We start from the raw sequence: 72,089 nt of genomic DNA on the forward strand, positions 1-72,089 counted from the left end.
CAAAAAGATATTCATCAGGAAAATTATCTTCTACAGGCATGTCATTGTTATCATTTTGAATCCTTGATAAATGTGAGCAACTGTATTTTGTTTTCCAGGTTGATCCAAAATAGTAATGTTAAACTCTTGCATCAACAAACACCATCTAGTGATTCTTCCATTAGTGACTAATTTATTCATTAAGCATCTAATTGCAGAATGATCAATATGTACAAAATTTTCAGCTAGTAATATAATGTCTAAATTTGTTGATGGCATGAACAACAGCTAAAAACTCCTTCTTTGTGACAGTATAATTTAACTCTACAAGAGTCAATTTTTTACTGGTGTAATAAATGGCATGTGGAGTTAAGTATTTTTGTCCTAGTACAACTCCTAAAGTTGTGTCTGAAGCATCCGTAGAAATATGAAAAGGTAATTTCCAATTTGGTCCTCTAAGAATGGGTTCTTCAGAGATTTTCTCCTTTAATGAAAGGCCTTTTAGCAATCAAAATTCCAATTGAATTCACAGTCTTTTGTGAGTAGTTTGAAAAGTGGAGATGCAATTTTTGTAAAGTTTTCTATAAATCTTCTATAATAACCTGTGAAACTAAGAAAACTTCTAATATCTTGTTGACAGGTTGGAATTGATAATTTAAAAATAACTTCTACTTTAGATGTGTCCACTCTAATTCCATTTCTTGAAATATGGCGTCCTAAAACAATTCCCTCGGTAAACATCATAAAACATTTTTCATGGCTTAATGAGAGATTTTCTTCTTTACATCTAGTGAGAACTTTTTCCAAATTTTTAAGAGCTTCAAAATAATTTCCATAAATTGTAAAATCGTCCATATGCACTTCCACACAATCATGAATTAGCTTAGAAAAAATCCCTAATATTGCTCTTTCAAATGTTGCAGGAGCATTACATAATGCAAAAGGAAGTACCCAGTAAGAATAAGTTCCCCATGGGTAGGTAAAGGTAGTTTTGTCTTGGTCTTCTAGGGCTACTTGGATTTGGTTATACCCACTAAAACCATCTAAAAATGAAAAATATTTCTTTCCTTCCAATGTATCTAAAACTTGATCTATGAAAGGGAGTGGAAAGTGATATTTTAAAGTGGCTTTATTCAATTCCCTATAGTCAATACACACTCTCCATTTTCCATTCTTTTTAGGAACAATTACTAAGGGTGAAACCCACTGACTGTCTGATATTGGATAGATGAAATTGACATTCAACAGTTTTTTTAGTTTTTCTTTAACAATTTCCCTTAGATTTGGATTCTTTCTTCTTTGAGGTTGTCGAGTTGGTTTGACATTTTCTTCAATGTAGATATGATGTTTACAAGTATTATGATCAATTCCCTTCATGTCAATATATTCCCATGCATAAGTAGATGAATGTTCTTGTAACATCTTGATTAATTCTTTCTTTTGAAATTCTTCCAAATTATTATTGATATTCAAAGTTTTTCCTGGAAATATTTCAATTTTAGAATTGCCAAATTTTTCCATAGAGTGCAAGGATAGTTGACAAGATGATAAATATTCAATATTGCATTTCTCTTGAAAACTCTGACTAGATTCACAATATGATGAAGATTCATTATTTTCCATTAAATTTAAAATTTGATCTTCTTCATCTATTTGTGAAGTAGAAAAGATTGGTCTTATATCAAAGTCATCATCTATCCATTCTTCATTTTCAACCTCTACTGTTGTTTTTGCTGGTGGATACAGTGTGAATTTCTTTGTTGTACTCCCATCAGAAATGAACATGTCACCGGATCTACAACTTATGAAAGCATCGGCTGTAGCTAGCCATGGTCTTCCTAGAATCAATGGATGTCCTCCTAAGTTATTCTTGGGTGTTAAAATCATAAAATCGACAGGGTATGCCAAAGAATCTAAGTATACATAAATGTCTTCTAATGTACCATCGGGTTTGATTACATATCTATCTGTCAATTGTAATAGTGTAGGTGTATATTAAAGATTAGAAAGTTTTAATTGATTCATAGTTTGTTTACTCATAATATTTATGGTTTCTCCTAGACCAATCAATATATTTGGGATCTCTATACCATTGATGTGTGCTTTCACAATGGGACTTCCTGAATCAATATATTTTTGAATTGTTGTTTTACCCATCATGATATCTGCAATTTTTCCAACAAGTTGGATTCTTTTGATTTTTTTTTTTTTTCTTTCAGGTCTTTTTATGCTCAAGTCCCTAATTGTTTTTGCAAAAATTAGTATTTCCTTAATGTCTTGAAGAAAAGGAATCTTTATGCAAACATTCTTCAATTCATCTAACATGTCGTAATCAGGCAATAAAATTTGTTTTTCTACCCCTTCATCAATTTTTAATCTTTCAGGGAAAGGTGGTTTTGAAACAGATATTGAAGGTTGTTCCATAATAGGAGTTGAGTTATTTGAATGTGTTGGAGTAACTTGTTTTTGAGTTTTTTCTTTTTCATTAAGAGACTTTTCTTCTTCAGGGATCTTTTCTTTTTCACTTTCTTAAATAACAACTGAGGGGGACTTCTTTTCTAATATTCTACCAAATCTAAGTTGAACATTATTTAGATCTAGTGGAGTTATCATGTAGGTTTGAAAATTTTGTCCTTCCATATTGTAAACAGGTTGTGAATTTTTATTATTATTTGGATTTGGAAGTGGTTGGGCAGGAAATTGATTTGGTCTTTGAGGAAATGGTAATGAAAGTTGTGGATTCACATTGTGAGGTTGAGTTTGTTGAATAGGCTAAGGATAATATTGTGGAGGAAAAGTAGGATATGATTGTTGAAATTGTGGAAATTGAGGATATTGAGGATATTGAGGGAATTTTCCATAAGGATTTTTCCATCCTTGTGACCAAGGTTGTGGCCAATATTTCCAAGGCATTGGGGTAGTCCAATTACTTTGTGAATATTGTGAAAATGGTTGAGTATTAAAACCTTGAGTTGTATTTGGCTGTGGATTCTGCCAAGGTCTTTTAGCAATAAAATAGAGAGGATCTACCTGATTTGGTACTCCTTCTTCTTGATAAACAACTTTAAGACCTAGTATTGAGGGACATTCTTTTGTATCATGATTTTCCGCACAAATAACATAAGTTTCTACACTTTTTAAATCAAGAGGACATTCTCTCAAGGCATGTTTCTTTCTGCACTTAGGACAAAAAATAGACAATGCAACATTTTCAGCTTTTTGCTTGTTTTGTATTTTAAGGGTGTCAATTTGTTCACTAAGACTCCCTAAAATATCTGTTTTAAAATTATCAAGCAAATTTCCTAATTCTTCTCTACTTACTGTCCCAGCTACAGATTTATTAATCCTTGATAGAAGATGATCTCTTGGATTTTTCCCGGTTCTTGCTTTACCTCTAGAAATGTGTATGAAAAACTCACAAATTTATCCTAGTTATAACTGATAAATATCTCCCTTACCCATTAGATTGAGAATATCAATCCACTCATCTCTAATTGATTTCAATAAGAGAGCTTTCAAAGTTTCCTCATCTAGATTATTCATTTTTTCCCTTTTTACATTGTAAGAAATCTTTCGATGAAATCTTCAAGATTTTCATCTTCTTTTTGTGTCATTTTAAAGAATTCATATTTAATGTTATGGGGCATACAGTAATCATTATATTTCTCTAAGAATGTCGTTTTCATTTGTTCCCATGTTCTTATGGAGTTTATTCCTAAACCCATAAATCATTTTAATGTTGCATATTTAAGGGTTGTAGGGAATAATTTCAACTTTTGAGCATCATGTAGATAATCATATTATCTACACAACACTTTAAATTCAAAGAGAAATGTCTTAGGATCTTCACTCCTTAATCCATGAAAGTTTGGAAGGATAGAGGGTGAGATATTTTTCATTGTTACAATTGTATCTTCATCGAGGATTGGAAATCCAAAGGGTTCTAGATTTATATTCTCTCCTCTTCCTCTTCCTCCATCTCTTCCACCTCCTCTTCCACCTTGTCTTCCACCTCCTCTTCCCCCTCCAATCCTAGGTTGTTCACCATTCAAATTATGTACCTCTCCTTCCCCTTCTCCAACCATTGTAGATTCTTCAAAACTAATATAGGGTTCTGATTCTGGTTCTAAGATTGGGTTTTCAACCTCCTCTAGTTCCTATAGTTCTTCTATCAATGGTTTTAAGTAGGTTTCTTCTTCCTCTTCTTCAGTTAGAACTCCAAATCCTTGAGCTAAAAGTTGTTCTCCAGTTAAAGGTAGGAAAAATATTCTTGTTGTTGGGGATATGGGATCTTCTTCTATTATGGATTTTGTTGATGAAGTTGGTGAATCTCTAGGTTGGATTTCGGATCTTAATACCTTAGGAAGTTTATGTTGGCCTTCTATAGATGGAATTCGAGTTTGTGTGGGTGGTGTGGCACTACGAGGTCGTGATGGGGTAATTGATGTTGTTGGAATCAAGCTCTTTCCTCTACCTACAAATCTACCTCTAGAGTCTCTTTCCGTATGTATATCATGTTTTTTTTATTGTTTGTTTGTTATATATATATATATAAGAAATCAAGACTTCTATTTACACTTCCCCAACAACAACGCCAAAATGTTTAGTCAATTTAATGTTCTTAAATTGCTTACATAAATTATCGACCGGAGTTGGTAAACTTGTGAAGTGCAAGTGCACTATATATGCTAGAAGCCTTTTTGAGTTTATTAGAATGATGATTGTGTTTGTTTTAAGGATTTTCTTTATTCTTATGTTCCTAATGAAATTGAAGATTTACAATTAAATTCCTATGATCAATTCTGAAAAGAAAAGTAAAAACAAACTATCATGATCCTATTTAACTGACTATCGTTAGTTTCAAAAGAACTACTATGCAAGGTAATGGAAAAGAAAAACTATTTTGTAAATTCTATGAAAAATTCTTTAAGATAAATTGTGTTTTTGAAAAGAAACTAAAAAGAAAGTTATTCTAAAATCTATGAATAAACTACTTATGTTCTAGAAAGACAATTATTTATGCTCTAAAAAGAATCACTTATATTCAAGAATAAATTTATAAAAAAATCTATGTTAAGATCTACACACACTGAAATTAACAATTCTACTTGAAATAATAAATAAAAAACACAAGGAATGTGATATGATCAAATGTAATTTCTATGGAAAGAAGAGGATTATGTACATAGTTCTGCTTTATAAAGCATGTAAATGATTGAAATTGATAGACAACAATCGAAAGACTATAAACAAATAACTACGAAGAAATTGAAGTTGTGATAATGCAATTTTGGAAATAGCGAAAGCGAAATGAACTGAGATAAAAATAGAAGAAAGAACCTGGATTGTCTGTAGGGGCCCTCCACAAAACAACAGGTTTGAAGACTTTAATTCAACAACTAAATGTGCATGAGTTTGACGAGAATACTTCTTCAATTAAAAAGAACAGATTTATAAAACTTCAAACTGTCAATTAAAGATTACATATGCGTCCCGAATTTCTGTTTACAGAGTTATATATATAGAATTTGTGCTCAACAAATTGAGACTTTTATGCCTTAAAAACTTAAAACAATCCTAATTTGAATTCTAATCTTATAATGGAGAAATAATGTTTCTCGACGATTTTCTATTTGGAAAGAAAATCAGAGAGTTGTGATCTATTTGAACTCTCGCTGCTCTGTTTATCCACATATTGACCTGCTTCTTTGACTGCGCCACTAGGCGATTTCCTTGATGATTTGGCTTAGGTGAATAGGAGGAGATCCATGAGGAGATCAATCCCCATCTTCCCATGTGCTTCTTTTCTTGGCTGGCGTACTGGAATCCGACAAACCATGGAGATAGTTGCAGAATCATGAAACAACTACAAAATCATGTTAATTTTGTAGCTATTACAATATTTTAACTTAATAATAAGGCACATTAATAAATATGAAAAATAAGACATCTGAGTACCTTACCATGTCAAAATCTATAGTTTATTGTTTATTTGAGTTGATAGCAATGATGAAAAGAGGAAAAATGGATGGAAAGGGTGTCAAAAACAAAACAGTCATGAGACTCTACACATCCCATTGTTGGACCTTAGAATTACTCTCTCTTTGACAACTTTTCTCACTTCTTTCTCTTGTTTTCCATAAAAGACAGATCCCCATCACTGATAAATGATATATTTTGTCTCAAGGAAGACATTAAATGATTGACATGTTATACTTTTATGTTTTTGCTATTTGAAATAAGTTTTTGCAAATTAGCTACGGAACACAACCTATTCTGCAGCTAACCGTGTGTTCCGTAGCTACTTCCATGGTTGAACAGGTTACAGGTGTCAAACGAAGAAACTGGCCACATGGGCATCTCTGGAATTGTCTCAACATGGATCCTATCCTAGTCACCCAGCCTAGATCGACAAAAAAGCCAGCTCAAGACCACAGTCAAAGGAGGAGTCAAATGAAGAAACCCAAGAGCAATAGGACTCTTTGTCCACTCTTCGTGGTTAATTAATAAAATCCGACAGTTTTGTTGTAGCATTAACTCGGATCAGCCACCGGTGTTAATGGTTTTATGCAACCATCTTGCTTGAATTAAAGTCACTTGTAGCTGATCAACCATTTACGTAGATCTGTTGTAAAATGTGTAGACCACTTGTAGCTAATTTTTCTCAAAAGACAATTATGAATGTTTTCTTTAAATACTAGTTGTACAGAACTGAGAGTAGTTCGAATTTTTGGATGTATTAAGCTCAGAATTACAGCTCTGTAATTTTGGAACTTGTTTTCCTGTTAATAATATGAAGTCATGTTTTGACCAGTGATCATTTGAAAGAATATATTCAGCTAATTAGCAGCTCAACTCAGTCAGTTGCAGAGGGCCCCTGCACTGAAGGAGGTTTTTATTTTTATTTTGTTTACTGTTCAGTTTAGTTTCATTATTTACTTTTAGCAGTATTTGTAGTTTAGGTTGATTCCCTGTAGTTTGTTTTCTTTTAGTTCTGATCAATAGCATAATGTTAGAATTCGATGGTGTAGTCTTGTTTCTTCAATCTATTTCATAAAGGAAACAACTTTGTTTTTAAACAGGGTAAGGTTGAAAAGTAATAAGGATGCATTGTTGATTAGTTTACTTATTGTTTGTTTCCTCTGTTATTTATTTCCTAGTTCAGATTTCTAATGAACTGTGTGAATAAATGTTTTTGGTCACCATTTCAAGCTGATATCCATCCTAAACTAGATGGTTAAACATTCACTTCACACGAGGATTGAAATCAATTAGTTACTCTCTGCATATTTGATTTAGTTCTTTGGACTATAAAGTATAGTAAGTTGCTTGTATGCCATCTCAAGAAAGTTATCTTTCAAAATTGAAGGCTTGGACAACTAAAAGTGCTTTAGTCAGTTTTATTCTCTGTAATTATTTCGATTGACCTTACAAATTTCACCTTTAAATTCTTGACTTAGGATCAATGACAAAATCAAATAGACGCTCTATTTTTTCCTTCTTTTAACTTAGATTTTAACTAGCTTTTGAGATCTTGGTTCATCTTTAAGAAATTTAGATTCGATTTCTCATAGTTAAAATTGCACATCATTAGGAATCAAAGAACAGAAACCCCCAAAACAATATAAAAGACAAAACAATGAAGTAAGAAGGGTTAACTAGCACATATAGTGCACTACACTTCATCAGCTTACGAGCCTCAGTTGATAATTTATGCAAAGCAATTTAGGATACTAAATTGACTAAACACCCATCTCGGGACTACTATGCCCAACATTGAGAAATCCACCTCTTGGCATTACCATATATCCTGCCATTCACCGTAAGGATTCCTAGGGCCACCAAGGCACACAATATTAGATTTACTGCTACCCACAGTTTGGTTGAGGGGTTACTAGGCCAGTGGCTTTACCGTGATCCACGGTCTAGTTCAAGGACCACTAGGCCATGTGTTTGTCATTTCGGAGATCCACCCCACTCAACTTCGAATCCATCTGACAATCCATCTTAGCCGAAGTATGAGAATCCAACTCATCAAGACTATCAAGAAATGTCAAGGCTAGGCTGAGAAACACTGTCACACCTAGAAAACCCATGCCATGATAGAAAAAAACCACATGCAACACCATGCATGCCAAATCTAGCAAGGAAATCACATATGGAAATAAATACCTGCAAAGAATCCTACTGTTGTTGCATGATCCTACCATTTCTTGCTTGATATTTTCTTCCTCTTGCCTTCTTTTCCTTTCTTGATCCAATGCAACAATGCTCAAAGAAAACTTCAAGTGTCCAAGAGTGAGAGAGAGAATAATAAGAGAGCTCCAAAATTGAACTTACAAAAGGTTACCAACTAATCCTCAGAATCCTTTTTATGAATGAGGCCTCTATTTTCTTCATTTTCCATTATTTTCATTCATTTTCCTCCTCACATGTAACCTGTGACATTTCACCTCCCTTTTCTCCTAATTTCCATTATTTTCATAAATAAATGTGCCAAAAATGCCATTTTTCCTTTCCAAAGCCTTAGTCATTACCTTTGCCAATTCCCTTAGCCATTAACAACCAAATAAACACCTCCCTAGGATGTCTTGCCCAACATTCAGCTTGGAATAAGTGTCCCATCAACTATGGTTATTATTTTTGCCTTTATTAACTTTTATTTCATGGAATTTTCACCAGGGTTGTTACATCACCACTCACATACATTATTTTATTGGATTAGTTTGTTAACTTGTTAAGGTGTGTGTGATTCTCTTATGAGTTGTGTTGACTGATAAGATTTAGTTTCGAACTTAAATAGATCTTTATAGCTTTGAGGCTTCTACAATCTATATTCTGTGTAGTGTTATCTTCTGGAGTCATCACATTCATGTTTGTTGGAATGAAATTTCGAACCAACCTCTGTGGTTCATCATTAGGATTAGATCCATGAGTGAAATAAGTCAGAACTCAATGAGGTTTAAATAAGGCTAGGGCTAGGATGGGAATGCATAATAGCTGACATGTTAGATGATGTAATTTCGCTTTGTTATAATTTGTTTATTTTAATTTTATTATTAATCTAATAATTATTTTAGTTATTGGTTTTTAATTCATAATTTAATATCTAGTTTTTCTTTTTTAGATTTAAAATTAGGATTAGAATTATAAATATCTATTATTGATTATCAACTAACTAATAATTATCTGTATAATTAATTAATTTTTATTAGTTATATGTTTGAAATGAATATTAATAATATGACATACATATGAATTATATATGATATACATATGAATTATATATGATATATATGAATTATTATACTATATATAGGAATTATCTTAATTTTAAGTTATGATTGAATGATTAAAAATAAAATAAACTAAAATCATAATTAATACCTAGTGACTAATAATGATTTAAAAACTAATTTATGGTTATGCATACTAAATTTATTATTATTAATTCCAAACATGAATTTAATATTTTGAAATTAAATTAAATAAAAAATTTATCCTTTAATTTTTTTTGAATGAAGATTAAATGTTTGTAGATTTTTATACACTATTAATAATAATTTATAAAGATTTATATTATCGAATTGAATATGATGAATATTGGATTCAATTAAACTAAAGTTATTAGATTATTTTTTTTATAATTTTTGAAATGACTTAAAATAATGATTATAGAAAGAGTTTATTCGTGATGATTTAAAGGAAAAAGGTTTAATGAATTTAGGGCATGTGTGCAATATATACTTTGTCTCTTCTAATATCTACATAATTGATTAGTTCACTTTTGATTTTCATCGAGATATGGGTGGTGTGGCTGTTTGTGTAGTGAACATTGGTGGTAAGCATGATATATAATTTTGGTATGAATATTGATCAAAATTTGTAAATATAAATCCTTATATGATATGGGGATATGCACTTGCTTGATTCTCTATTGCAAGTTTTGGGTATTGATATGTAATGATTCAATAGGGTGTTGATACAAAAATATCTAGAATGTAGATTGGATCTACAACTCTTGATACAAGAGCAGGAGATCCATTCAGGTCTCTAACTCTTTGTCACCTAAAAAGGACAATATATTTTTAACATTTAAAACCATTTTGTCACTTGGATCTAAAACATAATACAATATCTCAATCTCTGGTTAATGTTGAATGATTCGATAGGTCATTAAGGTTTGGGAAATATACAAGTTTGACTTGTGTCCATTGAATTTGAAGACTGTTGTTGATCCAAGTTACAATATCTTCGAGACTATTTGGATAAAATATAATATAAATTTTCCATCATATGATTTATTCATGCATTGATATGAAATAGAGTTTGTAGACATAATTAGTGGTTGTTTTGTCCAAGAACTTGCATATTACTATTGTTATTTAAATCAACAAATTTTGAAAGATTCAATTTCTTAGAACAATGATCTATATTCATGATACACACTTGTGACCTCTAATGAACATTGATGTCAAGAAGGATTATTGTTTGAAGGAAATCTCATATCTAAAGCCATACATCTACAATTTCTTTGGAAATTTGCTACAAGTTGAATTGTATTCCCATCACAATACATTGGTAATCTTTTCAAGTATTTATCTATAGGGTATTGATACATTGTATTCTTGTAGAATCTTTAAACATTTGAATATAGAAGTATTGGGTTGTATTTCTTATATGCTTGTGGTTTTTCAGAGTTTTGGTTTATAGGGTTATTTATTTCTCTATGTCCTTCTTACACTGCCTTGGTTAACATAGTATTTCTAGTTCTGAAATTGAAGTGAGACATTGGTTGAGAGTATGTATGTGAGTTTATGATGATTATTTATATCAGAGAAAGGTCACTTTTATTTATGCATGCAGTGTTTATGGATGGTACACTTTGTTGATTTGGTAACACCTTAGACATATTTGCATCCATTCCTTTGTTTGCTTGGTTATACACAGAGTTGAGTGGAGACAAACCCTAGTGTAGGATCACACTAGACTTGGTTGTCTTCTTTGATTAAGAGTTTTGTATGGAGTATGCAAGGATTTATAGTATGTGATCTAAACTCACTTTCCCTTTAAAGCCAGTCTTTACATTTGCTTGGTTGATGCTCAGGTTTCTAGTAAGTTGGTATCTAGGGCTTGCAATTATATAGTTAGGGTTTCCTCTTTAAATTTCAAATAGGTAGGGTTTGTTTTCAATTGATCAAAAATTAGATCTTTCTTCCAAATGTTGGTGATTTGTAGGATTAGTTATTATGGTTTCATTTCTAAAAATTTCTTTTAAGTGCAAGGTTAGTGCAAAGATTGATTAAGTGCGGGAACTCAAGGTGTGAGAAAGTAGTCTAGAGTTTTGTTTTGCAACTTCCCAAAGTATTCCTCTAGAATTTTGAGTGTTGTGTCTCAAAGTACACGGACCCAAAATTGACATTAAATGTTGGTTTATTAATATACCCTATACTACACCCAACAAAGAGCGCCTCTTTCACTTAGAAATGAGGTGAAGGGTGCTCAACTATGTTTCATTATTAATAGTGGGAGACAAAATAATCTCATCTCAGCGAAGGTCATTAAGTAGTTGGGTCTTTTGATAACACCACAACCGCAACCATACACCATTGGGTGGCACCACCAAGGGTGACATTTATATGTCAACCAACAGTGTTGTCTATCGTACAACATCATGCCCTTCAAGGACGATGTATTATGTGATGCTTATCTCCTTGAAGTTTGTGATGTTATTTTAGGCCAACCATACTTGAGGAAGCATCATGTTGTATATGAGTTTATACCTTGTAGTGTTACATTACTTTAGGAAGACAACTAGAAAGGATAGGAGAAGTAACCCCACCTACTGCCATTTCTTTAATCTCTGATAAGTGATGTAATAAGGTCATATCGCAAACTCGAAAATTTTTCTTCTTCCTAATTCACTCTCAAAGTAAGGAGAATATTGTGGCCAAATACATGGCCTCCACACAGGGCTCCACACACAACAAAGGCAAGTGGATAAGGTCCTGAAACAATACAAATAATCTTCTCCTCACCCACCTAGGTAGTACCTCTGCATTGTCAGGTCAAGCATTCAATCGATCTGACCCCCAACGCACCTCTACTAAAAGGGCCAATCTATTGTCACTCTATTTTGGAAAATGAGGAAATCAAGCTATAAATCTAAGAGTTTCTAAAAAAAGGGCACATCTGACCGATTTCCTCACCCTATGGAAGCCCAATTTCATTTTTGCAGAAGAAAGATGAGATTTGGTCTTTGCATTGATTATCAGGCCCTAAAAAAATCATATCAATTTCATGGATTGATGACCTTGTTGACCAGCTCAAGGGGGCCAATTACTTCAATAAAATTGATTTGAATTTTGACTAGCACCAAGTCCCAATAGAACCTATTGATGTATGGAAGATTAATTTCAAGTCCAAGGAGGGTATTTTTGAATGGTTAGTCATGCCCTTTTATTTGAAGGATTCACTGAAAAATTTCATGAGGATGATGGATGATACTTTGTGGAATTTCACCAAATATTTTGTGGTTATATATTTGGTTGATATATTCATCTCCAAAAAGATTTAGGTAGAACACTTGCAACATATTCAACAAGTCCTTCACACTCTGCAGCAACACAAGTTATGTGCTAACTTGGAAAAATGTTCCTTTAGCATGAATAAGGTCCAATACTTGGGCTACATTATTGATGAGCAAGGTGTGCATGTGGATCCAACCAAGATCCAAGTCATTTGGTATTGGCCAACCATGATGACTCTAACAGAGCTTCACAACTTCTTGGGTCTTTCTAACTTCTACTGAAGATTGAATTGGGGTTCTCTTATATAACTTGCCCCTTAAGTTAAGTGACCAAGGGAGAAGCAAAAGAAAATCATTTTTTTACTTGCATCAAAACATAAGGCATTCGATGAACTAAAACACAATAATTGATTTGCACCAGTCCTCACCCTTCCAAACCTGCAACAACCATTTGAGATTGGAACAAATTCCTCTAATTATGCTATCAATTTTGTCCTCATTCAACAAGGACATCTAGTGGCCTATCAAAGTGAAACACTCTTTGATATTATCCAAAGATACTCCACCTATGATAAGGAAATGTATTCCATTGTGCAAGCCAGCCAACAATAGAAATAGTAAATTCTACATAATGATATGATCATCCACATTGATCATAGGACTCTACAATTTATGCAGACACAAGGGAGTTATAAAATGATCTCCATTAGAAATGGTCCACATACTTGCAATAATTCCATTTAAACATCCAATACAATAAGGGTAGTACCAATCATATCGTATACTACCTTAATTAGCCCTCGGTTGTAGAATTGACCACATTTCTCATCTCTTGTGGGAATAAGACCATTCGGTGGCCATAATTACACAACAATGATTCAAAATTTTCTGCCACATACTAGATGTTGATGGAAGGAAAGAAAATCCTAGACTTGCACCACCAGGATGCACAATTGTGCTTCCTAGGAAACCTTTGTGTTCCTTCAAGCGAGTGTGCCAAGATGATCTAAGAGCACATTATAGTTTGGTAGAAATGTACTTTGGTATTGAGAAGACAATGAAAATATTGCAAAATTATTTTTATTGGTTGAAACTTCGACAAGATGTTGGCAAGTATATCAGGCCAGGCACCGCCTCTGCCATTTCCAAACTAGCCATTTAGAAGAAAGGCATGTACGCCTTTCTACCTACTCCTAACCAACCTTGGGAATCCATCTTGATGGACTGTATGTTTGGCCTTCCTTCTACCAAGCATGCCAATGAATTTGTGTTTGTGGTCGTTGTTAGATTTTCTAAGATGGTCATTTTGATTTCTACAAGAAGAGTATGATAGCAGAAGCCATTACCAATCTCTTATTTGAATGAGTGTTCATACATTTTGAGATCCCGTAGATCATCACATTATATTATGATAATAAGTTTCTGAGTGCATTCTAGTCTAGCCTCTGTTCATTGTTGGATATTGAGATCACCAAATCAATTGCCTTTCAGCCGTAAACTGATGGACAAGTAGAGGTCATCAACAAGATGATCTTGCACATTTTATGCATGTACAACTCCAAGCTTCCATTCACATGGAATAAGAGTCTCCCCTATGTTCAACATAGCTACAATAGATCTCTCCATAGCTCAAATGGCCAAATCCCCTTTCAATTGGGCCTGGAATTTAAACCATTGGGTACCATTAATGTCCATTGTCCCTTGCAACTATACATACATAATCAACACATGTTCAATCTAGGTTTGACAAAGCTACCGAGTTTATTGAATGAATTTAGCACATCCACAAGTAGGTCCATGATATCTTGCAAAAATAAAATGCTAAGTACAAAGAATGCCATGATCAACATTTGGTGAAACAAGCACTCCAAATTGTAGAATGTAGTTGGAAAATTCACTTCATTAAACCTTTCCAATAGGCTACCAAGCACACCAAGGAAATATCATATGCCAAATTTACAACCCTGAGAAGTTGACATTCCAACTTACCTCATTGGGCCCACAATCCTTTTTGCACTTCATCTCCCAGAGTTAGGTTTTTGGATGTTTAGGGTTTCTCATGACTTCTTTATGATAAAAGGGCCTTTGAGCCTCATTGTTAGACAGTTCAGGAAAGATACCACCATTCGAGCTATTTTGTTTCATTTTGCATTTATTCAATTTCAATGTTCTCCATTTATTAATAGAATTCAAATTTCATTGTATCTCTGTGTTTTGGTTTATAAATTGGTATATCATTTTGTTCCCTTCATAGATTTGGATCATGCAACTCTTTTTTCTCCTTTTCTCAACTTCAACAACCTATCTTTTCTTTTTCAATTCCAATTGTGCTCTTTTTTCTTCTTTCCTCTTTCTTATTTCTTTCTCAGCTTCCCTTTTCAATTTTTCTTCTCAATGCTACCTTTTCTTTTCTTACTGAATTTTCTACAAGACGAATAGTAGAATACAATTTTATGATCTGATAATTACTTCCTAATGATTTCCGACTACTATTTATTCCACTAATATCATTGAATAATTACACTTAAGAAAATATCAACAATAAATGCAACAAACATAGTAAATATCATAGAAAGACAACCATGCACAATAGAGACAACAAATTTTACCATAGGAAACCCAACCTTGGGAGAAACACCAATAACTTTTGTTTGGAGAAATTATTCTCTAGCAATGTTTACAAATCTGATTTTTCTAGAAATCTATGCTAATATCCAAGTCAAAAATACCAGTCAAACCTGATCAATCTTCAACAATTCCTCACTAGTCAAAATCAACGTTAGTCAACCTGCATCTTATGGTAAAATCAGAGCTACGGTCAACACAAACCTATGGAAACTCTTGCAAACAGCTCAGACCTGTGGTTAACCCTATACACATGCAATAAAACTCAGACTATTTTTCTATCAAAACTTGGTCAAAAAATAAGTAAAACTCATTCAAATAGAAGGTGAAATTAGCTCAATCGAATCATTCAAAATTGTCATCCTTTCTCCCCACGTGCGGTTGTCTAAGAGAAATAAAAAAATTATAAAGACTCGAGAGAATAAATTCACACATTCTTGGTGGACAAAAATGAGATGTCACATTATCTATTTATATTAGTTTAGTGGGGAGAAATAACCCACAAGACACATCCCTTCACCCTCTTGCCCCAACTTGTCATTCAAAAATCAAATTCTTAATTTATGTTTTTCATAATTCTTCTAGGTTGACTTAGGCATGTGATAATATATTCTGATGCTACACCAAAAATCAACACTCCCTCTTAGTAAGGGATTTATTTTCCTCGGTTGCAAACACATTTCTCCTTAGCTGAAATTTCTCCTCCATAAGAAAAGTTCATGAGCTTACTATGTTAATGTAATGTCTTTTCACATTCACTTCTATATATCACTCCATTTTGGAGTAGGCACTGTGACTCCTCACATACACATGTATAGATCACTCCATATTAGAGTAGGCAATGTGAGTATCCTCAGCCATTTACCCTTGGCCAAATCAGCATGACCCAGCCAAATCAACATGGCTTCTAAGGTAAATGTATTAATCTGCTCTAGTCAAATCAGCATGACCCAACCAAAGTCCTTCATGGCTTCTCAAGAGAGGATTTGGCCCTGGACCATTCACCCCGACAGAAATCATCGTGGACCAACCAAATTCCTTCATGGCTTCTTAGGAGAAGATCTGTCCAATCCTGTATTTTCTCTAGGCCATTCAACCCTTGTCAAATCAACATGACCCAACCAAATCAACATGGCTACTCAAGTGAATGTATCCATATCCCCAGCCAAATCAGCATAGCTTCTCAAGATATGGTTTGCCTAATCTTGTAAAGACATCGACACTCCCTCTCAATGAGTAATACACTATGCATCACATCAAGCCTGTCTCTGAAGCATACAAACTTCTCTCTAAATAGAGGCTTGGCTAGAATGTTTGCAATCTTCTTGTATGTGGACATGTATTGGAGCTTCATTGCTAACTTATACACCATGTCTTGGATGAAGTGACTTGATCAAATAGTCCTACAAGAAGCTTTTGAAGCCACACTGTTTCATGGCATGTGACACTAGTTGTGATATATTCTGCCTCTATTATATTGAGTGTGATATATGTTTCTTGCTAAACTACGATATCATAGATGATTCCAAGTTAAAGCAACACTTTGAGGTACTATTTCTATCATCTTCACTCTTGGCCCAATCTAAATTAATATATATATCTACAACATCACTTCACCACTTGAGAAACATCTCAAACCAAATCCAATTGTACCATGTAGGTACTTTAACACATGCTTTTTTGCAACCTAATGTATCTTCCTCGGCTCAACCATATACTAGATCAGGGTGTTCACTAGAAAGAAAATATAAGGCCTAGTGTTAATCAATTACATCAAGGATCCAATCAAATTAATGTGCATCATGGGATCCACCAAATATGAATCTAAAGCAAAATCACTTAGCTTCTTCAGATTTGTCACCATAGGTTTAGCCATGGACTTGCGGTTCATCATACCGAATTTCCTCAAAATCTAGAAAATGTACTTTCCATGTCCATGGAAGATCTCATTTGGTCTTTGCCACACCTCCATTCCGAAGAAATAATCCATCAGGCTAATATCCTTCATCTTAAACTCAGAGGAAAAATCCCTTTGACACTAAAGCAGATTCATTTGTGGTAATCCAAGCTTCTCCCCTTATCACGTAAGGAAGTCCTTTTTCCACTATTTCTCTCTTTGTCATTGAAGCATGCCCTTTTTCCTAACATGGTCCCTTCATATAAGGTTTAAATATCCTACAAAACTCCTATCTATGAGCATTTGAAAATCTCAACTCATGACATCCTCTTGGAAAATTGCTCCTTCCATTATGCCTGACTATATTTGCCCTTAGAACTATAAGCTCTTCTAATCATCTGACATAGTTCTAGACATCCTAAAGGTCTATGTAAATTCGTTTTTCAACACTGGCCAGCTAGCAACTGGATAAAAAATGTCCTTAAATTCCACTACTTCTTTCTGGGAGACTCTTCTTGCCACAAACCTTTCTTTGTACTTCTCGATGTTGCCACCTCTTGATTAAGGAAGAAACTGTTGAGGATTGTCAACTCCCTTTTTGACAAATTTGTGACTTATTTTAAGGTGGATTCTAATCATCATCATCAACATTGACTAATGATTCATGCTTCTTTATCTTCCTTTTCTTCTCAAGACACTATGAGGCATAGTGTCCAAAATCACGACAAATGAAGCACTTGACCTTTGACATATCCTTCTTATTCTTCTCCTTGGGCACCAATTCTTGGGATTTTTGTCCTAATAGTTTGTATATTCCTTCCTCTCCAATACCAATCATTGTTGTTGAGTCTATGCTTGAGCCCTTAGGCCATACAATAACCTAACCACCTAAAATTGTAACTTTGTAGCCTTTTTTCTCCAACTCTAAAATAGAGAGTAGGTTCTTCTTCAAACCCGATACAAACAATACATCACTCATATGTATATTAAAATATTTGGACTCCAACTAAACCGAAGATTTCTGAAATCCTTTCACAACATACTTGACATTGTCTCTAAGTTTTTCCTCCCATGTTGACTCCCTCTCAGTTACATAGGTGAGGGAATCTTGAAAACATGTCATGTGTCTAGAAACACCACTATCCACCAATCAAATATCATTATCTGTAATAGAATTCAAAAGAGCAAAAACAAGGATTTTCTCCTTAGCTCCCTCTTATTTTGGAATAGCTTCCTTTCATAAGATTGGTAATACTATTCAACCTATCTTCAATTTTGAGACTTGGCACCATTTGGAAAGAGATCTAAAATATATTCAAGTCATTAAACACTTGTCTCTTAGGATGAATTCAATGGTTTCTATTTCAACAAAGCTCTAATATCATGTTGAATTTTCTACAAGATGAAAAGAAGAATGTTATTTTCTGATATGATAATTTCTCCCTAATTATTTCCAACTATTATTTATTCCACTACTATCATTTAATAATTACACTTTAGAAAATATCAACTATAAATGTAACGGAAATAGTAAAGATCATAGAATGACAACCATGCACAATAGAGACAACAAATTTTACCCTGGGAAACCCAACCTTGGGATAAAAACCAACAACTTTTGTTAGGAGAAATTATTCTTCAACAAGGTTTACAAATCCAATTTGTCTATAAATCTATGCCAATATCCAATTCAAAAATACTAGTCAAACCTGGTCAATCTCCAACAAGTCATCACTGGCCAAAACCAGCTAAAATAGTGAAAATGAGTGATGATCAACCTACAACCTGTTGTTAAATCCCTATGGTCAACCCTTTACACATGCGATCAAACTTTGCTTTTTTTGTGGTAAAAACTTGGTCAAACAATAGGTAAAAATTAGTCAAATAGAAGGTAAACTTAGCTTAGTCAAATCAGTCAAACTTGTCCTCCTTTCTCCACATGTGTGATTGTTCAAGAGAGATTAGAAAATGATGAAGAGAGAAGAAATTCACACTTGCTTGGTGGAGAAAAATGAGATGTCACGTCATCTATTTATACTAGTCGAATGGGATGAAATAACCCTAGGGACACATCTCTTCACCCTCCTATGCCAAATTGACTTTTCTGGGCTGAATTGTCATTCAAAAATCAAATTTTAAATTTAATTTTTTCATAATTCTTCTAGGTCGACTTAGGCATACGAGAATACCTCTTGATGCTACATAAAAAGTCAACACTTCCTAGATTGTTTTTTTCTCAACCTCTCCTCTAATCCAGATCTCTTCTAGTCTTGTAGCTTCTTTTGCTTCTTGATTATTCCTTTACACCTCAGGGAGCCTCCTAGTTATTTCATCCATATGTCCATTTGGAGACATAGCACTAAAAGTTACCAAATTATAATTTTGTAACTTCAACTAGACCTCATCCCAACCATTGGAATTTTCACAGGAAATTTCATCCTATCATTGTTCATGATCATAAGGGAAAGCGAAGGAGAATAAGTCATAGTGTTTATCCACAATACCTTTGGTATTAAACCTCTTGAAATATCCATGAGGGAATCTATATTCTAGAAAAGAATTGTCCTCTTCTTGAGCATGCCTTGGATATTTAAAGTATTAAAGACACAAACTAAAATTATATGGAATGAAAATATTTTTTTAAACTTCCTTTAAAAGTGAAATATTAAAATTGTATGGTGTTATTTGATATGCCACCTAAAATTAGTCCCTTTGGTACATAGTTGGGTAACATATGTTGTGCTATAATGACACCACATATTCTTAAATACATAAAATCTTCTTATAGATACTAACTACCACTATAAATAATCAACCTTAGGGCATCCTTAATTAGTATTGGATATTCTTTGCAAAACATAATCCTTCGTAGTAGAGCTAAGGAATAGTCAGAAACGACTAAATATTGCTTCTTATACATATTTTCCCACAAAATTTGGGAATACACATGTATCAAATATCTTGAAACTTGCTAGTTGAGGTTGAGACCTCCAAATATATTAGTGGTAAAAACTACACCCAATATATTGTTGGGACAAGAAACTATAGAAGAGAATAAGGATTTCGAGAGCAATGGTGGTGTTTAAAGAAACCATTGCATTGAAGCACAAATGATCTCCATTATACCACAATGATAAATCGATCCAAGGGATCATCTATAAATAGGTTTGGATGTAGTCCAAAGCAACAACCATGGGACCATATTGTTATAACCGTCCATGAATAAAAGATCTAAAAATGAAATTGTCGACATGGTCAATAATGTTTTGACAAGGTGAATTTTACCACTCAACTTGGAGGAAAAAAATTAGATAGCACAACTTCCCCCCCTTAAGTTGTTTTGGATGCAAAGTTGATAAGGTAGTCACCAATACTCATCAATCTAGACTCTATCAAGGTAGTCATCCAATTCATTAAAATAAGTTTCAAAATCTATTGTCCAAATAGTCTTAGTCGACGAATCAACTAGACAACAAGACAATATGGTCCAATCAATTAGTTTATTAGACAACATGAACCAACCGCAAGCAGTCTATGTCCATAAATACAATCTTTTTCATCATTAAACATCCCTTTCTTAAATACAACTAAGGTAGAAACATTTGAAGTTAAATAAATAACTCAATAAAAAACTCAATCAACGAATATCCAATTGAAAGAGTTGGTCAACAACAAATACATCACTCAATACTCTAGTCAATTGTCACATTTAATTGATCTACAATTTACCACTTCCAAAGCAATCAACAGATCGTAAGAGGAATGTTGTATGACTATACAAATAATGAGACACAATTATATGCAATCCTCAAACATGTGTTCAAATGATGCCATGACCACCCATCAATCTAATCACAATCAGTCCTAATAGTCACCACTAGGCCATGGTTCAACCTTTCACATGATTTCTACAATTATTTGAATGCATAGTTACCATGATTATGATTCTTGAGTAAATTCCTTTGATTCTTATGAGGGGATTGATATGGTTCATATTTCTATTCTACAGACTCAAATCCTGGTGCATCAACGCTATCCTCTTAAGGGGAACTAGAACCCATGTCATCAATCTATTTAACGTAATTAGTAGGTGTTTGTTCTTCTAGAAACTCAATTTGAATTCCACCTACAGCAATTGACACCCTCTTGAACTCAATAGGACTATACATAAGCAATTAAAAAAGGCAGTAGTAGCAACAACATATCCAACACTTTCTCTAGATGTCTATACCTCAAGAGTAATAGGGACAACAACGCCCTATCCATTCTTCCCAAGTCCCCCTCCAGTATAGCCCATTTTTGTCAACAGTTAGGACCCAATACCAATAATGTATTTATCAAAGCTAGGAGAAACAATATCATTAGTGACAAATAAAGCACATGAGAAACATCAACATCATTCAAAAAACGACAAGGAAATCATCAACGGTGGAAGAAATAATAGGTGAGTCTACTAGCTTAGCAACATTATGTAGTCCATTATTGTCCTACTCAAGGATTTGGTTGCAAGCCTACAACTTTGAATAGTTGCATCCTTCTCAGTAAACCTCAATAATAATGAATCATGATATTCTTTCAAGGCCTGATGTTCATCAAACAACCTATCTTGAACTACTTGAAGTGGGGAAGCTTCTTCACAAATCTCATCAACAAAGGCTCGCAAATGGGAAAAATCAGTAATCAATTAGACATTGGTTTCTTCCAATTGACAATTTTCCTTTTTTAAGCGAACATTCTCTAAATGGAAGAGAAATTTAATTTTCTCCTCCAAATCCTTAATAAGACTTGACTTGTCCTCAAATTTTTCTGCAAGATCTTGGAAAAATTCATCCATAGTCCTCCCAAGACATCAATCCTATGGAAATTTTCATTCATAGCAGTTTGGAACATGATAGTTTCAATATTCAATTCATTATTCATACTATACATTTTCTAACTACAACCAGCAGATGACATATTTTAATTTTAAATTGATGACTTCATTGTGAAATTGTTCAACAACCTTCTTTTCACATAATTTCTCCAATCTTCGACCCATATTAATAAATTATCCACAACAAAATAAGTCAACAAATAAATGCAAAAGCTAATTATTCGGATCAACGACATAGTCAAGGTTATACCACAAATAGTCCATTCACACCAAGTCAAATTTTCCCAATTGAAAGTCATTCATAAATGTGCTCAGAAAAGTTCAATAGTCACCTCACAGATCCATCCAAGAATACCCAAAAAACTTCACTTAGATTTGATGCATGTGTAGGTCAATCATGAGTAGATGGAGTTGATTCAACTAATACAAATTGTCTTCAAATGAGTTGTTGGGCCAGTGGCAGGTTAATATAAATCTTCTTGTCAAGTCAAGGGAAATTCGATAAAGCACCAGTTAATCCATAGACTCCGACAGTCAAAGGGAAAGTCGATAGAATTCCAGTTGATGTACTCCTGGATGCAAAAAAAGGGGGGAAATCTGGATACAATCGAGTGCCAAAATAGACGGTCCAGCAATCCAGTGGTTAACGTATCCACAAATATATGAGGCTATAACCTCGTGGGTCATGGCTAAGCAACAATATTTGCATTTTTATTTTCTATTTCTCACAAGAGTTACGGGGCTCCCACCAACGTAGAGTAGTGGCAACACTAGAGGTCGACAATCTCACGTTATTTGAATCACTACTTGATGAATTAGTCAATAAATTCTTTCTGGAAATCTCATAGGAGAGGCTATACCCACATGGAGGTCCCACATCCATGTCATCACCTTAATCGCAATCACAACTTTATGAAAATCGAAGGTTTTACAAGTGTGCACATGCTCTGTCTTTCGATATTGTCGATACCCCTACTGCCGATGGAGCGGATGCGATATTCTATTAAACTATTTTTGATAACTCCATCGGGTCCACAACTCTATTGCAATCAGCGGTTTGACATCCCTTTGAAACTTGCAATTCAACGGATGCGATATTACATTATTCATATTATAATGATGCAGTGGGTCTGCAATACTATCGCAATCGGCAGATTTGAGTGTAACATTCTTTATGACTTGCGATATGTAACTTTCGATAGGCGGATGTGATATTGCATTAGGGCTGTTACCATAAACTGTTTCGGGTCCGCATATTATATCACAATCGTAGTTTTAGTGTGACATTCCTTTAAGACTTGCGATGCGAAGGTTCCAGTATAGTGGATGTGATATTGATTAGGGTGTGTTATAATGGGACCATCGGGTCCGTAACTCATATCGCACGTCAGAGTTTTTGGCCAGTGATACATTAACTCCTCCGATATGTTAACTCTTCTGATAACATTATTTTCTACCTTTCGGCTCTTTCTCTTGGGCATATGCGATATTTCAATAAAAGCGAATTGTAACAGAATGCTCCTCCGCAACAATGCTCCTCCGCTGTTTGTTGCTCCTATGGCTTATCTTCCAGTGATAACTACTCTTTGATTCTCGATGGCTTCCAATGACTTCTTCCTCTTACTCTTTGGCTTCACGATGGCTTCCAATAGTTTTCCGATGGCTTCTCCTCTTTACTCTTTCTCTTTCTCTTCTGATGGCTTCCAATATCTTTCCTCCTCGGGTCCACTACTTCTATTATGTTTGTATTCAATCCTTGGGTCCTCATATCTCATCATATCATCATTTAGTATCCCAGAATATTTCCATATTGACATCAATGACAATCTAGATCAACAATCTCCCCCTTTGTCATTGATGGAAATATTCTTCTTCTCTCCCCCTTTGACATCAATGGCAAAGGAGTGCACAAGGACTCCCCCTATCAAACTGCTCCCCCTGTCAAGTTGCTTCTCTTCTTCATGAATAGTAGATATTCATGGGTATGTTACTCCCCCTGTCATGGTGTTCTTCTTTTTACTCAAGATAGAAATATTGTTTCCTTATCATCAGCTAGCACATTATCCCTTCTTCATGTTTCAAAAACTACTTTATCATGGCTTCAACAATGCTGCTCCAAGAATGTCCCAAACAGATCTTTAAAGTTTGCCTTTAACCATGCTCAAGTGTGGGCAACGATGCCTGCTCCAACATGGTTTTGAATGCTACTCCAAAAATAAGAACTCTCTCAAGATGTTTCAAGTATCAACCTTAAAGATGCTCCACTTCAATGCTTCCAAACAGACTTCAAATGGCCACATACCAAATGTCCAAGTCCAAGTTTTTATGCTTCTACCATCCGTATTCTATTGTCTCCATAGTCAGAATTAAGAGGTCTTCATAGTCCGAATCAGGAGAAAATGCTACTGAAATTGTCTTTTCTTGCTATCTCTCTTCAGATCTTTGTATCTCTATGCTTCTCATTAAGTTACTGGCATCCAATATTTCAACATCATTACTTTCAAATGAAATGGTGAGAGGTTGTGCCTCACTGTTGCCATTTTCTAAGTGACCAACATCAACCTAAGCTATATTCGACTACACAACATTTTCCTTTCTCCAGTCCTTTTGATGAGCCATATTTTCCTTGTGTTCTTGTAAAATCTCAACAGGTTATCTCCACTAATAGATTTTGATATCCAATCTGTGACTATGTTTTAAATATTTCTACTGATTGACAACTCAATGCTTCAATTATGTTAGATTTTGCTAACTGCTCTTGCTTGTGTAGTGAACAAAAGAATTCAAGCTCCACTCCCAGATGTATTTGTTTGTTTAAAGGTTTCCTCTATTTGTGTCCACAATTTTCCTTTTTCTCATCATATCCCTAGGTTGAGACATTCAACTTTTGTAATAGCAACATAGTTATTTTCCCTATTTTTTTTTGGCATTAGATGGCCTTCTTTGCTACTCCAATTTCTGCTTAGTGATCAAGTGGAAAACATCTTCAAAAACAATCCATTGGATAGATAAGAGATCACGTTCTTCAATGGAGTGTTCCTGAGAAATGATCTATCAAAGAATAATTGTCAATATAACTTTTTAGCCTCGCTAGCAAAATGCCCGAAATTGGATCCATTTATGCTCTTAAAGTTTCCAAATTTGCTTAAAATCGTCCCAAAGGATCCAAAAATTCTCTTGAAATCTTCAAGATTTGCTCAAAGATCATCCAATGATCAAAATCAGAGAGGAGATCCCTTGGAAGGGCGGAAATACACTATTGGGAGGCAAAAATGCTTGAAAACCATGAAAAACCCACAATCGCAGGCTTTAAACAGTGAAAGGACAACAACTATTAGATCTAGCCGATCAACGGCCCAGATATGCGTAGCTAATCGAAATCGGTGCTACAGAGAGGATGATTTAAGTATGGGCACAAGACCCGCTAATCAGCGATCTCCGATGATCGGATTGACGGGTCGCATCAGCAAGGCATCGACGATTAAAGTAAAGGGCCCTGGGCATCAATGACATGCGATTGCGATTGATCGCATCACTATATCGCATCGACTATACAAAGGGAGCAGGCATATACACATGGGTGACCCAATAACCGGACCCGATGGTTATATACAACATATTCGATAAAATTTCAGGTCCACAGTAAGCCTGTTTTAAATGCATTTTAATGTATTTCGTTATATAACGAAATACAAAGGGAAATAGGCTAGCACCGATTGCGATGAAGTCGGGACCCGAAAGGGTCTGGGAAGTGAAAAATATAATTTTTGAAGTCCGCCAAAGTCCATTTTTTAAATGATTTTTAATGTTTTTGTGAATTTTTTAAAACACAAGGAAATCATGAAACAGGCAGGATTTTGGGCGAGCCGTGGGTGGTAAGTGGTTTAGGCCGAGCTCCGCCCGATGCCATATAGCAGCTGCCATGTGTCCAAGATGAGGAGAGAGAAAAACACCCTCATCGAGTGGTTAACTCCAGTACAAAAGAGGCGCCCGAAATGGATCACCATCGTTGGATCTAGGACTCCCAGATCAACGGTGGAGATGTGTTATCACTGCAAGGCCGGACATGAGAGGAGAATAAGCCATATCTAAGGATTTTTTAAGTCCGAAAAGGATAGAGATGGGCAGGAAAAATAGTCATTCTAAATATTTAAAGGGAAAACAGAGGCCCGATAGCCCTTCCATCGCAGCATAGCTCGCCCTAAATAGAAACAGTCATGGAGCACGCGTAGCTAGCCCGAAATAGAATCAGCCATGAGGCATCAACAACACAACTTATCCAAAACCAACAAACATTATGGGGCATTTCTGGCATGAGAGAGCTCCCAGACAGTGCAGTAAACTATCCAAAATATCTGAATGTAGTTATTCTTCTGTCAGAAGAAGAAACCTTTGAGCCATGCTTGCCTAGTTAGAGATCAAACAGTTAAACAAGACAGAGGGATAGATTAAGACCTCTCAAGCCTTAGAAGACTCAGCATCATTGTAAACAGGCTATAAATAGCTGAAAGTAAGATGTAATACGAGTTCAACTTCTGGAGATTGTTCCTCCTCTGTTCCTTCAAGCTTCTCATCTTCATTCTAGCAATATAAGCTTCTTTTGCTATTATAAGTTCAATGTCCATTTTCTCTACTGTTCTATGCTTGCACTTGAATAGGTTATTTAGGTTTTCTGCTGTGTCTAATGCCAGATAATTTTCATCTTATCTCTGCATTGATAAATTAGATTTTCAAGTCTCATTTACTTCCTATAGTTGGCCATTCATATGTGTTTATGTATGCAATCTGCTGGTACAGTCAGTATTCTCCATCTATCCATTAAATCTATAAATTATTAAGCATTAGTGGTCTAAAGCCTTGTATTTTTGAGGGTGTTCATGCATGTCTTGAGTGAGAATAGAGCTGAAATGATTATCTGACTTGATCCAAACCATCATCCATTCCAATAGTTCTGAGAACAATATTGAAGATTATATGTTACTAGGCATCTCTGAGTTGCAACCTAGGCGAGTTTCCTCGGGTGATAGCATAATTGGTGCCGTTGCTGGGGAGAGGAAACTAAAGCTCAGCTTCCCTGGGAAATGACATAGATCCAACTTTGATGATAGACAAAGTTTGGGCACTTTTTTTGGTTGTAATCATCTATCTGGCAAATCTACTGGAGGCTGAACCTCTTAGCGACTCCACTTCATAGTTCTGGCTCAGTTTGTGAGGCATACTCAGAGAAATTCTCAGAAGCTACAAGCTAACCCAGTACCTGACCCTGAAAAAATCATCAAAGAGAGAAAGGTATTGCAGAAAGGAGCATTAGGTTCAGGTAAACCTAAACAATCTCCTATATCTCTTTAAGAAAGGCTTGTAATAGAACAAATACATGTTGAGAGTATAACATCTAATACTAGCAGTGAAGAAAAAATCTCAGATATTTATAAAGCTCCTTATTCTTTAGGTTCCCCTTTTGTTATAAGCCCAAAGGAAACCTCACCTCCTATCCATCATACTCCTTTAGTCTTATCAATCACTCCTCAACCCTCTATCATTCAGACTGCTAGTACTCTTTTAGCCACCACAGCTATGGCAGGTCCACAAGCACCTACAAAAAAGGAAAGAATCATAGATGCTAGGTATGGACCTCTAATACTACCCACTCCTTTGAATGCCATGCCTACTGGAGAATATTAGAAATATAGGCCTAAGTTCACTGGGACTTAAGGTGTTACTGCTGAAGAACATCTTGGGTCATTCTATAGCTATGCTGATAACCTGGACACTAGTGAAGCTGATATGTGGATGAGAGTCTTTTTCCAAAGCCTAGATGGCGAGGTTAGAAAATGGTTCAGAGAACTAACCCAAAGATCTATAGCAAATATTGAAGCTTTAGATGATGCATTCCTAAAGCATTGGGGGGATATGAAGGATCTCCTCTACTACCACACTGAGTTTGGGAACTTAAAGAGGGAAAATGGTGAGTTGTTGTCTGATTTTAATAAGAGGTTTAACCATATGTACAGCAAGATACCAGCTGAAGTAAAACCCACTACTACCTCTGCTAAACTCACCTATGCCAGTGCTTTTGATTCTGACTTCTGCCTACTATTGAGGGAGAGGCAATGTGCTACTTTGGCTGACATGCAGGATGCATCCTTGGAAGTGGAATCAAACATCATGGCTGCAAAGAAGCTCAAGGGAAATGTTGATAGAAGAAGACAGAGGGGCGAGTCTTCATCATCCTCTGATCCTAAGATAGATAAAATGACCAAAATGATAGAGTCATTAGCCTTTGAAATCTCCAAATTAAAGGTTGAGCAGCACCCTGGGAAAGGGAGAGTTCCTAATACCTTTTCTCCTAGAAATCCAAATCCAAATCCATATAGAAGAACTAATGAGCAGTTGCATATTTTGCAAAGAAGCAAAGATGCCAATGAGGACCAAAGGGTGAAGGCCCCTTTTCAAAATGCAGACATGGAAGAAGAGCAGTTTGAAGAAGACGATGAGATCCATTGTCTAGAAGACAAAGGAAATGCTTCCTTTTTAACCTCAGCTGCCTATGAAAAGTCATTATTCAATGAACATATTAGCCAAGAATGGGATAGTGAAGTTGTTCTACTAACTGAATATCAGCAAAGATATAATCTGACGTCAAAGATGAATAATGCCAAGGAAGCTCCTAATCAAAGAGCTGTTGTCCCTGCAGTACATCAAGCTAATAATCAGAAGCAACCGGTACTTGATCCCATCATCCTCAAAGCTCCAGCTCATGAGGTAAGAGGCCTTGACAAGTCTCCTTCTCCTTTTAGTTTTCAATTAGAAATTCAGAAGCTAAGAATACCTATGCCTCTGATTGAACTAGTGAAGAATGAGTCCTTCAAAAGATCCATCCTCGAGGCCCTTGAGCCTAAAGCCATCCAAGCCTCCACTGACTATGTAAATCTGCAAGATGACAAGCCAGTTGTTATTCTCAGCCCAATGATTGAAAATTGTGAAGACAACTCCCCATCATTCTATGTCTCTCTAACTATTCATGATAAAATCCTTCACAACTGCCTTCTGGACATTGGAGCCAGCCATAATCTAATGCCCAAGGCTGTCATGGATGAGCTGGGTCTTGACATTACCAAGCCTTATCATGACTTGTTTTCTTTTGACTCTAGAAAAGTGAAATGTCTGGGATTAATCAAGGACCTAGCCATCACTTTGTCTCAATTTCCCATGAAAAGCATGATGATGGATATTGTGGTAGCAGATGTACCCCCCAAGTTTGGCATGTTACTTTCCAGAGGCTGGATCAAGAGATTAGATGGATCATTACAAAATGATCTGTCCTATGCTACTGTCCTAGTCTTCGGAGGTGAGAGCAAGAGATTATACAGAGAAGCTTAGTTGGCTTATATTATTAGTGATGAAAGGAACCCCAGTAATCATCACATCTATGCTGTTGACACTAATTTTGGGCCTGTATTCTTCATATTGAAGAATCCCAATTGGCCTCCACGCAGCTTAAAAAACCAATTTTCTAGATCACTGAGGAATAAGGCCCACAGATTTGGGACATGTTCTTTGATGGAGCTTGCTCTAAGAAAGCTACATGGGTAGGTGTATTCCTTGTGTCCCCCACACAGGAATACTTTCATTTATCTTTCAAATTAACCTTTCAGGTCACAAATAACATAGCAAAGTATGAAGCTTTGATTTTGGGCTTAAGTGCTGCTAAAGAAATGGGTATCAAAGGCCTGAAAGTGTTTGGAGATGCAGACCTCATCATTCAGCAGGTCAATAAAGTGTTCCAAGAAAAGCATCCAAGGCTGAAAGCATACAGAGATGAGGTATGGAGGCTCAAGGATTCTTTTAATAATTTTAGCATTTCTTATATTCCGAGAATGAAGAACCAACTTGCTGACTCTCTTGCTGTGTCTGCTAGCATGTTTATTCCTCATTTGCCTCCTAAATTGACATATGAAGTTCAGGTGAAATATAGACAGTCTTTGCCTGACAATGTCAAATGTTGGAGATTTTTTGAAGATGATGAGGAAATTAATAGGTTTTTACAAGTCGTGGAGGAATTCGCTGAAATGCACATCAACCAAGAAAATGAAACCATGGAAGAATGCGCCCAGTCCAAGCTAAAAAAAGAGATCGGACGAGGAAGCATCATCCATCTACTTAGGAATCAAATACCAAAAGGATTGGTGCCTCTAGAGTAGTTGTTTGATCATAACGATGTGCCCTATAAGCCTGCCAAAATAGAAAATGAGTCTGTTGTCTGTAAACATAATATAGGGAGTCCAACCCATCCGTAATTCATCAATTTGTCCACTCATTTGTCTTTTACCCAGAATTTCGAGTATTGCACCCTCATGAAGCAATTCACATATATTTTTGCTTGGGAATACAGTGATCTTAAAATCTATGATACAAACATCATTCAGCATAAGATACCACTGGAAAAGAACACCACCCCTTTTAAGCAGAAATTAAGACCTATCAGCCCTCTCTTATTGCCTTTGATTGAGAAGGAGAGCAAGAAGATGTTGGATGCCAAAATCATAGTTCCCCTAAGGTATTCAAAGTGGATAGCTAACCTTGTGGTAGTAAGAAAGAAAAATGGAGAAATAAGGCCTTGTGTTGACTTCAGAAATATGAACAAGTGCTCTAAAAAAGATAACTACCCCCTGCCTAAGATGGAACACTTGCTGCAAAAAGTTTCAGGGGCCAGAGTCATGTCTTTCTTAGATGGATTTTTAGGTTACAATCAGGTTGTTGTACATCCAGAAGATCAGGAAAAGACCACCTTCACTACTCCTTGGGCACTTTCATGTACTCCAAGATGCCTTTCAGACTGATGAATGATGGGGCTACTTTTCAGAGGACCATGGACATAGCCTTTGTGGGAGAGAAGGACAAGTTTGTCCTTATTTATCTAGTCTTCTCCAGCAGTCACAAAAACCATTTGCAACATTTGAAGAAGGTCTTCCTAAAGTGCAGACAGTTTGGAATTTCGGTGAACCCAAAGAAGTCACAGTTTTCTTTAGAAGAAGGCAAACTTCTGGGACATATTGTTTCTGCTGAAGGTGTGAATATTGATCCGGCAAGGGTTCAAGCAATTCAGACATTGTCCATCACAAGGTCAAAAAGGGACATTCAATCCTTCCTGGGTAAGATTAACTTTGTAAGGAGGTTCATTCCAAACATTGCAGAGCTAGTAAAGCACATCACTTCCATGTTGAAGAAAGGATTAGAAATAAAATGGACAGATGCTTCAAGAAGCTCTTTTGAAGCCATCAAGCAAGCTATCATGGAAGCTCCCACTCTAATCAGCCCAGATTACACTAAGGAGTTTTGTATCTTCTCTTTTGCCTCTTATGATACACTTGCAGTAGTTCTGTTGCAAAAAAATGATGAAGGCATAGAGCACCCTGTGGCCTTTTTCAGTAAAACTCTAAGGGATGATAAACCAAGGTATGAACTTATTGAAAAACAAGCTTATGCTCTCATAAAATCTTTAAAGGCATTCATAATTTATATTCTGCATTCCAAAGTGGTTGCATATGTACCTTTAGCCTCAGTAAAAGATGTCTTAACTCAGCCAGATATTGATGGAAAGAGAGCTAAATGGATTGCAAAATTCATAGAGTTTAACATAGAGGTGAAGCCCACTAAGCTTGTCAAAGGCCAGGGCTTGGCTAAACTTATGGCTAAAGAAAATTGTAGCTTGTTAGACATAAATTCCATGGGTCTAAATTCAGATGATGAGCAAACAGAGGGAGCAGCAGAAGAAAAAAAGCAGAAGCAGTTTCTGGCTAAAAATCTAGCCACCTATGAATGGTATTCCATCATAGTTCATTTTTTGCAAAAGCTAGAAGTCCCTCCAGGGCTTATCTCAAGTCAAGCCCGGGCCATTAAACTCAGATCAGCCAAATTCTGCATAAATAAAAATCTGCTTTATTGGAAAGACCCATCAGGAATCCTCTTGAGATGTCTAGATAAAGAACAATCTGTGGAAGTCATACACTAGTTCCATTCTAGCATCTATGGAGGGCATCATTATTAGAAAACCATAGCCCACAAAGTCCTAAGGGTTGGGTATTATTGGCCTACTCTTTTCTCTTATGTGTTTTCTTTTGTGAAATCTTGTGACAAGTGTAAGAGGTTTGCAGGAAGGCAACAACTAAAATCTCTGCCCTTGAAGCCAGTACATGTCAATGGTCCCTTCCAGCAGTGGGGCTTGGACTTTATAGGTGATATCAAACCACATTCTAGTGGCCAACTGTTAAAATTGGAAACTAGGGCCAAACTCCATGAGGATCACCTTATTCATGGTTGATAATATTTTATCTAGTTTCCTCTCGTCAAGAGGTGTAGGATTGATCTAAAGATCACCCAATTCTGATAAGTATTTATGGAGATATGAATTTATTTTGATTATGGACAAATTGTCAAAATCGGCCAGCAACTTATGTAGGCTCAGAAGCCCAACAGACACATCTATTCATCATCAACGTTTTCATATAAATACAGGATGTCTCCTCCTCATTTGAACACACACTTCTCATCCATCTCTCTCTCTCTTCTATGCAGAAAAGTGTCTCTCTCGTAGATAGTTCTCTCTCTCACACGTGGGAAGGAAGGACGCAGTTTTCTAAGGGTTTACAAACTGCAGATTGGAACTTTGACCAGCGTTTACCAGCATTCTCTCTCTCTTGACTGCGCAGTGGGTGAAGCTGACTCTCCTTGGAAATCCACAACTTTTGGCACAGGAATCAAGGTGATCTAACCTCCGATCTGGAAGATATTGACTACCCTAGTTTAGTGCTAATGCTACTAATGCCGATGATACTGATGCTGCTGATGCCGATGATGATGATGCCATTGATGATGATGCCACTGATCTAGGGTTTCCTGCTGCTGATATAAATCATATTTTTGTACTATTTCTCTCTATTGAATTATTGAAGATAAAAGAAGATTTGATCAAAGGGTTTACCCATGTTGGGGTTTGTCCCTAGCTAGCCGCCACATCTTGTATCTCTTGTCTTGGCTTGTTTCCTATTGATCGTTTAATGTTCTATCTGCACTTTGCTTATGTATATGTGATCGCTAATTTGTGGATAAATAAGAAAGATAAGTAAACCGCTTTAAGCATAGAACATACCATAATTTAACATGGTATCAGAGCTAAGGTGAAGAAAAAGCCCAAGCAAGAGCAAGAGAAATCACCGAAGAGAAGGTTGGAAAGGCTATCTAAAAAGAACTATGGGGTCCTCAACACTCTTCCTCGTCGAAGACAAGTTGTGTGAAAAGTCTGACTATCACGGATGGAAGATGTCTCTCGATCTAACTTTAGATAAAGAAGTGTTGGACCATGTGAGAGGCAATATTGTTGAGCCTCCATCAAATGCATTCGCTACTACCAGGAACAAATGAAAATCCAGAGAATTCAAAGCAAAGAAGATCATCCAGGACTCTATCGACAAGCGCTTGGTGGACTATGTTTCTGAACTGAACACCTCCAAGGAAATCTACAATAGACTGGTGAGTTTATTTAAATTTAATGATGCAAATCAAGTTCTGTTTCTTAGAAATATGCTGAAGGACACACTACACCCCGAGGAACCTCCCATCAAAGGTATAGGCAATGTCTCTCTTAAATTGAATCAAGGTAATAAAATCCACCTACAGGATGTATTATATGTACCTGATCTCAAAAAGAACCTAGTGTCCATTTCGACAATGGAAGACAAAGGCTACAAGGTGGCTTTCAGCAATGGCAAGGTATGTGTATGGAAAAACAATATTAAAGATGCCTTCACTCTTGGATTTCAAGTTGATTCATTATATCAGGTCGGAGGAAGTCCGCTAGGTGTCATGTCTTGTGACACATCTCTTCAGTCTGAACTATGGCATCGGAGGTTTGCTCACCTTCATTATAAAGCTCTACCTGATGTAAGAAAAATGGTGACTGGGATGCTTAAGTTCAAAATAGAGCAAGAAGGTGTATGTCCCGGATGTGCCGAAGGAAAGCTAAAAAGGGGACCTTTCCCCTCAAGCCAAAGCAAGACCTCCGATATATTGCAGTTAGTTCACTTAGACATATCTACTATGATGCCTGTAAACTCCTTGGGAGGATATTCATTTTCTTATAGATGACTATTCTCGCAAGACTTGGATATACTTCTTGAAAAATATAGATGAAGTGTTCTCTTGGTTTTGACACTTCAAAGCCTTGATTGAGAATCAAACCGAAAAGAAGATCAAGATCTTAAGGACTGATAATGGGATTGAATATGAATCTAATGAGTTTCATGACTTTTGTAAAGATGTTGGCATTAAGAGGGAGACTACTACACCATACACTCCTGAATAGAATGGTGTAGTGGAAAGGAAGAACCATACGATTATGGAAGTTGTTCGTGCTATGCTTCATGATCAAAGACTTCCGAAGTTTCTATGGGCCGAAGCTGCAAACACCGCCGTATATATACAAAACCGATGCCCCCATCAAGCATTGTGTTCCAAAACTCCTAAAGAAATGTTCACCGATAAGAAACCTGATGTATCTCATTTTAGCATTTGGAAGCCCTGTATATTTTCATGTGCCGAAAGAGGAAAGGAATAAATTTGGTGCATCTGGAAAGAAAGGAATCTTCATGGGCTATAATGAAAATACTAAGGGCTATAGAATCTATGTAGCGGGTCAAAGGGAAGTCGTGATTAGTCATGATGTCATCTTTGATGAAGATATGGCTCTCAGCAAGGTGAACAATCTTCCTATTGTGAGGAGCTCTCAAGAAGCTGACACCAGGGAACCGAAAGAAAAAGATGATGAAACAATGCTCGATGTGGAAGAACCCATGGATCCTATTGATCCTCCTCCACTTGAGCCTTCCTCCTCTAGGAAGAGGCCTTCATGGCTTAGGGGGACACTTGATGATGGAAGTACGAAAAAGTATAAGGCTTGTTTTGACGCTCGTGGCTTCTCCCATAAGGAAGGTATAGACTATGTCGAGATATTTGCACCTGTTTCCAGATATACCACCATCTTCTCGATCATATCCCTTGCAACTTCACAAGGATGGAAACTACATCAGATGGATGTCAAGACCACGTTCTTGCATGGTTCAATCAAAGAATAGGTCTACGTGGAGCAACCTGAAGGATTTGAGATTTATGATCGAAAATCTCATGTGTGCAGGTTGAAGAAGGCCCTCTATGGGTTGAAGAAAGCACCCCAAGCATGGTATGAGAGGATTGTTTGCTAATTGATGAAGCTGGGATTCACTAGGAGTGAAGCTGATCCTAACCTAAGGTTGAGGATGACAAACCTCTCATACTGGCACTGTATGTTGACGACTTCGTTCTAATAGGTGCAGGCCCTCTCATTCACAAATGTAAGAGGGAGTTGGCTTCTGAATTTGAAATGAAGGACCTAGGACTGATGCACTATTTCCTAGGACTTGAAGTTTGGCAGAAGCCAGGGGAAATTTTCCTATCTCAAGGAAAATATGTGGTGAATATATTGGAAAGATTCGGTATGGTGGACTGCAAGCCTGTAACTACCCCGATGGAGCTTGACTTCAAAAAGTTAAGCGGTAGTGTTGCTGGACCTGTTTTACGAAATGCCACTGAGTATCGTCAACTCATCGGAGCATTAATGTTCTTAGTGAACTCCTATCCAGATATATGCTTTGTAGTCAACACATTGAGTCAACATATGGTTGAACCTCACCACATACATTGGATTGGTGCCAAGAATCTGTTGAGATATCTTCGTGGCACAATTACTTATGGGTTAAGATACACTGCCGGAGATGTGAGACTACTTGGGTATACTGATGTTGATTGGGCAGGCAGTGTGGTGGACCGAAAGAGAACTTCCGAGTGCTGGTTCTCTTTGGGATATGCTTCAATATCCTGGATGAGCAGGAAGCAAAATTCGGTGGCTTTGAGCGCCGTCGAGGCAGAGTATATTGCTGCTAGCATGGCCTCTTGTGAGGCAGTCTAGTTGCAAAAGCTCTTCAGTGAGCTATTTTGATTTACATTGGATACCATCGTGATTCTATGTGACAACCAGAGCGGGATCTGTTTATCAAAAAATCACGTATTTCATGATCGCTCCAAGCATATTGATATCAGGTATAGCTATATTCGAGATATGGTGCAGCGAGAAGCAATAAGGCTCCAACATATCGATATAGATGAATAGGTCGCCGACATTCTGACAAAGCCCCTAGGAAAGGTCAAATTCCTGACTTTCCGAGAACGACTTAGTGCCGTTCAGAGACCCTATGATGAGGATCAAGTATGATGTATTGAGCTCTGGGAGCTCTAGGGGGGCGCAGGGTACTTCTTGGAGCGACATATGACCACAAGGTGACTCACCATCCCTTGTTGGTGCACTTTGTACAGGGTAAAAGGTTCAACCTTCCCTTGTGACACCCCGTGGTGACTATGGAACATGATGATTAGTTCTCCTATGGGCCAGGATGATTCATTCTTCATGGCAACTATGGAACAAGATGATTAGTTCTCCTGTGGGCCAGGATGATTCGTTCTCTGTGGCGATTATGGAACAGGATGATTAGTTCTCCTGTGGGCCTGGATGATGTGTTCTCCATGGCGATTATGGAATAGGACGATTCATTCTCCTGTAGGCCAGGATGATTAGTTTTCCGTGGCATCCACTAGACAGGATGATTCGCTCTCCTGTGGACAGGATGATTCGCTCTCTTGTGGATAGGATGATTCGCTCTCCTATGGAAAGGATGATTCACTCTCCTGTGGACAAGATGATTCGCTCTCTTGCGGGACAGGATGATTCACTCTCCTGTGGACAGGATGATTCACTCTCCTGTGGATAGGATGATTCGCTCTCCTGTGGATAGGATGATTCACTCTCCGGTGGGACAGGATGATTCACTCTCTTGTGGGATAAGATGATTCGCTCTCCTGTGGACAGGATGATTCGCTCTCCTGTGAACAAGATGATTCGCTCTCTTGTGGGACAAGATGATTCGCTGTCTTGTGGATAGGATGATTAGTTCTCCTATCGATGCATCCTACCCATGCAGTCTGTGACTCATGGGAAGTACCTCTCATCTGATTAATGAGTAGGGAAATGAGGATAGGGACCATATTAGTACCGATGGATGCATCGTTGTATCTATCGTACTCCCTATGCTAGGATGACCTTCATTGATCTGGGATCAATGATACTGGTCTGGGACCAGTGAGAGTGGTACCCACAATGACATTGACTTCGGGTCAGTAGAGGACTGGTCTGGGACCAATGGTACACACTCTGAGACTGACTTCGGGTCAGTGGAGGATGGTATGATACATCCTTGATCACTTCTTCTTCTTCTTTATAGTTTGAGCAGAGCAGAACAAAGAAGAGTAGAGCATTGCATAGCAAGGCAGAGCAGAGCATAGCAAGGTAGAGCATAACAGAGCAGAGAAGGGGTCAAGCTGTTCAGGGCAGTGCATTTGATGGATGAATAGTAGCGACGGTTAGATGAATTGCAGATGGAGTTCTCCCTAGTTGAGAGGGAGTGTTAAAATTGGAAACTAGGGCCAAACTCCATGAGGATCACTTTATTCATGGCTGATAATATTTTATCTAGATTACTCTCATCGAGAGGTGTAGGATTGATCTAAAGATCATCCGATTCCGATAAGTATTTATGGAGATATGAATTTATTTTGATTATGGACAAATTGTCAAAGTCAGCCAGCAACTTATGTAGGCTCAGAATCCCAATAGACACATCTATTCATCATCAATGTTTTCATATAAATATAGGATGTCTCCTCCTCATTTGAACACACACTTCTCATCCATCTCTCTCTATATTCTGTGCAGAAAAGTCTCTCTCTCTCCTATGTAGATAGGTCTCTCTCTCACACGTGGGAAGGAAGGACACAGTTTTCTAAGGGTTTACAAATTGAAGATTGGAACTTTGACCAGTGTTGACCAACATTATCTCTCTCTTGACTGCGCATAGGTGAAGTTGACTCTCCTTGGAAATCCACAATTTTTGGCACAGGAATTGAGGTGATCTGACCTCCGGTTTGGAAGATATTGACTGCCCTAGTTTAGTGCTGATGTCGTTGATGTTGATGATGCTGATTCCGCTGATGCTGATGATACTGATGTCGCTGATGCTGATGATGCTGATGTCGCTGATGCCGATGATACTGATGCCGTTGATGCCGATGATGCTGATGCTGCTAATGCCGATGATACTGATGCTGCTGATCTAGGGTTTGCTGCTGCTGATATAAATCAGATTTTGTACTATTTCTCTCTGATGAATTATTGAAGATAAAAGAAGATTTGATCAAAGGGTTTCCGCATGTTGGGGTTTGTCCTTGGCTAGCCGCCACATCTTGTGTCTCTTGTCTTGGCTTGTTTTCTGTTGATCGTTTAATGTTCTATCTGCACTTATGTATATGTGATTGCTAATCTATGGATGATAATAAGAAAGATAAGTAAACTTCTCTAAGCATAGAAAATACTATAATTTAACACCAACACAAATGGATCTTAGTAGCCACTGATTATTTCACCAAGTGGATTGAGGCTATACCCACTAAGAATTCCAATCATCAAGTTGTCATAAAGTTCTTGAATGAGAATATTTTCACTAGATTTGGTTGCCCAACCAAACTAGTCACTGATAATGCAGCAGCTTTCAAGGCAAAAGAATTGGTGGACATGACTGAATCCATGGGCATTCAAGTGGTGTATTCTACCTCATATTATCCTCAAGGCAATGGCCTGGTAGAATCATCTAACAAGAGTCTGGTAAGGGTAATCAAAAAACTATTAGAGGACAACAAAAAGAGCTGGGATTCCAAGTTGAAGTTTGCACTATGGGTTGACAGAGTTACCATCAAAAAGTCCATAGAGAATTCCCCATTTAAACTGGTTTATGGTGCTGATGTTTTTTTCCCTATCCATCTAATCCTCCATGTGGCTAAATTCTTGCAAGAAGAACAAGATGAAGAGAATGACATGGTAAGAAGAATGAATAACCTGGTTGAACTACAGTAGATTAGAGAGAAGCTGGTTGAGAAATCAAAAGCTCATCAGAAGAAAATCAAAGAAACCTTTGACAGGAAGGCAAAAGTGGACAATTTCCAAGTTGGTGATTGGGTGCTTAAATGGGATGCATTTAAGGAGAAGAAAGGTAATCATGGAAAGTTTGACTCCTTATGGACTAGTCCGTTTGTCATCACTCAAATTCAGTAGAACAATACATTCATTCTACACAGTCTGGAAAGAGGAGATACCTTTGGTAGCCCAGTGAATGGGTGGTTCTTGAAACTTTATTTCGTTTAAGGCTTTAAAGCCTTGTTATTGTAAATATGTTTTTCCAGTTTTTATTTCATTGCAAAATAGACTCCATGCCCAATGGAACACTAGGAGGAAGATTTGATTTTGTTTTTATAGGAAAGGCATTAATCTGTGATCCTTGAAACCTCACAGGGAGGATTTCATCCCCAGAAGGAGCCAGTGTTAGCCTCGCTAGAAAAAGGCCCAAAATTGGATCCATATATGCTCTTAAAGTTTCCAAATTTGCTTAAAATCATCCCAAAGGATCCAAAAATGCTCTTGAAATCTTCAAGATTTTCTCAAAGATCATCCAATGATCAAAATCAGTGCAAGAGGAGAGCCCTTGGAAGGGTGGAAATACACTATCGGGAGGAAAAAATGCTTGAAAACCATGAAAAACCCACAATCGCAGGCTTTAAACAGTGAAAGAACAGCAGTCGTTAGATCTGGCCGATCAACGGCCCAGATCTAAGCGGCTAATCTGCAATCGGTGCTACAGAGAGGATGATTTAAGTATGGGCGCAAGACCCTCCGATCAGCGATCTTCGATGATCGGATCGGCGAGTCGCATCGGCGATTAAAGTAAAGGGCCCCAGGCATCAATGACATGTGATTGTGATTGATCGCATCGCTATATCGCATCGACTATACAAAGGAAGCAGGCATATACACATGGCGACTCGATAATCGGACCTGACGGTTATATACAACATATTCGATAAAATTTCAGGTCCACAATAAGCCTATTTTAAATGCATTTTAATGTATTTTGTTATATAACAAAATACAAAGGGAAACAGGGCAGCGCCGATTGCGATGAAGCGGGAAGTGAAATATATAATTTTTGAAGTCTGCCAAAGTCCATTTTTAAAATTATTTTCAATGTTTTGGTGCATTTTTGAAACACAAGGAAATCGCGAAATAGGCAGGATTTCAGGTAGGCCATGGGCGGTAAGTGGTTTAGGCTGAGCTCCGCCCAATGCCATACAGTGGCTGCCACGTGTCCAAGATGAGGAGAGAGAAAACCACCCTCATTAGGCGGTTAACTCCAGTACAAAAGAGGCGCCCGAAATGGATCACCACCGTTGGATCTAGGACTCCCAGATCAATGGTGGAGATGTGTTATCACTGCAAGGGCAGACCCGAGAGGAGAATAAGCCATATATAAGGATTTTTTAAGTCTGAAAAGGACAGAGATGGGCGGGATTTTCACAATGTTGCTGTGTTTTTCTGCGTTTAATAGAAAAATAGTCATTCTAAATATTTAAAGGGAAAATAGAGGCCCGATAGCCCTTCCATCGCAGCATAGCTCGCCCTAAATAGAAACTGTCATGGAGAATCAACACCGTAGCTTATCCAAAACCAACAAATATTATGGGGCATCTCTGGCACGAGAGAGCTCCCAGACAGTGCAGCAAACTATCCAAAATATTTGAATGTAGTTATTCTTCTGTTAGAAGAAGAAACCTCCGAGCCATGATTGCCTAGTCAGAGATCAAATAGTTAAACAAGACAGAGGGATAGATTAAGACCTCTCAAGCCTTAGAAGACTCAGCGTCATTGTAAACATGCTATAAATTGTTGAAAGTAAGATGTAATACGGGTTCAACTTCTGGAGATTGTTCCTCCTCTGTTCCTTCAAGCTTCTCATCTTCATTCTAGCAATATAAGCTTCTTTTGCTATTATATGTTCAATGTCCATTTTCTCTGCTGTTCTGTGCTTGCCCTTGAATAGGTTATTCATGTTTTATGTTGTGTCTAATGCCAGATAATTGTCATCTTATCTCTGCATTGATAAATTAGATTTGCAAGTCTCATTTACTTCCTATAGGTGGCCATTCATATGTGTTTATGTATGAAATCTGCTGGTACAGTTAGTATTCTCCATATATCCATTAAATCTATAAATTATTGAGCATTAGTGGTCTAAAGCCTTGTATTGTTGAGGGTGTTCATGCAGGTCTTGAGTGAGAATAGAGCTTAAATGATTATCTGACTTGACCCAAACCATCATCCATTCCAATAGTTCTGAGAACAATATTGAAGATTATATGTTACCAGGCATCTCTGAGCTACAACCTAGGAGAGTTTCCTGGAGTGATAACATAACTCATCAAGGAATTCATAAGGCCCATTCACAGATAGCTTCTACAATAATGATCAAGAATCACAAGCTCCCCCTAACTGTATGCATAGTCTCTTTTTGGATAAATCCCATCCCAAAACACTCGAAATATCAAGGATATCTTTATCAAGTCAACAACATGTGTTGTTGGCTGAAGAGTTTAGGAGATTTTTAGAATGCATTTGCTTTCTTCTCCATACTTGTGTAACTTTCTTCTCTGGAATAGTTCTAGCTTGAGTAGGTGCCTAAGTCAAGTTGCAATCATGTTCCATATGACCAATGTTATGACACTTGAAGCACTATATATTGTTTATGAATAAGAATTCATAACTTCTTATTGCAAAACTTATTCTTAGAGATTGTTGGGGACCATAATATTTATCTTTTTGATATTCCCTACAATATTTTTCCATGTGTCCAAAGTTTTTACAAGCATAACAAAAACCAAGAAATAAACTTTGGTACCTGGGAGATGGAGATTTCCTTGATGTACTTCTGAAGTCTTTCTGCCTTGAGATCCTTTGATGATAACCATTGCTTCTCGCATCCTTGACATCATCTGCATTTCTTCTTGGAACATGACTTCCTTCATTGTTGCCTTGACTCTTATCCTTACCTTTGCTGAAACTGGGAGCATCAACATTTCTTTCTGACTTCCTCACATCTTTGTTGTTTGAAGCATTATCATTCTTGCTTGAGGATTCACCTTCATAGCCAAGACCTGATTTATCAAATGGAGATATTTGATGGCTGAGCATGTCATCCAAGGCTTGAGAGCTCTTCAAGATTTTGTCCATTCCTTCAACCTTTTTCCCGAGGGAGACAATCTCTTCTTCCAATCTTTCGCAATCATTATTCTTCTTAGCAAGTTTTTGCTCAAACTCTTCCTTGACATGTATTGCTTCATTTGCTTTTATTTCAAGGGAGATGAAATTTGACTTCATTTTGAAGATTTCTTCATTTTATTTTGCTATACTGCTCTCCATTTCTTCCTTGATCCTAGTAGCTTCACATGTTTCGGCCTCGAGAAGGTTGATGTCAGATTTTAGTTTGAAGATTTCTTCATCCTTTGCTTTTAGTTGACATATCATGGTGTTTCTTTCCTTTTTTTCTTCATCAGCTTGTCCTTCTATGATTGCCAATGCTTCCATTGTTTTCTCAGCTCCTTGTACTAGTTTTCTTGCTTCTTCTAGTTGAGATTTAAGAGAGGAGACCTCTTCCTTGTATTGACCAATCTCTGCTTCAAGTTTGTTCAAGATTTTGTGCCTGTGTTCAAGGTAGCTTGACAAGGTATCTTCCCATTTCTTTTCCTTATCCAATTGATTTTTCATGGATATGCCTTCTTCATGATGCTTTCTTTTGTTTTGATGAAATTCCTCCTTAAGGGTGAGGTAACGTGGGAGGTCCATCAGGGGCTCGACTGATAAGGACCTTTAGGTGCTCGACCATAAGCCCCCCCACCCAATAAGTAAATTGAGAGTTCCCTTACAAAGATTAAGAGTTAGGATCGAAGACAGGCTTGCTTCCCTGTTTCGGGGATAGAGACATCGGTCATACTAGATGACGAGGCTTACCTGACAAGCTCTTCATTCCTTTCTTGTACTTGAAGCTTGACAAGGTTAATTTCCTTCCTTGTTTTGTTTTTGTCACCAGCTAGTGATTTCCTCTTAAGTTCCTTGTTTTCCTTTTTCAAATTGATAATCTCTTCCATGGAAGCCATAAGTTTAGTGAGGATATATTCTTCAAAATATTTTTCATTTTCTTCATCTACTAGGTCTTCTTTAGCCTTGATGTTATCAATCTTATCTTCAGCTTCCAAGATGGGTTCTGGATTTCCTTCTTTCTTTCCATCATCTTCTTAAGTAGTGGTCATGGTCAATGCTTCTTTTGAGTGAAGGTCATGAATTTTGTCCCATATACCCTTTGATGACGAACACTTTCCTAAATTGCCCTTTATAGAATCTCGTAGTCCATTCCAGATTTCCTTTATTGCTTTTGCATTGTACTCCTTGGATTCTCCATCCGTTATGCTATCATCAATCACTAATTTCCAGACTTCAATACCATGAGTCTTTAATAAATTCCTCATTCTTGCTTCCCATATATCAAAATTTCCATTGAACAATGGATCCTTCAGAAATTGATTGATTTCAATTTCGGTGGTTGAGGGAGACATATCTTTAGGAGGATTGGAGACTTTCTTCCTTGGATTCACCATTTGTGTTCTAATTGATCAACCTTCAAGTTGTTAGGCTTTGAGTGAAGGTACTGGCTCTGATACCAATTGTTGGAAATACTGAGAGGGGGGTGAATCAATATTCCTTTTCAATTGTTACTTTTACCAGTTAAATCAATTATATTTAGAACACAAAATGAGCAATAGGAATAAATTATTTTATTAATATAATATTTATAATGAATCAAGTACAATATATAGGGCTCCAACCCTTGATGAAGACACCGATCTTCAATTCCCCAGGCTCCAACCTGTTTCCAAGCACCAACTTGGTATTTTGTGAGGCTCCAACCTCTAGGGCACCGACCTTGCGCTTAGAGGATCCAACCCCTAGGACACTATTGTGCTATACAACAACTCCCCCTCATTTCAATTTTTAAACTCTTAGTCTTAAAATGCCAAATAAGAAATGGGTCCCCTTTAGAATATAAATAAAAGCAATAAACTTTTGAGTATAATAGATTTTCCATAAAAGTCATATGAAAATTGATTTTAGAGTATTTAGGACCACTCATCGCAAATCACATTTCTTTAGAACCCATGAAAATCCATTTGGAGAGCTTGCGATGTGATCATAGTCATAACAAAACCCTCATCGCAAAGTTTTATCAAGGTAAGTCTTTCATGCACACAATGTAATAAAAGTATCACATCTTGCACAACATTAATCCCACGAATGACTTAAAGAAACATTGAAACAATGTGATGTGATAAGGCTATCGCAAGTCACTTATTGTTGATTCATAGTGAAGCATCCAAAAAACTCCATTGAAATCTTGTGATGTGATAAGACTATCGCAATTGCATATCGTTGATTCATAAGGAAGCATCCAATACACTGCATTGAAGAATCGCGATGCGATTTAATTATCGCATGTCGTGTTCTCGATAAAACAAAGTGATAAATATTATGAATACATGTGGTAAAGGGATAAATCAATTATAAAGAAATAATGTGATTTGCCAAGATTAAAACCCGTCGTCTCCCCATGCCAGCTTAGCACTCATCGCAATCACAACTATGCAAACAAACCTTTTGAGTGTGGCGCTTGCAACTCCTGATTTGCGATACGCGATTATTACACAAATATTAAAATAATGCAATTGCTGATCGCAAATCGCAGAGTCACGACACCTATTCTACAAAAGACTGTTACAAGACTTGTGATGCGACATATGGTTTCAGCATTAAAGTTTCATGTTGGAAGTTACGGTAAAGCATTAAGGAGCAGTTATGGGTAAGTCCTTTGAAGATTTCATCCGTGATAGCTAAGTACAATATAACATCTCATGCATCTAATGCGCTTAAACTGCGTTTGGTCCAAAATTTGTATGATCTCTTCTCAGTTTTTTCGACTTTTATGCTCCTCTTTCTCATTTCATAGAACTGACGGAGAATCACACAACCAAGCAAGATGTCTAAGAAATATTGGAAAGCAAAGGCCCCCGTTGTAGTGGAAGAATCACCAGCAAAATTGGTGGTAATTGCAGATACTACTTGTCTAGGCCTCGGTAAAATCTCATGGGAAGGCATCTATACTTTACTCGAAGTAGAAGATCCAATGGAGATAGAAGAAGAAGCAACAGTGGATGGAACTGATAAAACAAAAAGCACGCTCAGTGATTTGGACAGCTCCTTCCTCCATAAAATAGTAGCCCGAGCTAAAGTATTACCATATAATGATCTAGTGAGATGGGTAATTGAAAGTATTAATATAACAGATAGAGTTTTTTTAACAGTCGATGGGAATATGTTCGGGACATTCAAGCCTGAAGATGTCAAGAAGATGTATCATTTGCCGGATCCCCAATGACACTACAACAAGGCATTTCTGGAAGCTTTCGCTAAGGAGAATGACATAGAATCAAACCCTATCAAACAATGGAGACATTTTCCAAACAAGCATAAACACGAATCCTCTGGTATGTACTCTGTGGACTCCTTAGCATCTCCGTATTGTTATGGTGCTGCAATGGTATGTAGGCTCTTTGGAAGCCCAGATTCTGCTAGGTTTTCTATAGAAATGGTCCCATTAATAGAAGCAGCAGTCAACTCTTTTATTATGGATTGGGCAACCATTCTATCAGATAAAATGGCCAGTCAAATATTAGATTATAGAAGAAACATATTTGTCACCACCTGAGTCGTGCCCCCATTTTATATGAGCGCCTACATAATGGACACAATTTGTTTTAATTCTGACTTTCCCATTCTGGGTTGGAAATGGACTGTTCAAGATCCAACCCCCATTCATATTTATCATAAGTATCTATGGAAGTCCGACTACAAGAATCATATATACAGAATTTGCCATGGCTTTGTTTTACCTGTTCATCAAGCCATTTTTAACAAACCTGCTCCTCGTGTGTCTGACGAAGCCAACATTGACTTAACTTCAATCGACAGTTGGTTTGGAGAAGAAAATTTCACCTATATTAGGGTTTTTGGGAGTATCACAGACCCTCATGTCCTTCCACTCTATATTCCAGACAAGCTATTAGCAAGGGAAATAGCATACCAGATAGTGGAAAAGGGGATGACTAGAAACCTTAAAGACTCTAAAAAACAAGTGTGGCCTCCATTTCCCCTCCGCTGTGGCACTTATACATTGCATGATTTTAAACATGCTGAGAAAGAGGCAGAGAAAACCAAGGACCTGAGTCTAGCAGTGATTCCTAAGAGACAGTATGATCCAAACAAGGTTGCTTACAATTTCACCAGTCAGGTGAAAATTAGCAAATTTATCCATGAGGAGGATGAGTTTGATGATTTATTCGCTTCTGCAGAGTTATTCTCACAAGTAACTCATCTGGCAAGATTCAAAATAGGAACCACAAATATGGATACATGCATGTAATACAAGACATGGAGGTTACAAACATTTCCTCTAGATTTATTGAATACTACCCCTACTGTTCAGCAAGCAGAGCCCAATGGTGAGCAAACTATTGAAGAGATTTCCGGGGAAGGGGAAACAATTGAAAAAACCAGTGAACCCCTTAACACAGATGTTAATATTGACCCCATCTTGATAAAAGAATGGGAGCAATTTGATCAGCAGATCAAAAACTAGAGTGACCCCCAAAACAGTATCGCATCAACATCGCCCGCAACACAACAACCCATCGTTACTGAGAGCACAATTGAAGAGACACCCAGGACAGACATAGCTCAGAAAGAGATTGAAATAATCCCTGAAAATCCTTCAGGTGAAATAACATTAAATATTGAGGAGATACCACCTTTGGATGTCTTTTACAACCCAAAGCATAGGGCTGTAGTCAGGAAACAAAGAAAAAAGAGGAAAATTGACCAGACATCATCCATAACTCCTCAATTTGAATTTATGAATGTTATATGGAAGGATTCAGAGGTCAATCCTTCTGAGGATTTGACTAAGTTATCCCAATATGCAGGGGCTTACACAACTGCCACAATTGATAAGGCCACTGAGGTTAATCTATTAATCAAAGAAAAAGATCAAAGGATTGCTCAGCTTGAAGAGAAAACAGCAGCAGAAAAACAGAAGATTAATCAGCTTGAGGAATAGTTGGCCGAAGAAAAATAGAAGAACGAGCAGCTTAAAGTGCAATTAAACCTGGAGAAACAAAAGATTGACCAGCATGCCATCCAGAAACAACAACAGTTGTCCCAGCAGCTCGAACAACTTCAATTGACACATCAACAAGGAATGAAAGCTAAAGAGGAGCAAATCTCACAGCTACAACTTTATACAGAACAATTCAAAGATTATCCTAAGGTCGAGGAATTCAAGAAGGAAGCCCTAGAAGCAAATAAGGCCTTATTGCAATAGCTCAATCTCCTTTGCCATAAAATATCGCTTGTCGACCCATTATGCATCATAACTACATCGCTGATTGATCAGGCAGTTAATACCAGATTAGAATTTGAGGACGCAGATGAAAAGGTCTCAAACTTCCTCAAATGGCAAAGCACAGTGGAAGGTAGAGTTGCTAACCTACCAAAAATTCAAGAGTCGCATAAAGAAGTATTGTTTTCGAAATGGGAAACATAGTTAATAAAGGTAGAAAGGGCTACTTCCAGGGCCAGAGCTATAATGAACAATGTGATAGAGCTGGTAAATGATAATTTATATGGAGTCAATTTGATTTCTGACTGTTCCCCTGGAAAGCTCCCAAAAGCGAAAATGTTAGAAAATCAATGGAAGTAGGATTTGGCCACCAAAGAAGAACAACTCAACAGAGTACAAAGCCTTACTTGGGATGCATTTTGGTCCTTTTTGGTCAAGCTGCATAGTCAACAAATGACCATCAAATGCCTTACCGACATTGTTGATCGCATGGTGCCCGAGCTTTTAGATGCCACGTACACGGGACAACTACACTCAAGGATGAGTCATCCTCTGGAAATTCAAAACATGCTCTCAATTTGTCAGTTGCGGGTACAGGAGCAGAAATAGATACAATGAATATTTTCAAAGGCAATCGCACTACTATTTTTGCAATTCAAATCCCAGATTTTAATGTTTACAGTTCCAACAGCTCTAAGCGATTTTTGTTGACAATTTGTTTTAGTTCTATTATATAAACCCTTTTATGTTATTGAAGAAAGGGTCCTCAATTTGTACAAAAACTAGACTTGATAAGTTGCATTTCTGCATTTTTGCACTTCTAAATTTATTTTTTTATGAGCAGTGGATCACGGTTTCAGATTTTTGTGAAAGAACTTTTTCAATACCTGCATTTTTGTATCTCCTGGAAGTTTCTGGAATAAAGAGGTGTAACCGGAATGTTATTTACAGATAAAGACTCAAATGCATGTGATACTTATATCATTGTTCTTTTTTGTCTTGGTTTAATTACCATTTCATTTAATTTGCTATTGTTGATGTATTCACACAGTTCAAGCAATTCTATATGGAGTCACTTCTGAACGATTTAGAATTGTTATATTAGAGATATATATCAGCAACAAATATTATGATGTCATGTGATATGTTTTTATAATTACTTTGTTTAATTTCTTAAACAAAGTAATCATGATTTAAATGCATCTTTTTATGGATAAGTAAATCATCTATATGATTGTTTTTCTTCTAGAAATTACAAAAAATCGCATTGTTATAAGATTCCCTGGGTTATGTAAGTATATTTGTATATTTTAAAGTTATATATTAAACCATCTACCATCTTTGATATACATTTTAAAACAATATTCATTAAACCACACATTATTGGGAAACTGGTCTCATAACCCCCAGTCAGAGCCACCATCCCAAATGGAAAAGGAGTTGTACTAAGGTCCAGACCGGGTGGTTATCCCCAATGTTGGTGCTATGATTTTAGAGGCATCAACATTTTTGGTGCTAGAAGAAGGGCCTAACTGTGAATGGTGAGTAAATATAAATCCACAGGCCATTCTAAGAGTAAAACTCCCTCACCATCTCCTCCAACTTCTCCTTCACATTCTAAATCCCTTATTCCTAAGCGAGAAGTTGAAAAGAATAATACAACACCCACTGCTGAAATCCTAAACACACCAAATAATTCTTCTCCTAAACCCCCTGAAGTACAATCTTTGATACATAAACTACAATGGTTTTCGATATCCCAAGAACAATTTGAGTTATCCCAAGGCAGTGTGACTTCACAATACATCCCATTGCAGCCGCTTACTAGAGAAAAGAGTGAAAAACTCGGTATTCCACTAGTTGAATTTCCTCTACCAAGTCGAAAAAGGGCTAGGAAGACACCATCAGAATCCCACAGTGAGACTTTGTCCTCATCACCATCTATTCCATTCGTAACATTGCAAGATCATTCATCCCTTTCCCAACTTCAAATTATAGCCCAAACAGGTACAGGAACTTCAACATCCTCTACCCAATCACTTTCTACCCCTTCATCACCCTCTTCTACTGTTAGCTCCATAATGGCACATAATCAACCCCAACCAAGGCCATGGACCAATCCAGGAGCGGTCAGAATGCCTGCACCTTTGAGCCAATTGCCAGCTCATCCTGAAAAATGGTTACCAAAATTTAATCCTGACATTGGCCTGTTAGCAGAAGAACATATAAATAATTTCATGTTATCAATCAACTTGAATGGAGTAACGGAAGAAGATGCTGTTGTTAGACTATTTCCATACACTCTACAAGGAGCAGCAGGATCATGGTACTTTTCATTACCACCAGGTTCTATCAATAGCTGGGATGCTTTCCAGGAGCAATTTCTAACTAAGTTTGGAGATGATAGGTCTACAACAACTCTGATCAATGATCTCTCCAATCTTAAATCTGAATCAAAGGAACCCATCAAAGACTTCAACTCACGCTTCAATAAGTTGTTGAATAAAATTCCTGCGACATCCAAGCCTAGTGAGGAAGTCCGAAATGAATGGTATATCTCTACCTTGCCTTCAAACATAGCCATTTTCGTTGATAGGGCTGCTAAACCAACATTAGCAAAAAATATGAAGGAAGCAATCGCTGTTGAAAAACATATCCTAGCTTTGGAAAAGAAAAATGCTATAGAAGAAAGGAAATCCAAAAAGGTTACCTTTAGAGATGATTCAAAGAAGAAAGCAGCCAAGGATCCATATGACATGGAAGGTTTACAAAAAGTTCTTAAAACTATGTCTAATGAAATGGTTGAAATAAAAAAACAGGTAGCTGAGACTTCTACCAAAAAACCTTTTAGGAACTTTAAAAGAAATTAGCCAACTGATCCTAAACCACCTAATGCTATATCTAATGCAAAATATGATTTGGAAGATGAAGAAGATGGAGATACAGTTTTATCAGTTGAATAAACGAAAGAAGATGAAACAGTTGAATGTCATGGAATGTGGGACTTTATCTTACCCAATTCTGATAATGAAAGTGAACAGGAAGCTCTCCCAGTAAATACCAGAAGCAAAAGTATAGCTAAGCCTAATCAGGTAAATTCTAAGAAGAAAAACTCAAGTCCTGTTACTAAAGACAAAGCTCCCATAAAGAAAACTCCTGTTGCACCTCCCCACAATCAACCATCATCCTCCAATCCTCCCTCATCACCTAAAACGCTAGTAGTTTCAGACTTTATGGATTATAACATTGTGGAAGACATGAAGAAGACTCGAGAAAATATTTCTTTGCATGAACTTAGCAAGCTCAAACATCAACAAAAGTTGCTGCTTAAAGAATTAAATGTTGTACCTTCTTCTCCTCTTCCAACTAGTGTATTATCCAAGGCTGCTAAAGGATCAGGTAAGCCACCATCTGATAAGGTAGATGCTACTGATGTTGTTTTAATTGGGGACAGGTCAAATTCTCATACTCCTCCTTTTCTCTTAACTTATGAGATCTACAATAGAAATTTGCATAACTGCTTGATAGATTCAGGGGCTTCATCAAATATTATGCTAGCCTCAGTTTGCTCCAAATTAAATATTGAGCCCCAGAAGTCCGCAGTTCACATTGTTCAATTAGATCGAACTAAGGTACAAGTTTTAGGAGAGATAAATTCAGTTACTATCAGATTAGCAGCTGATCCCAGGGTTGTCCAAAGAATTGATATATTAATCGCTGACATCCCTAAGTTTTATGGTTTGATTCTGAGCAGAGATTGGTCCGAAAAACTTCACGGTTATATTTCAACTGATTGGTCTCACATGTGGCTTCCCTATAATGGGAAACCAAATCAAATCATAATAGATTGTGAAAAACATTTGACTCATACAGTAACTGAGTTTGAACAAGAGAATCAACTTATAGCCTTCAATAATAATATTCTCGAAAACTATTCGACTGATTCATTTTTGGAAATTTTAATGCTCAACAATCTCCTTTTCCTGTTAATAGTGTCCTATCGCAAATTGAAAATTTCTCTCATGCTGATACCTCAAAGTGTGTTAGTGTTGCAGATGAAATTGTAAATAAGCCTTTATTTTGGTCTTTATTTTTCGATGGATCAAAATCCAATGACGGTGCCGGAGCGAGATGTATTTTAGTTAGTCCAGAAGGTTAAAAACCATGTTATCATGTAGGCTAGTATTTGAGTGTACTAATAACATTGCGGAATATGAGGCATTGATTCAAGGGCTCTATAAAGCAATAGGCCTGAATATCCAATATCTGAAAGTATTTGGTGATTCTGAGATTGTTATTAAACAAGTAAGAAATACTATCCATTGTCTCTCGGGTCATCTTAAACATTATCAATCACTTGTTCAAGATCTCATCACTCATTTTCTAGCACTTGACATTTCTCCTATTCCTAGATTATAGAATGTGGCAGTTGATATTTTGGCTAATGTTGCTTCTAAGCTCCTTCCATCCGAGGATTATAGTCCAGATAGATTTTCAATTGAATTAATTTTTCGACCATCTGTCCTAGATAATGTCACCAATTGGCGTGTATTTAATCATGATGAGGATATCTTAAATTTCCTGACTTCTGAAGGATCTTATGACGAGCAGATTATTGATGAAAGTGATCATGATCTTCAATTAAAACAAAGACTCAATGAAAATCCTATTCCTAGATCTGTGGTCAAGCTAGAAGATCTTTATGATATTAAGGATAGATTCAAAAAGGTTACTAATTCAAAACTTCAAATTTCTACTTTAAGGCTTGAATTAGTAAATCTTGGCACTGAGGCCAAACCCCAGAATTTCAATCTAGGACTTGGACTTTCATTAGATGAAAGGACTTGGACTTTCATTAGATGAAAGATTTGCTTTCATCAGATTATTAAAGAAATACAAAAATGTTTTCGCTTGGAATTACGAAGATCTGAAAACTTATGATACCTCTATCATTCAACACACAATTCCAATGATTTCTGATGAGAAACCTGTACAACAAAAGCTAAGGAAAATTCACCCAAATCTTGAAAGTCAAATCAAAGCAGAGTTGAATAAACTCCTTAAGGCTAAAATAATCTTTCCTGTCAAACATTCTAAATGGGTCTCAAACTTAGTACCTATAAGGAAAAAGAATGGTGATATTAGGATTTGTATATATTTTAGAAATCTCAACAAAGCATGTCAGAAAGATAATTTCCCATTGCCAACCATGGAACAAATACTTCAATCAGTTGCTTCCTTAAAGTTAATGTATTTTCTTGATGGCTTTTCATGATATAATCAGGTACTAGTACATCCAAATAACATATTAAAGACTACATTCTGGACTAAATGGGGAACATATGCTTATTAGAAAATGCCTTTTGGTTTGATAAATGTTGGAGCTACTTTCCAATGAGCCATGAATATAGCCTTCAAAGGTTTGATCAATAGAACAACCATTGTGTACTTAGATGACATAACTGTGTATTCTAAAAAAAGGACCAATCATCTACATGCTTTAAAACATATCTTTGAACGTTGTAAAAAATATGGGATTTCTTTAAATCCCAAGAAATCATTATTTGCCCTTAATGAAGGTAAGATCTTAGGGTTTATTGTATCCAAAGATGGCATATACATTGATTCGGACAAGATTAAAGAGATTTTGATATTCCTTTGCCACATAACAAGAAATCTATGCAATCATTTTTGGGACAGATAAATTTTTTGAAAATATTTGTTCTTGATTTTCCTCAGATAATGTTACCCTTGCAATCTATGATTAAGAAAAATTCAATTTTCAAATGGGGACACAACGAAAAAGAAGCTTTTGACTCAATCAAACAAGCAATCATTAATGCTCCTGCATTGAATACTCTGATTTTTTCTAGTCATTTTATTTTATATACTGTAGCCACTCAAACATCTTATGTTGTTGTTTTAACACAAATCAATGACTATCAAGTAGAAGCACCCATATCTTTATTTAGTTATAATTCGCAAGGTGCTGAACTCAACTATTCAGAAGTTGAAAAACAAGCTTTCGTTGTATTTAAATCTATCAAACACTTTAGACCATTTCTCCTAAAAACACACACTAAAGTAATAGTCCCATTCTCTGCAGTGAGACAATTGCTAGTTCAAAGGGAAGTAGGAGAGAAGAGAGCTAACTGGGTAACAGCTTTACAAGAATATGATATTGATATTAAACCAGCGAAAATTGTTAGAGGGCAAGGTTTTTGCAGGTTATTGGCAGGAGCTTCCAATATTCCAGACCATGAAGATTCAGATAATACTACACAAGTAAATGAGATAAGTATCACTAATTCAGAATCTCAATATGCTGATTTGATCTTTTACTTGAAAAATGGATATGCTCCCCCTGAATTCAGTTACAAAAACAAATGTGCCTTAAGATTAAAAGCCAAACACTTTGAAATCATTGATAATGTGTTATTCAGAAGAAATTATGATTCAATTTTATTAAGATGCCTTGAAAAAACTGAAGCGCAAACTATTTTGCAGGAATTACATGATGGCCTAGCAGGTGGACATTTTGGAGGAGACACTACAGCTCACAAAATACTACATGCTGGATATTATTGGTTGAATTTGTTTAAAGATGTCCATGACTACGTAAGGAAATGCAAGATATGCCAAACTGTTAGTGGAAGACAAAGGAGACCAACCTTTCCTTTACAACCAGTAAATATTGAGCAACCATTTGAACAATGGGGACTTGATATTATTGGAGAGATTGTTCCACATTCTTCCAAGCAACACAGATACATACTCACGGCTACGGACTACATAAAGTTGGTATAAGCAATTCCTCTAAAAGTAGCCAATTCTGATGCAATTATTGAATTTATTGATTAGTTCATCATCACAAGGTTTGGTTTACCTAACACGCTTATTTTTGACAATGCATCTTATTTTTCTGGAAATAGTATAGTTGAGTTTGCTCTTAAGAGAGGTTTTAAGTTAAAATACTCTGCAAATTACTATCCTCAAGGAAATGGCTTAGCACAGCCAACTAACAAGAATCTCATCAAGATAATCAAAAGAATTGTTGATCAAAACCAAAAGAATTGGCATAAATCTTTGATATTTGCATTATGGGCAGATCACATAACTCATAAGGCCTCAATAGGTACTTCTCCTTTTAACTTAGTGTATGGGAAAGAAGCTGTAATACCTCCAAATTTAGCACTCCCATCTCTAGCCCTAGTGCAATTTATTGAAGAAATCCCTTCTTCTTCTATTCAATTGAGGTTTGATCAAATCCTTAAATTGGATGAGGAAAGAGAAAAGGCCAAAATTACTCATTCTAAACATCAACAAATCATTAAATCTTCTTTTGATGCAAGTTCTGTCGGCTCAAAATCATTACAGACTAGTGATCTCATTTTGAAATGGGATAAAGCACATGAAGACAAAGGTAAGCATACCAAATTTCAAAAGATGTGGCTTGGACCATTTCAAATCGTTGAAAAGATAGGCTCATCAATGTTTCTACTGCAATATTTATCAGGAAAGAGAGATTCTCTTCATGTGAATGGGCTTATCTTAAAGAAATTATTCTCCTAAGGAGGTAACCCCTTCTTACCTGTACATATTCTTTATGCAAGCTACTTTCTTTTAGGAAATAATGTTGTAAATAGTCTCCCATTGGATTTTCACTATTGAAAAGCTCTTTGAAAGAATATTGTGAATACTTGCTTTCAAAAATAGAACCTTTTAAGGAAATGATTACATTTTTGGAAATTAGATAAAACATGAAACTCTGAGAACCTCTTTAATTTTGTGAAATCTTCCAAACCTTGAAAATATAGTAAAACATTTTCAAGTTTATAAAAAAGGTAAAGACTTTCTCTAGCTAAGCATCCACAACTCTAAAATTGTCATCCACAAACTCTTAAGGAGTAATTCATTCACCCCATCCACTAGGTTTATGATTTTTCAGAGTGTAATTCTAAAATATATCTGATTTAAAAGATAAGAGGTCTCATGACAAGCCTGCTTACCATGATCATAGGGAACTAATTAAACTGACATTACCAATACTGCATATCAAAACAAGGTAATGGCTTATAATCATAAGACAAGGGGTCTCATTACGAGCCAGCTTGTTCAGTTCAATTACAACTAGTGAATGGCATTGTCATCATTTGGCTTCCAAACCAGGATAATGGCTTTTATCCCAAAAAATGAAAAAAATAAGAAGTAAAAAATAAAAAATACATGTAAACATATCTTTTGGATTTATCTTTCAAAAAGTTATACTCTTAAATGGATGCGACAATGAATTACTGATGGTTAAAAGGTAACCCTGTCAAGACTATAAATGTTTGCTGACAACAGAGGCACTACCTCTGACAAAAGAGTAACTTTAAAAAGCTAAGTTGGAGGAGCCCCCTACTTTATCTTTAAGAACCAATCAAAGCTTGAAGAAACCAAAAAGATGTTTTTATTTTATCACAAGGGTTTGTACAAGAATTTGCTAAATTCATATATTTTATTTTAGAGTAAAGTTTTATCTAACCAATTCTTAGATAGTTGTCTTTTTCCTCAATTGATTCTACATAAGAAAGTTTTAGAAATTTCATTATTTTTCAGAGATAATAGCTTCTCCCAGTGAATCGCCAATTGTTGTGCTATACAACAACCCCCCCATTTCAATTTTTAAACTCTTAGTCTTAAAATGCCAAATAAGAAATGGGTCCCCTTTAGAATATAAATAAAAGCAATAAACTTTTGAGTATAATATATTTTCCATAAAATTCATATGAAAATTGCTTTTAGAGTATTTAAGACCGCTCATCGCAAAGTTTTATCAAGGTAAGCCTTTTATGCACACAATGTAATAAAAGTATCACATCTCACACAACATTAATCCCACGAATGACTTAAAGCGACATTGAAACTTTGTGATGTGATAAGGCTATCGAAAATCGCTTATCGTTGATTCATAGTGAAGCGTCCAAAAAACTCCATTGAAATCTTGCGATGCGATAAGACTATCGCAATCGCATATCGCTGATTCATAAGGAAGCATCCAATACATTGCATTGAAGAATCACGATGCGATTTAATTATTGCATGTCGCATTCTCGATAAAACAAAGTGATAAATATTATGAATACATGTGGTAAAGGGATAAATCAATTATAAAGAAATAATGTGATTTGCCAAGATTAAAACCCGTCATCTCCCCATGCCAGTTGAGCACTCATTGCAATCGCAACTATGCAAACAAACCTTTTGAGTGTGGCGCTTGCAACTCTTGATTTGCGATACGCGATTCTTACACAAATATTAAAATAATGCAATCGCTAATCGAAAATTGCAGAGTCACGACACCTTTCTATAAAAGACCGTTACAATACTTGTGATGCGACATATGGTTTCAGCATTAAAGTTTCACGTTGAAAGTTACGGTAAAGCATTAAGGAGCAGTTATGGGTAAGTCCTTTGAAGATTTCATCCATGATAGCTAAGTACAATATAACATCTCATGCATCTAATGCGCTTAAACTGCCTTTGGTCTGTAATTTTTATTATCTCTTCTCAAGTTTTTCGACTGTTGCGCTCCTCTTTCTCATTTTGCAGAACTGACTGAGAATCACACAATCAGGCAAGATGTCTAAGAAATCTCAAAAAGCAAAGGCCCCGTTGTAGTGGAAGAATCACCAACAAAATTGGTGGTAATTGCAGATATTACCTATTTAGGCCTCGATAAAATTTCATGGGAAGGCATCTATACTTTACTCGAAGTAGAAGATCCAATGGAGATAGAAGAAGAAGCAACAATGGATGGAACTGATAAACAGAAAGCACACTCAATGATTTGGCCAGCTCCTGCCTCCATAAAATAACAGTCTGAGCTAAAGTATTGCCATATAATGATCTAGTGAGATGGGTAATCGAAAGTATTAATATAACAGATAGGGTTTTTTTCACAGTCGATGGGAGGATGTTTGGGACATTCAAGCCTAAATATGTCAAGAAGATGTATCATTTGCCGGATCACAGTGACACTACAACAAGGCATTTCTGGAAGCTTTCACTAAGGAGAATGACATAGAATCAGACCCTATCAAACAATGGAGACATTTTCCAAACAAGCATAAACACAAATCCTCTGGTAGGACTCCTTAGCATCTCCGTATTGTTATGGTGTTGCAATGGTATGTAGGCTCTTTGGAAGCCTAGATTCTGTTAGGTTTTCTATAGAAATGGTCCCATTTATAGAAGTAGCAGTCAACTCTTTTATTATGGATTGGGCAACCATTCTATCAGATAAAATGGCCAGTCAAATATTAGATTATAGAAGAAAATTGGTTCTTGTGTCGAAGTGTGAATTTGGTAAGGCTTCTTTAGTGTATTTGGGACACATTGTTGGAGGAGATGAGCTAAAGATAGACCCCTCTAAGGTTGCATTAGAGAAATTTTGAGGTCTAAAATGGGCCTCCTAAGAAAAATGTACAACCAAAATAAGCTTTATAAGAACCAATAGGATTCAAGATGATGATGTCAATCATGGGGGATGATTCACCATTTTCGGGGTAAAAAAGTAAAAATATTAAAAAATAATAAAATAATAAAACTACTTTTTCAACTTATCTCCCTAAGGTTTTTCTCAAATTTGGAGCAAGAGTACCCGTTGGATGAAAATTTAATTCCTCGTCCAAGGAGTACGCATGTTACATAATTTTGATGAACCTTGCTATAAAAAAATGAGAAATACATGAAAAAATGTGATTGCAATCACGTTTTTCATGTATTTCTCATTTTTCGTGTATAAGGGTCCATCGAAATTATTCAACATGGGTACTCCTTAGATGAGAAATCAATTTATGCATCCAACGAGTGTTCCCACTTGAAATTTGAGGAAACCCATAAGGAGATAAATTGAAAATACGAGTTGTAAAAGTAGTTTTTTCCTTTTTCCCTCTAAAATTTGATGATGTAATCTAATCTTATTTTATTATTTCCACTATTATTTTATAATTTCCTTAGGAGGCCCATTTTAGACCTCAAAAGTCCCCTAATGAGGTCATTCTGAATTGGACCAAGCCCAATACAGTTACAAAGGTAAGAAGCTTTCTAGGGGAAGCAAAATATTGGAGGAAATTTATTGCTATTTTTTCTTCCATTGCAACTCCATTACATGCATTGACTAGTGTCAAGAAAGTCTTCCATTGGGGAGATGTACAACAGAAAGAATTTGATGCTTTAAAACAAAAGATCAGTTCAACACTGGTATTGTCTCTTTCGGATCTTAGACATCCATTTGAGATTCAAACAGATGCTAGTGATTACGCCATGGGAGCAGTTTTTATGCAACATGGTAAGCCCATTTCATTTCATTCTGAAATTTTTAATGGTGTTGTGACTAACTATCCCACTTATGACAAAGAACTTTACGCATTGGTATAAAGTGTCAAAAAAATGGAAACATACTTGATGGGAAAGGAGATCGTTATCCATACCGACCATAAACTATTGCACTACTTACAGTCACAGTCAAAGTTACAACAATCACGACACTTCAGATGAATGGGTTTTCTACAACAATTTCATTTGGTTATCAAGTACAAAAAGGGAATCTACAATAAGGTAGTTGATATGCTTTCTAGGCCTATTGTAAATTCATCTATTGTACTCAAGCAAAATTCTGTTTTACATGAAAGTTACCTTGAGAAATATGCATCTGATAATGACTTTCAAGATGTGTATGCGATCTTGAGGCAAGGAAACCAAATTGAAGAGTTAGATTACAATTTACATAATAGTTTGTTGTATCACTTGGGCAAGTTATGTATTCCATGGGGAGAAAGAAACAATATCATAAGGGAGGTGCACACTTCATTGATTGCTGGACACTTTGGTGTAGGCAAGACAATAGAGAATCTCCAAAGGTATTGTTATTGGCCATGCATGTTTGATAATGTATCTCATTTCACCAGAGGATTTTCTTTGCGTGCAAAAAGTAAGCCTAGTAATAGGAAACTAATATTGTATGCTCCACTTCCAGTACCTTCACATCCATGGGAGAGTATCTCAATGGATTTTGTAGGAGGTCTTCCATTGTCAAGGAAAGGTCATGATTACTTGTATGTAGTTGTAGACATGTTCAAAAAATGTGTATATGAACACCATGTAAAAAGCAAATTACAGCTGAACAAATAGCTCATCTTTTCTTTCAAAATATTTGGGTTCATTTTGGTCTTCCTACTTCCACTGTAAGTGATCGAGATTCTTGATTTGTTGGGAATTTTTGGTCAAATTTGTGGGAGATGATGAATACTAAGTTGAAGAAGAGTACAATCTTTCATTCACAAATAGATGGAAAAATCGAGGTGGTCAACAGAACAATCATTCATCTTCTTAGAGGATAATGCATCAAACATCCGAAGTTGTGGAATGAACAGTTGCATTACATACAACAGGGCAAAGCATTCTTCCACAAATACATCGCCATTTGAGGGATGTTTTGGGTACTTGCCAAGATCAACATTGGACTTCATATTTGAGAAAGATGTCGCCATCGATGATCATAGAAACATTGATCAGGCAAGGAAGTTCATAGAGAAAATTTAGTTGAGACATCACACAGTGCAAAAACAGCTTGAGAAAAGTCAGAGCAGCTATAAGGCAAGGCATGGCAAACACTGTGTCGATCATAAATTCCAAGTTGGAGAAAAATTCTAGTTATATATTAGCAAATAAATACTTCAAGGGGAAGGTAAAAAGCTTAATCCAATCTGTTATGGTCCTTTTAAAATTCTGGAAAAGATTGATAACAATGCATTTAATCTAGATTTGCCTCCTTATATGCAAATATACTTTGTTTTTAATGTTGAGAATTTGAGATTGTTTGAGCCTCGTTTGATTGATGATCAAGGAGAGAATGTTCAGTTGTCATCAATAGATGATTTATCACTAGAATATTTTGATGAACTTCAACAAGATCTCATACTTGACAGAAGAACCAAAACTTCAAAGAGAGGGAATGTCGAATACCTTAGAGTGGGACTCAAGGGAAAAAAGCCTTCTAAATCCAAATGGTTGCAGTTCGAGAAGGTGAGAGAGTTGTACCCTTACGTTTTGAACAATTGATAGTATCTTTTGGGGTCCAAAAGGCTTCCAGTGGGGAGGAATGACTAGGTGCTCAGTATTTAGCTCAAAAATAAAAGATCTCATAATCACTCAAAACCTGAATGACCATGTCCATCTCGGTGATATGATCCCAATGCAACTTGTTTCACTAAAAACCGAGTTCGTATGAGGAAGATATCATGTTCTGTTCGCTTTTCCAAACAAAGGAATTTTTGAAAAAAAATGTATAGTCACTGCACAGTGAGCAGTCTGTATTGCTGACGTGGCAAGTCACTGGGAAGAGTCAACGATGGTCAATGGCCTATTAGAGTTCGACAAGTGGCATATTATGGTTTCTTTGCAGGTGTGGTGATGTGGCTTGTTTTCATTGGTTTAGAATGGACCAATGAGGAGGGGACAAGTGGCAAGCCCAGAGGTCGCCACATATCCCTCCCCAAAGGTCGAACTGGTCTATCAATGTGTTGTAGTGGAAAAATTATGGGGCAGGTCTGCGGATTCGAACCCATGAACTCACTCGATCAAACCACATGGCATACCATTTTACCACCGCATCAGGACTTAACATATAATGGTCACAAATAATATTTAAAGTTTAATGCTATGGCAGTTGGGGGTTAGGAGGGAGTTAGGCCGTGGGCCAGCCCCCTCCATGTGACTAGTTTCGATAACCGCCATCTAATGGTTAATGAAAGCCACGCGGATATTGTGCCTAACCACTGATTAAACCACCATTTAACCACGACATGTGTCCACTACTACTAACCGTCAGGCTAACGGTTAGCCTAACTGCGTAGTATTTGTGCTAATCCAGGTTTAACACTAACTAAGCATGCTTAAAATTTAATTAAACCGGATTTTAGTTCGGCAGACTTTTGGCGGTTCCTCCAATTTCGTCACTAACTCCATTTTTAGCTGGACTAACTAGAGTTCCTCCAGTTTTAGAGGAGTTTTACTAGGGAAAATTGTTTCTATCATAACTTTGGCAAAATTTGACCAAATTGGGATCAGGAAAAGGTGCTTCTAGCTGATGTTCTCAGCACACTGAAGCAGGTTTCAGGAGTAGCAGAGCATTGTAAACAACAAATTTTCCATTAGTTATCTAATACAAAGGCCCAAGCCATGGAAATTGGACCAAGGAGATGTAGCCGAGGAGGGGTGAACTCCTTCATCAAAACACTATGTTAAGTGTTCATTTTGATGGTTTTTTGTACATTTGATTGTTGCTGTTCAACACTTGTTTTTCATGTTATTTTGCTCATGAATTTAACATAAAACTTGATAAATTTACCTGTTATCATTCACAAACACCATAAGGGAACCTATGCACATGAAGCAATTGACAAGCATTTGTTTATAAATCTGAATTTGAAATTAGCACAAAAAAACTAACATTCAACAACAGATCACATGGTCTTCTTGGAGCTACTTACCATAGTTGCTTTGGTGACTGAATTGCTCTATTGTCCTCTTGGTAAACTTCCTTCAACCTTGGTAATGATGGGAAATATCTAATAACATGTGATTATGCATGGACAACACAAATATCAACATCTTATTTTTCCTCATCTTGCATTCTTAACTGTTAGAAAATTATACATTACGGAGCAATGGAACACATAAGATATTGCAAAAGTATAAACACAGAAAACGTATAAAACAAGAGAGACGCAGATATACGTGGTTCACCCAGTTTGGGCTACGTCCACCTCGAACAACCAGTCCTTCCTTTCTATTATCCAGCAAAATGAAGAGACACAACCTACAGCAAATCTGCTGTAATATCCTCTATTTTCTCTCACAGTCTCACCTCTCTGTTTCTCGCTCAGAGAATACACATCTATATCACAGCCTCAAATACAATGCCCTCATACAAAGCGAGGGGTTGCCTTCTAGGGCAAAAAACCCTAAACTAAACATAAGTTCTACCGTCAGATCATCTGCCTAATGAATGGCCCAAATTGACTAGAAATTACTATACTTTTACAAGGTATTTTTACATCTATTTTTGGCTTTGGGGGTGCTGCCCCCAAACCCCCGCTAGGGGATCGCTGGCCCCCGGACCCCCCAGCCGGGGGGACAAGTCCCCCCCACACCCCCTCGCATGGAGGGATGTACAAAATTCCTGGCGTATACATCCGGCTGAAACAAAAGACCTCTGAACAATCATGCTCCACACACAACATTAACATTTCTACTTGTTCAGTTAGATTGCTAAGAATTTATGTTTTAAAGTCATCAAACAAATTTCCAAGTTTAGCTTGACTTGTAGGTCTTGATGTTGATTTACTTACTCTTGCCCTTCCTCTTGATATGTGTTTGCATGTTTCACAAATTTCTTCAAATGATAATTGATATACATCACCTCTACTCATGAGATCAAGGAGATCAATCCACTCATACCTAATTGTTCTAAGTAAGAGGGTTTTTAGTGTGTCAGATCCTAAATGATGTAATTTTTCCCTCTTAACATTATACATGAACCTCTCTATTATATCCTCAAGGCTCTCATATTTTTTTTTGTTCATTCTAAAGACTTCTTCTTTAATATCATGATATTTATATTTTCTAGAAATATCTTTTGCATTTCATTCCATGATATTATTAAATTAGTCCCTAAACTCATGAACCATTTAAGAGATCTATCCTTCAATGTTGCCAGAAACAATCTCAATTTTTGAGTGTTTAGTAAGTAACCATAATATATACAAAGGATTTCAAATTCAAAGAGAAAGGTTTCCGGATCCTCTAACCTTAGACCATGAAATTTTGGAAGAAAATATGGAGGGATGTTCTTCATGTGCACACTAAAATCAATATCTTGAATGGGAAATCCAAGAGGATCTTCCTCATTGTTATCATCTCCATACATTTCTTCTATATTCTCTACCACCTATTCTTCTTCTACCTACAAAAGTGGATGGCAATGTGGCTCTTAATGCACCATGTGGTCAAATGGGTGGGTTGGTGTTGAAGAAGTATATTTTTTCTTATAAAAAAAAAGAATTTGAATGCTAATGAAATGCAAGATACATAATGCATTTTTTTTTGTGTTTTTGAAGAAAGTAAAAGAATTAAAAAACTAAGGAAGAAAACAATGCATACTTTTACACCTCCCCAGCAACGGCGCCAAAAAGTGATGAGCCTGAGTATTGCAACAAGAATGTTGCAACTCCTAAGGCTGCCAACTTTAATTATCAACCCGGGGTTTGTACAAACTTAAGAGGTATCAACACTCTATGTGCAACACACAATGTGTCATTCTTTTGTTGTCATGATGTAATGGAGTGAATTTAATGAAATCAAATCCTAAACAAATTGCATAAATGGAAATGTTACTTTGAAAAGAAATTAATCCTAGGCAAGTACAACAATTTATAATTGAAACCCTAAGAGCATGAATTTAAATAAATAGGTCTAATGTATTTTTTAAAAAGACATGTCCTAATTGGTGTTTCATTCTTCCTCAAATCACGGATTTGGAGCCTAGAGGTTATGATTCAACCCTAAAAGACAAAAACCAAGTGTTTTCAGAAAATTTGGTCTAGTTTACACATGCTAGAGGAGTGTTACAGGAAGTTGCAATGTTTGATACATGAAGTTACAAGTTTGCTACAAGAAGATATAATTCACCGAATGACCAATTAAATCAAATCCAAATGGGATGGGAATTTTTTTTTATTGAATAGGGTGTCTTAGGTCTCCATTCCAAGTGGAATCACTAAATACTACCCCTGTTAACACATGCTAAAAAATATCAGAAAATTACTAGTCTAAAATCTAGAAATTGGAGAACTAGTGAGTTAGTTAATATATCAAATGCCTAACCTAATCAAGTGCAAATGAAATGGGGTAAATTTTTTATTATCTAATTCAATTGTATAAAATCATATTAAGTTCATTAGCATGTTCATAAAAATAGCAGAGAATTACTACTAATTGCTACAAGGGACTTCTAGAAATTTTAGATTTGTGAATAAGAAAACTAATCCAAGTAGCTCAATGATTACTATGACCTTCCAAAGTTTTTCCAAGGATAAAATAATGATTTTTATCCTACAAAATAACTCACTTCAACCATTTAACCCAATCCTACAACAAGAAATCATCAATACTAAATGTAGAAATAGGAAAAACAAGAACAAGAGATGCATGTGAATAAGAAGTGAAAAGAAGAAAATTAAATTATACAAAAGGGCTCTGAGGCTCCTGGGATGGCCAAGCCCAAGGATAATTAGATTCATATGAAGGATACCAAGCTTTATAAGCTAAAAATGGCACCAATATTCATTATTTGAATCAACCTAAGTACATCCTTTCTATAAATGAAAGTGGAGCTACAAAAATACAAGTTCTCTCCACAAGAAGACTAAGAAAAACCAACCCCTAGAGGAAAATTCAAATTGGTACTTATACAAAATGATGAGGAAGCATTCTCCTTGAAAGGAGGAAGCTTTCCCCTCCAAAATCCATCAAATAGTGGATCTGGCTCCCAACACTAGGAATCTGCATTAAATGACAGGGAACACACTCCTAGATTTTCTCAATAATTGGAGATCCATAATTTGTGCAATAATTTCATAATATCTTGTTGATTTATTATCCAATATTGATCCTCCTATAGCAAGGAGAAAGTCCCTAAATTATCTCCTCCAAATCTTTAAAATCTGCTCAATATTCTCACAATATTCTACAAAAATTAAATAATATTAGGCACAAATATGCAATTATCTCTAAACCTTCCTAAAGAACATATTAAAGCTAAAAAAACATTACTAAGTGTAGAAGGAGAGGTTTAATATAGCTTTCATGTGCCTAAGAAATGTTATATGGGCCTTAATTTGTGTCTAATTTGGAGGTCCATTAGTTTGGGAGGAGTTAAGTCTGCCTCCTCATGATCCAAAGTCTATGCTTCAATAATTTTGATGAGAACATCTAAAATCATGTGTTAGAACTTCTCATCTAGCGAATCCAACAAAAGAATGAATACCTAGTTCTTCATTAAGCTTCAAATATTCCATGCTTGTAGGGTGAAGCAATCATATTTTAAGGAATTTAAGTCCATTGCAGTGACTCCATAGTTGACTTTTATGAAAGATTCAAGAAAAATTCTCATTTGAATTTGCATGAAAAGTACCTTACACTAGATGTTAAGGATACTCCTAGATATCCTAATTTTTATGGTAAATTTTTTATGAAAAATGTTCCAAAATTTTATGGTGATACTTCTTCAACAGTTGACATGTGGTAAAATTCATTAAGTATGCTTGAAAGATCAATATGATTCATGAGGACATTGTCATGAATTATTCATTAATTATCTTAGGAAAGATCGAAGTGAATGGGTTAAATATTCTTGTGAGCCTAAAATAATCCCTTCTATTAAGGTATTTATTGAAAAGATTCTTGAATAATGAGAGCCAATGTTTCAAAGCTCTAGATATACCCTTCAATATTTGATCATATCCCTAAAAATGGAATGTATTTTTTGTTCTTTTGAAGATGTAGAGGAAAAAATTGATGAAGAAGATCATGATCTAGGTAAATATTCTATTAATGATGAATACACTCATGTTAGCAATGATCCCTGCACACCATATGATTAAGAGGGTTACTAATTTGTTTGGCCATGTTCACATCATATTAATATCATTCCTTAGTCACATTCAGATTTCATGGGTTTTGAATTAGTCGAATTTGGTTGCACCTTTCAAATATGTTTTTTGTGGGGAGAAACTAAATTTTAGATACCTTGTCCTCTAGCCATCTCCTTCCTCATGCCACTCATAGCATGTACCTATTGACATCAATGAGAGTTGAATCCATGAGGTAACTATTAGGTAAGAATTTTTAAATTTGATCATTGATTTCTCCATATTCAGGCCACAAAGGATCCAATAGTGTAGGAATTTTTTTTCTTCTCCCTTTTCATCCTCTTTCTTTCTTGAACATGATCGCAAGGGAGATACATGATTCACTTCTTGCATTTTCCCCACCACCCACCTTTATTTCTCCAATCCAGTCTTTGATATAATGGTTCTTGATTGTTATGTGTTAAATGTGTTGTCATTGATTTCAAGTTTAGGGCGATAATTTTGAGTTTTCATGATGTTGTTGATGTCATTATTACTTTAAGTATGCATTCTCATTGATTTTTTTTATGGATGAAGTCAATTTGGGTAGTTTATATTTACATTTTTTTCCTCCTATTCCTTTATTCAAAATATCATAAAACGTCTCTACTTGGATAGTCATTTTTGAGACCTTTCCAATGGAATATGGCACTTTGTCTACATCCCACACAACGAGGAGAAAAATAGTTTTGAAGTGGACAGGTTGAATATAGGATGGGTCTCAAGTATGTCCAAAAGTTAACGAGGTGGTACCCCCCCACAGTGGAAACCATCATGGTTTAATGACCAGCTAAGTGGTAACAAGTGATTGGTTATGATCACCCTCTTCCTTTGTACCAAAACTAGGAAGCTCCCCCCCCATGATACAAGTAGTTTCTTAGACTGAGTGGCACTCAAACCCCTTATCAGATTGGTGCCAAAAACTCAAGACAAAATCTTAGGAGAGAGTTTAGACAACCGACAACTGGTGAATTGACAAGCCATTAGTCACAACACCCGATCACAAGGGGCTTGGCGGTAAGAACCCAGGGGTATATCATACTTCTCGATTTAATTTTTTTGCACACAATAGAGAGACAACTAGTGAAGAAGTGGTAGGCACATGTGGTAGGTTGGTGGAACATTTAGCATAGATGCCAAGTGGCTACCAAAATGGAGCATACATGGCTCAGATGATAATGTGGCACCATGTGGGGGTGACATGTGGTAGGTGGATTAGTCATCTTTTGGTGTCTAGATGGTGAGTGACATGTGGTAGGAACACATGGGTCCAAGGATACATGACAAAATCTTACCAACTATAGTAGATGATGTGTTAAACTTGATGGTAGGTGACGTGGCCTGTGGGTCCCTCACTGACCTACCATGGCATCGAGCCATAAAAAATTTAGAACAATAGTGAACTAAACCAATAGGTGGTGTATGAAAAGCCACAAAACAAGGAGCGTGGTTAGAAAAAAAAGAACTTGTTGTCATCTGTAACAAACAAGAAAGCAACATTTTCATCCATCGGAGCGCCTATTTGGAGAAAGTTATAATCATCAAGAATTGGTCAACAATGATCAGGCAGTGAGCAGTAGGTTGATAGATGAAAAAATTGTTGTGAGATGTAGCACATTCAAGTGAAATTTCTATCCATCAGACCAATGATTAAACAATACTATAGTAGGCAGTGAACTTGGCTAATGATTGACAAGTGGTAAGTGATGAGCCAACAAATGGAAAATTCCTTGTCATCTGTAGCAAATGGTTTCAGTGTCATGTGATTGTTTTGTTCATTGGAGCACCTAATTGGTAGGAATTGTAATAACCAAGCAATAAGGGCCTATCGGCCATTAGAACCCTAGCTTCAGATCTTCGGGCTCAAGCATTGAAAACCTGTCAATTTTCCAATCCACTGACACTGAAAATGGACAAGTTCATGTTTTTAGCACTAGGAAACATACATCATGTGAGAAACAAAGTGGTGAGCTCCAGTATTGCAGCAATAATGATGCAACTCCTGGGACTCCCTTATTTACTTTTATCAACCCGGTGGTTCGTAACAAACTTGGAAGCGACGGTGCTGTATGCACAAGTACTAGCTCTTGCCGCAGCTGTCACTTGGTCAGCTGGCACAAGTCCGCTAGGAGCTTAAGCCAACTTCTATGAGCTCTGAGAAGAAGCTTTTTAACTGATGGACGAAAGCTAACTCAAAGAAGGTTGATCTACTTGCAGAAAGAAACTGGAAAGCTGAAAGGAAACGTAAACCCTGGCAAACCCTAATTTTACCAGCTATCCCTACTGATGCCAGAAAGAGGATGCAAGATGCTGAAACAAATGCCATTGACTTCTAGGAAGGTAAATTCATGTACCTAAGCTACTTCTACAGTAACATCTGAAAAAAACATCTTCTTTTATTTTTGAATAAGTTGCCAGAATTATCATGCATGCGATTTGACTGTTTTGACTGTGCAGAGGTGGATTGGCGAGAGGAAATGCTTGAAGGAGGTCGGGAAGGTTCAGAGAGGGCCTAAGGGGTCCCTAACAACCTTCCAGAGAGTTTCATAGAGTTTGGCTATCAAGAAACCTCATTTGTGAGCTTCTACAGGAAATCTGCAGGGGTTCTACAAGATGTCTGTGATTTTCTACAGGATGTCTGTAATTTTTCTACGGGATGTTCAGAAATGGGATTTTGGAGGATGGATGGAGGGAGAAAGATGAAGGAGTGGGTATGGAGGTAGGATAAGGGTTGGAGGTGGTCCAGGACTTGGTGGATGGAGTTGAGGACAGATGTAGATGGCTGGATTTGTTCAAGGAGGATTGAAGCAATGATGCACAAAAACTAGGGTTATATGAGAAAATGGCAAATGTAAGGCAAGAAGCTGAGTTGAGGGATGGAGCAGATGGGTTTGATGGAGTATGGGCAGGTAGAGAAGTTGTACAGGTGCTTTGTAAGTTGCTTTTCCAACTGAACCAACGAAGACTTGTAAAATAAAAGACCTAGTTACGTTGACCTAATCTGATCTAGCTATCAGTAAAGAGAATGAACAGAAGTTTGACCTACAATGAAACCATGTATACTAACTTATGCAACTAAGCAAGCAAAAATCTGAACTTGTAACCAACTTCTACAAATGAAAATCAAACACTAGTGATTGCATGGTAAATCAAAGTCAGTGTTTTTGTGGGCAGCAAGGTCACCTTGATCCCAGCTCCTGATCCCACTGAGGGAGAGGTGAAATTAGAGGTGTTTGATGGACCTTTTTTGAAGATTTTCCTTTTTAACAACCTATCAACTCAATCTGAACATCAAAATTCTTTCTAACCATTAACAGTGACCTAGTTAATCAGCAAGATTTAATCTACTTAACGGAAATGATTTTGCAAATACATAAAGAACAAATAACAATACATAAAGGAGGCCTTAGCACTCGGGTTGGGCCCAACCCCAAGAACTGTAGGCTCCTATAAAGAACTCAGATCTGATGCCAAGTAAAGCTGCTTCTTGTTTGGTCAATTTAGTGTGTTCTAAATTTCTAATTAAAATGTCAATCCAAGATTCATAAACTGATGAAGTCAGGTGTACTATATGTACAAGATAACCATTTTCTTAGTCTTTTGTCATTTTTGAGTTTTTTTAGTTTGTTTTTGGGTTTATCTTCTATGGATTCCCTAGTGTGTGATGGCGAGATTGAAAGTTAAGTAGGGATGGTAATGGTGATTTCTACAGTGATTTTCCAAACTTAAAAGTTTCAAAAAAGAAAGCTCCAAACTGACTGTAATGAAATCAATTCTCAAAAGGAAGTAAATGTACCAAAACAATGAACTAGTGACAATGGCCCAGTATCTTTACTGCTGTATGAAAAAGAAAGTAAAAACTGAACTTAAAGCAACTCAAAACTGAAATCAAAGCAACTAAATCACACTACTTCAACCCCCGTTCTGACCCTTCACCTTTCAACTCAATCTGTCTATAGGAAGTAATCATAAACAAGCTGAGTAATATGATATCTAAATTGCAGGAAATTAAATTGCATAAAAGGAAACTAAGATTTAACTACTCATTCATATTTCAACTCTTGAAAATGACATAAGCAATTCAATCTCTAACTTGCAGAAAAGCAAACTAAATCATACTACAATAAGTAATATTCTGATTCCTTACTAATAGAGTCACTTGACTATAGAAAGGAAATCATAAACAGATGAGTAATATGATGTCTAAGTAGCAGAAAAGTAAATAAGCAAAACGCAATTTGAAAAATGACAGTGCTGGAATTAAACTCAGGAAATGAAAATCAGCAGAAAGGACAAGATGATCTCATGTCAGTAGTTATCAAAAAAATATGTAAATCTGCCCGGGCTACCTACAACAAAACCTGTAAAAGAAGCACTGATCAGCTAACAGTTATAAAAGAAAACATAAAGGAAATATGGACAGCAATGAACATCAGAACAACACAATATATATACAAACAATGATTTAAAAACAGTAAATGAAAGCAAGTAAGAAACTATACAAAGCTTTGGTGTACAGGGGCCCTCTGCAACCTCGGCCAGTCAATCACTTAGTCACAAATCAGATTTAGGAAAGCTGTCTTCTCATGTATTTAAAGTGCAGTAATAAAACAAAGTGAAACACAGTACAGTGGGCTGATGACAACAGTCAAAATTACATTTCAAAAACTAACTATTCAGCGTATATCAACGCGTTATTTATAAGTAAAGGTGTTGCAACTAATTCCTAGATTTTATGCTGCCAAGAGACACGTAAATCTCCTTGACCCGAGATCTAGCGTGATGGTCATCATGACAGTTGAATCCATGGAGTGGTGGCTGCTCGATTCAGTTCACGGGCTGCTCTCCAGGTGTGCCAGTACCTCCGGAAACTAAGGATCGTGCCACGCAAACCTTCACGTGGGCAAAACAGAGCCGTGCCACCGCAAAACTCCTCATTTGGCCCTTCCTTTGACCATCGTTGACCACGACCGTTTATGAGTGATTTGGCTGATCTGAGGGGACACACTCCATGTACACGTCACTTGCAGCTTACCCATGTGGCCGATTTCTCCATTGGACACCTGTAGCATAGCCTTTAACAAAATGGCTGCGGAAACTTGGGCTGGCTGTGGAAAGTGACAAGTTTCCGTAGCTACTTGAACAAAAATCTAAATCAAACAATAGTCATAAACATAGTTAGGAAACCATTTCATAAGCTCTTTTTAGACTAATATGCAACGATTTGATAGCTTGGTGGATGAAGTAAATGGAAAAAGAAGGCTAAAAGGGTATATAGAGAAGTGCAAGTTTGGGACTCAACATACCCCCACTGTGAAGGTGTTGCATGTCCTCATGCAACCAAAATTTAGTCACTCCTCTCTAATCCATATGTTCTGATGCTTCTGCTAGGACATCTAGCCCTCTTTTCTTCTTCTTTGGTGCTACCACCATTCTTGGTTTCCTTATTAGACATCTGAACTTGAGATTGATCAATGCTCTGCTCAACTTTTTGCACTTTTTCTTCAGTTTCTTGTTTTTCTTTTGCCATAGTCCTAAATGGAGCATAGTGTTATCATGAATAATTTTATCTACTTTGCTCTGCTCTTTGAGTGCTTCATTTTCCTGCTTGATATGGCTGTTTAGGACCTCTAATTCAAATACCTCCTGTTTTAAGGACTGAACTTGTGCATCTAGTGGCAGAGTGGTACTTGGACCTGTAGCTGATTTTTCTAATGATTCCAAGTAGTCATAAAATTCCTGTTGATTGGGGTCTACTTCAGGTGTCTTTCTCGGACTGAGTTCAAAATCTGGTGGAGGAGGAGGACTGCTCTCTAGCTCTAGTCGAGAAGGGCTTTCATCATGTGGAGGACTGGTTTCAATGCTTGGCTGAGGACGAGGTGGACTATAGCCAGCTGGAGTTTTCTCAGGTGTCTCTCCACCC

The sequence above is a fragment of the Pinus tabuliformis genome, chromosome 1_2, assembly GCF_031772625.1.
Source record: "Pinus tabuliformis cultivar Carrire ecotype Pingquan chromosome 1_2, CPIR1, whole genome shotgun sequence".
NCBI lineage: Eukaryota > Viridiplantae > Streptophyta > Pinopsida > Pinales > Pinaceae > Pinus > Pinus tabuliformis.